At 38.7% G+C, this 72,089-nt stretch overlaps 2 protein-coding genes across 7 annotated transcripts; one reads left to right on the top strand and one right to left on the bottom strand.

Moving 5' to 3' along the window:
* The first annotated feature begins 4,413 nt into the window (after positions 1-4,413).
* LOC132636264 (DNA glycosylase/AP lyase ROS1-like) lies at positions 4,414-24,851 on the top strand. Of its 6 annotated transcripts, XR_009581132.1 has the most exons (12): positions 4,414-4,694; positions 8,795-9,143; positions 9,283-9,348; positions 9,521-9,635; positions 10,638-10,716; positions 10,878-10,970; positions 11,063-11,247; positions 11,360-11,935; positions 12,816-12,922; positions 19,392-19,450; positions 23,374-23,538; positions 24,242-24,851. XR_009581132.1 is itself a non-coding variant. In XM_060353036.1 (7 exons), exons 2-6 carry the CDS (start codon positions 9,108-9,110, stop codon positions 10,924-10,926), a joined length of 345 nt encoding a protein of 114 aa, XP_060209019.1. In that variant the 5' UTR covers positions 4,478-4,694; positions 8,795-9,107; the 3' UTR covers positions 10,927-11,247; positions 12,816-14,062. The 6 variants fall into 6 exon arrangements, 1 of the variants encoding a protein (XP_060209019.1); XR_009581131.1 differs by lacking the exon at positions 11,360-11,935 and having other exon boundaries at positions 4,465-4,694; XR_009581130.1 differs by lacking the exons at positions 19,392-19,450; positions 23,374-23,538; positions 24,242-24,851 and having other exon boundaries at positions 4,462-4,694; positions 12,816-14,062.
* Positions 20,531-22,293, bottom strand: LOC132638535 (inositol transporter 4-like). Its single transcript, XM_060355380.1, has one exon. The coding sequence runs from the start codon at positions 21,352-21,354 to the stop codon at positions 20,746-20,748; it is 609 nt and encodes a 202-aa protein (XP_060211363.1). The 5' UTR covers positions 21,355-22,293; the 3' UTR covers positions 20,531-20,745.
* Positions 24,852-72,089: the final 47,238 nt, after the last annotated feature.

The raw sequence follows: 72,089 nt of genomic DNA on the forward strand, positions 1-72,089 counted from the left end.
ATGTACAAGAGCTTCTATGATACAAGGAATAGGCTGAAAATAAAATGATGGCACAGCTTCTATCTGGAAGGAGATACACAAAAGCTGCTGGAGGATATCTGCTGCTGCAACATAAAGAACCCTCCAAGCAATTACCTGAAACGCACCTACACTCCGGAAGGAATGTAACAAGAGTAGTATCAGTACACCACACATACTGGTAAGCATTATGGGCCGACTAAGATTAGCTCAGGCAATATAATATAAAATTAAACAGAATCAACATATATGTGAATTAGCGATTACACTTATTAGCTATTTCCACTAAATAACAATGCATCATGAAATTACTCGAAGCCTCTCTATTACTATCACTTACATAATTGCATGCTAAGGCATAACATAACCCAACGGCCTCATCTATTTCGCAGACTCTCAGGCACAATGATAATATGATTCTAGATAGCCCTCAGCTGCTATCTACTTATAGTTTATTCCTTATAAAAATTACCACAACCCATGAACAACGGAACACCCAATTTAAGTATTTCATTCTTAGCTTTTCCTGACGTAAACGTTAAATGCATGAGAAGCCACAATTACTTTACTATGAAAGGATCCAATTCTTGAAATCTCAAAAGTGAATCATACCTCACGACGATGCCATATGACTTGCGAAAACCGTTAAACAGAATATATATATATATATATATATATATATATATATATATATATATATATATATATATATATATATATAAATACACACACACACACATACACACATACAAAAAGGAGATAGTTATGGAAGTACAACGAAATAAATGTAGTCTCTCACCAACCATGTACGCACATGCTAAATGGTAATGTTTTCCCTAGATAGCCATGACCTGCAGGGGACCTATGGTGTTCACGTACCACTCGTTCTGGCACGAACCTCGGGCCCCAGTTCACGACAAGGCCACATCATCACCCCCTGTCAAATGTGCCTTACGTAGATGTATATGTTCCATCTTCAATTATTATCAGTATTATCCATCACAATATACTATAGTAATTTCCATTACAAGCTATTATCCATAATGTCTTAATCGGACATAATTAAATCATAAACACGAAATAATGCCAGAATCAGTGATGTACCAATCGAATTACCACAAGTCATACTAGAACTTGATATTAACCATTCATACCCACAATGGAACTTATATAGTAAAGTACGCACCGCCTAACATATCGTAATCCAACCTAAGCCTATCAATTAGGCCATGTCGGCCCGGGACCGGCCCATAATCGGCCCGGGATCGGCCCATAACCGGCCCGGCCCCCCAACTCGGTAAGAGGGTGGTGGGCTGGGCTAGTGGAAAAATTTATGGGGCTGGACCGGACATGCCATTTAGCCTGGTAGCCCGGCCCACCAACAGCCCGGGTTCTGGCCCACCGGGGGCCCGGCCCACTTCAAATTAATTTAAAAAAAAAAAAAATTATTTAAGTGGTATGTTTGTGTATCTTGTATATGTTAATGATATATTTGTGTATATCTTGAATATGTTGTAGGAATGAAGACTCCCAATGGCTATTTAAGTGCTAAAAATTATAAAAAGTTGAGAATGTGATACAAGACTACATAAGTAATTTAAAATAAAACTTCAAACTTAAATTGATAACATTACAAATTTAAAACATACAAGCTTGAACGGTTAACTTATTACAAATGAAAAGTTCAAAACGCTAGCATCGATGGAGAAATTTAAAGAAGAGATAAACTTCAAAGTTTAATTTTGTGTCTTTTGTCCAAGTGCCTACGTAACGGACCGGTACCCCCCAAAAACCGGTTTGGATTTATGGAGATATATTTGACCACAATGTTGACATTTAACATTTTCCTCATCTACTCGCTCAAAATGCAACCACACCGGACTTGAAATTGATCTTCGGACTGGAGGAGGAGGTGGAGGATTATCATTATCCATTAAATTTAAATTTTGAAATTTGAACTTGGAAGTTGGAAGAGAGAGAGAGAGAGATTTAGATGAGTAGGAAATTTAGGGAAAGAGGAAAGTAGAGAATTGTGAGACAATATGGAGAAGAATGAATGGTATTTATAGATTGAAAATAGGGCCAAAGTATAATTTAAGGAACTTGATGGTTAAGATAAAGTTGACAACAACTAGATTTTAAAGTATCAAACTTAATAAATTTTAGTATTAGAACTTTTTTTAAAAATAATTAAAATTCGGCCCGGCCCACTAACTAAAACCCGGCCAGGCCCACTTAGCCCACTATGTACCCCTACCCGGGTAGGGTCCTGGGCCGGACACCCCTTTCCCTCCCCCAACCCCGGCCCACTAACTAGGGCCCTGCCCGGCCCCATGTGACCGGCATTTATATGGCCCGGCCCGGCCTACTTGACAGGCTTAATCCAACATATACTAAGACCAATTTATTACCACATCAGGCCCAACCCTTCTAGACCTTCCATGATTACACATGCAACACTAATATCTTTGTTAGAACAATAAGCCCTTTTTAATGCTAACAATGTCAGCCTATCGCATCTCCAATCGAACTTCTTGTTCGAAGACCTAATCATGCTTTCTCCTATCAATTCTACGTTATATATACGTTTTTCTAGTCAAAGTCTAACTCGAGTAAATCATAACCTACCTTGACGCCCAGCAGCTATCACGAACGTGCGTGCAACTTTCTCCTACAACGTTGCTGAACCACAACTTTGACCGAGAACTCTAGGAATTTTATGAACACGAGGACAAGGGTTACATAACAATCATACATGCTAACTTTGAGGAACAAGTTTATCTACGGGAAGAATTTCTTTTACGAATTGTGAACATTAACGATGTTTGGAGGCTTACCTTGGTGAAGTTCTCGGGTTCTCTATCCAAGAAACCTCACAAAAGTCGGCTTAGAATAAGGTTTTGGAGAAAAGTGGCACAAATTCCCGAAATAAGGCATTTATATCAGTCTGGCCCAGCTCCTTTGCTGCAGCGGTGGGCTTCCCGCTGCGGTGGTCTATGGACCACTGCAGCGAAGGGTCTTGACCCTGGGCCCACAATTTTGGCTTTCACGAATTTGACGCCGATTCTAATTTTACGCGGAACTTTTAATAAGCCTAGCCTTTTATAATGCGAAGCTTGACTTTTATACGGGGTTTCTGGAGGATTTCTTTCAATAACGACCAAACAGGTCGTTACACCAAAATCACAATATTTTTCATCACACCACCAGGGCCATTCCTCATGCGCACATAGAGGCTAGGGTTCTAGAATTCAGTTATCCTAGTAAACTTTTCTCTCATAATATGCCTCGTACTCTTTCTATACCCATTAAATGGCACCCTACTGACAAAAGCACCTTCAAATTAAACATCGACGGTTCTTTCTACAAATCCTCAAACACTGGAGGCATTGGGGGAGTAATACGGGATGATGAGGGTCACTGGGTTAAAGGTTTCTTGCAGAAATGTCAAGGCCTCAACCATACATATATGGAACTACTTGCTTTACAACATGGGCTTAAACTTACGAAAGAGGACAATCTTTATCCTTTGGAGATTGAAACTGATTCCTCTGAGGTAATTCAATTACTGTTTGACAATTCTAATGCTCAATATAACACAATCATCTCTTCTTGCAGATGCTGGATGAAGGAACTGGGGAATCCTCAGGTCCGTCATAGTTTTCGTGGAGGTAACAAGCTTGCTCATACACTGGCAAGGGAAGGAGTATCAAATACAGCAGACAATCAACTTGTTTTTTTGACCAATCCACTAGAAGGAGTTCTGCAGTATCTAGTAGAAGATAGAAGAAGACAATGTACTACTACAAAAAAATGTCTAAGTACTTGTGGTATTCTAGCCAGTATGGGCAATTCTAGTATCATCGATGTAATGAACTTCTAGTATTAATATAAATTATCTTTGCAACCAAAAAATAAAATAAAAAATTATTTCTGTATTTTAAAAGTGAACAAGCCTTGTACTGACACACCATCACATAGCTGTACTAAAAGTAGAAGAAATTGTACGGTTTGCCTTTCAAATGGCTGGCTTTTAGTTTTTGTACTTTAAAATTGAACTTACGCCTATCGAGGTATACGATCTTTAAGAGCTTGAGGCATAACTGGTGTAATATTATGATGCAGTTATTGTCCCGCAAAATAATTACTTTCTTTGTCTCAATTTATGTGACATAATTTGATTGGGCGGAATTTAAGGAATAGATGAAGGTTTTTCAATCTTACGGAGTAAAACAAGTAAAAAATATTTATGTGATTATAAATCATGTCGTTAAGCATAAAATGTAAAATTTAAAATTAAATTATTATTAAATAAAAAAATATATAAAAAAAATTTAGATCAACTAAAAAGAAAAGTGAATCTCATAAATTGGGCCGGAGAAGTATTTGTTATGAGCAACGAAAATTAAAGACCAGCACAAAAGAGAGGCAAAAGCGCAAATGATCACACATCACATAGTTGTACAAAAAGCAGCCTAGAGAGTACAGTTCAGGCCTGTAAATTTTGGCCCTTTCTGGCCCTATTTAATTGGCTGTTAAACACGTGGAAGGGCTTTATATCCACGTGTATAGCAGAAATTGCATGGTCGTATACTCAAAAGGCAGAGAATTTCAAGCGACCTTACTTTCAACTCTCAATCTCTTTCAATTTTTCAGATCTTTCAAGATTGAAACAGGTTAGTGTTTAGCTTCTTTTCTACTGTTTCTTCTTTTTTCTCTTCAATAGTATTAGTGTTTTCTTTTTTTCATCTAATTTGATTTGCTTGTTTTTGATGAGTTCTTTCTCCATTCCTTATGAGTTTGTTTCATTGATTTGTCGGTAATGAAATTTTGGTGAATATCCCTTAGTTTTAGATTTCATACATGGCTGCATACAACAACAACATATCCAATATAATTCCACAAGTGGACTTAGTTTTAGATTTCATACATGGCTGCATACAACAACAACATATCCAATATAATTCCACAAGTGGAGTATGAGAAAGATAGAATATACTCGGACGTTACTCCTAACTATTTTTGGGGCAGAGAGGCAACATGGCTGCATAACGTAGTTTAAAATATACAGTATTTTGTGATTTTAATTATGTAAGAAAGTACTCTTTTAGGGTGGATGGTTTCTTTAATGGTGGAACTGGTCTAAAATTCTTCTTGCATGGTTTTTCGAAAGATCTGAGTGACTTAACTTTTTTGTGCACCATCATTGGAGCATACTAATGTTAAAGATGGTCTATATTTGAATTAGATTCATGAGAACATCTTGAATATTCATGTAATGGCATAAAATATGGAGCTGCTCTCGTTGTTCATCGGTCTGATTCTTGCATTTCTTGTATATACAAAGAGTGAAAGTGAATACATGCATGTTTCAATTGAGGTTGATTTGTATAATTAAAGGAGGTGACATATTTTAAGTGATTAACTTTTCTATGTAGTGGGAACTTGAAAACACGCGCAAAAGTGTCTAATAGGAACACTTTATCATTTGTTCAGGTGCTCAATTGGAATAAGTTGTAGTTCAAGTATCTAAATGAAATTTAGTGGCAAGTGTAGGGGTTGTCGATGTATTAAGCTTCTTTTTTTTTTTTGGTTTGGGGGGTGGGGGGGGGGGGGGGGTTGGGGTCGTGTGTGTTTCTATACCTGCATCAGCCATATTAGGCTGCAACACCACTAGTCTGTAATACTTTACATATTGCTGCCAACAATAGTACAAGAACATCTCCATGGGAGATTCGTGCTCTCTACTCTTTGTGTCCCAATCCTCAAATTTCCTCTCCTTTCATTTTTGTTAGATAAAGACGACTCCTTATATCTTTTAAAAGGGAATATCACGCCAAATTATTGTAACATATCAAACTGAATGTAAACAATCTGCTGCTAGTCAAAGGAATCACCAACAAGCAAGATAAGAAGAATTGAGATGGATAAATGAATCCTTATTGTCCTTGTTGCTCCATTTAAGCCTGTCTTAGTCCAATATTATTTAAATTTTTTGTTTCTCTAGCACCAAAAACTCTCTACATTTCGTATTGGCATATAAATCTCTATCAAGAAAAAAAGACTCCAAATCAAGTTTTGGACCTAAATTAAACGTGCAAAAATGACTAAAACTTAGTCCAAATTAATTGGTATCACTTATATAAAATATGTCCTGGTCTAGATTCAAATGCTTAAATTGTTGGACTGTCCATGTAAGATCAGTTCCTAGTTACAGCTTTAATATCAGGATTCCAAAAGGGTAGTCCTTCAGATCCTCTAATTTAGCTTCCATTTCAAATTCTTTATAACTTGTCTAGGAATAAACATTCAAATATTTCAATTATTTGTGCATTTAAAATTATTAGGTAGCCATTCGAATTCAAACCCCAATATTCCAAAGGCAAGTTAAAGTTTTTTGTACTAATGCGTTTTCAAATCATTTAGACCTGCTAAATACCAGTAAATTCTGTTAATGTCCTTGTAAGTTTACTATAACCTCTTCAGCATCAACTTATAATGATCATTTTTGTAAGTTTTTTGTGCAAGTGAAGCTTCTATTTTCTTAACTTGCCTTGTATGATAAACTGTTCTTGTCATTCATGGATTGTGGTTATGCTTGTGCAAGATATTCATATGAAGATAAGGATTTAAGTGCTATTTATGTCGCCTCCGACTCTTTAAAAATGTTGTCGGGGGCGTGTCGGATCCTTCAAAAGTAATGCATTCTTTTGAGGATTCGACACGGGTGCGGCAATGTTCTTGGAGAGTCAGAGCAACATATGTTATATTTGGCTCCAGGGCTCTGGTCAAGTGGTAAGAACGTCACTCGTAAGGTGTGAATTGGGGCCGTCACAAGTTTGAACCCTTTGATTGAACCCTGATAAATTCAATCAAACTCATCAGAATACAAAAGCATAGCAAAAGAAACACATAAATAAAATTATAAGAAGCAAATCCAGATTTTAGCTCAGTAGGCACACAATAGATATGAAATTTAGCACAGGAATATTAGAGGCAAAAGATCGTTTCTTCATAGCTGAATCTTGTATAATCACAGTGGAAATTGCTTTTTGGCAATTGGGGTTTTTGAATTCTTCTTAAAGTTCATTCTTGCATGGAAATCTTGAACAACCAAAATGAAAGTTGCTTCTAGGCAACTGGGGTTTTGGTAATTTTCTTAAGGTTCACTCTTTTTTAAACATTCAAAAACTAAAGCATGTTCATAGAAATATGTAGAAACAGTACAATATTCTCGTGTTAAGTAAGCCTATTGAACATTGATGCAGTGTAAGTGTTCCCCTAACCATTGGCGGAGCCAGAAATTTGGTGAAGGGTGTGCAAATTTTCTTCTTACTTGTGTTAAAGGTGTGCAAAATTAAATTTATACTCATTGTAGCTAACATTTAACCTATGTACACCGTAATTTTCCGACAAAGGGTGTGCACCTGACCACGCTTCGCCGAAGGTGGCTCCGCCCATGCCCCTAACACGCCGCGGGAAAATATCGATACTACTGTAGACAGTGCAGTCTATGCTGACAGTTGTTCTGCTCTGACTCAAGCCAATTTTGTTTCTTCTTTTGGGGAAGCCTCAAATTCACAACATTGGGAGATCACCAGAATGAGCTTATCACCTATCCAACACTTGAATGTATTGGAGAAATAGACCTTGAAGATTATTGTGCCGGTGGTATACCTACCATGAATGTTTTGCAATCAAATGTGATTGTAGGTATATCCTTTATCAAAAAAGATATACCTACTATCACATTTGATTACAAGAAGTTCATGGAAAATTTAGGCTCCTCTTGTGTATATAAAAAAATTTGGTTAATGAAAAACTCTTATTTTATTAGAAAAGAATTTATGAAAATTCTTTTAGAGAAACTTTTAGAGAAAGAGCTTCATTGCTTGGTGTCAAACTAGGATATGCGGTAGAAAAATGGATGATCTATTCTCTTTTTTTCCAAAAAATCATCTTGGAGATTGTGTATTGTGTAATGCTTACTCTCAAACTCTTCGTTTACACAGTAGTGATATTTTTTGTTTCTCTCTTCATCTTTGGATTCCTATCTAATGATCCCGGACGTGAGTTACATAGATTTGAGTGATCTCTCAATAAAAGACACCGATTTGTCTAATGCTTTGGCCATTGCCACTCAAGAAGCACCTTTGCCTAAATGGAAGTATATTCGTTGGTTAAGGACGGAGCACCAAGTGTAAGTTTGTAATAAGTTTCTTTTATTTTCACCATTTAAATTGACATTACTTGGGAAAGCTACGTGTGCACATTGGGGGTCTTATTATTGAGCTGAATATGTTATCCCGGAAGAAGTTTAGTCCAATAAAGGGGATGCGCATTCCAGAGTCCTATGTAGATAGTGAAGAAAATGGTAACACGTTTAAATAACTGCTCATTAACATTCCTTCTTTTTTTCTACGCGCTGCTGCTATGAACTTCCAGATTCATATCCTCCATTAGAAGGGGTAAGATAGGTTAACGGCATGAAAGAATTATTTAATCATGCCTTTTGATTTGGTAAAGTTGACTAAAGCTTATAAATGCAGCTAGAGAAACGAGAACCGAAGACCCTTGCCCATATCTACTTGCTATAGGGACACAAGTTCATTGGCTTCATAAAAAGTCATGATATTGGAAGATACTTGAATGGACTTATTTCCAACAAAAAAAAAAATGCACGAAAATGTGGTCTATGATGGAGAATCACAGTGAACTCACACTTGTAATTCAAGAACCCTATTGTTAATAGGGCATGGTTTTCTACTTGGTACAGGAAATGTAGCTTCAGAAGAACCTATAAAAGAGAAGTGCCAGTGCTGCAACTTTGACGAAACTCTAAACAAGGCCGTGAAGTGTAAATTCTGTTACTGCAATGGAACTCAAAACAAGGTCGCTGCATTAAATATAGGACCTGAAGCCAATATTCAAACTTTTTGTGGGACACTTCAGAAGAGGAGCCTTGGAACAACAGTAAAGTTTTCTCTGTGTGACCTATAAGTCTTGGGTTTGAGCCATGGAAGTAGTCACCTAATGCTTGCATCACACCTTTTAGGGTGCTGTCCTTCCCCGGACCCTGCCAATGTGGGATGCTTTGTGCACTGCCCATTTGTGGGACACTTCTGGTGAGAAATTCTTTAGGACTTAATGATTACTTCTGGATTGGGATATCCTCAAGATTGGAAAACTTTCGACATTCTAATTTTTTGCCTACCTTTGGAAGTTATTTATCCAATAAAAACTAACTCATAAGACCATCTTCAGATTCCGTGTCGAACAACAAATTGTGGAAGATTTCCACTCAATGGAACATACTTCCAAGTAAATGAGGTGAATTTAACCCTCTATTCTTATTTTCACGATAATACAGTGTCATTCTCCTTGCGATAAATAATGTATTCCGTCATGCAACCATTTCCATGCATGTCATGTCTAAGCTGTGTCTTTTGAAGACCAAAGTCTGTAATTATTTCTTTGAGAACTAATAAAGTGATTTCTGCAGGTTTTTGCAGATGAAGGTTCCACTCAACAGCCAATTGAAGTTTCAAGGGCATGGATATGGAACTTGCCAAGAAAGACCCTAAACTGTGGCACCTCCATCAGAGCAATATTTAAAGGTACACAATAGCGCGCTGTTAAATACCCAAAAACGCAATAACTTGGAAACTTCCATTATAAAGTGTCTTATGTGAGTTCAGGGTCGTCAATAAAAGAAGTACATAATTGCTTTTGGGGAGGTGTGAACTTATTTCTTTCATAATTGCATTGCGACAACTTCCATTCTGCTAAACATACATTATCTTTTTCATTATTCAACATTCTTATAAGAACAAGGTCGGAATTAATGGTACTTTTCACCAACAAATTTAACTAAAATCAGAGAACATAGACCCATCAACATAAACTTGTGGGTATAGCATGGTAAAGAGGTACATAATGTTTGTAATTAAAGTTCTTACTTCGCCTGTGTGGAATTGAAAGTTACTGTTTTCTTTGGATTCTTCTCTTCTCCGTTTTTGTTTTCTCTCTTGTGAGTACTTTATGTAATATGTGATTCCCATAAATGATTCTCACTATTATAACGCTGTTGTAGAGTGATATGATACACCTAAGGCGTGTAATGAAAACGAAACCTTTTGCGAGGCACTATTTGATTGTTTAACTCTCATTATTTCAATGTTTTATTAGTTCATTGAATTTTTAGTGTTAGAATGGCATTACTTAATCTTCATATTGTGTGATGTATGAACTCATGTTCATTTTGTATTGTCATGTCAACTGCTTCTCCTAGCATATGATAAACGAAGAAAATTTCACAAAGCCAAATGATGTGGATGATCTTCATTTTATCCGACAAAGTTTAATGCATATTTTCTCAAGTACCGGTAGACTAATTTGTGTTACTTTAATTTGGTTGGCTGTTCTGTTTATTTCTTGCAAATCATGTATTATGAGATATGGTTATAATGTGTCTAAAGCTTGGTATTCTGAAAGTTACCAGCAACGAGTTAAGTAATGGAGAAAACCCAACAGCTTAAAAGTACCCAAATAACAAATATTCTGTTTGACACGACATCTAATAATATGCTTACCATGACCCTTGGAAAATGCTTTTGCAGCGTCTTTGGATATTGGAACATGGTACTTTTTATACCGAGAGCTAAAAGGAGATATGGATGATTACGAGATGCCGAAGAGGTAGGAAATTTATTTATTTCTGAATGTTACATATCCGTACTCCTTCCTTCTGTCTTTCTATCTTTTCATTTATTATGCTCTTTTGTAATATCAGAGTTAAAATGTAAGGCAGGTGCTACATGATACTGATAGATTGAGTTCTGTTATTCCTTTCCTTTCAGCAACTACCTCCAGGCTCCATCTTTTGCCATGAGTGCATCAGAGGAATGAAAGCCATTTTTGTTATTGCAAAAGTTATTTGTCTTTATGGATAGGTTGAGTTCTGTTACTCTTTTCCTTTTAGCAAGTACTTTCATCCTTTGTCATCACTTAATCAGATGAGTGAAGATCATTTCTGTTATTGCAGAAGTTATTATGTTTTTTTAATGATTCTCCCAGCAGAGCAGCAAAGAAGTTTTTGCCGTGGTCTTAGAATTATAAAAGTATTAGCATGTTAGAAGATTCAACCATTACCCTCTACAAATTATCGGAATGTCAAATAGTTGCAGATGCCGATTGAAAGTGGAAGTACTTCATCAGAAGAAAATGATGGTAAATTTTTCCTTTTTTTTTTTTTTTTTCCTTCATCTTTAGCTTAGTGGGATGTGTCTAAATTTTGATCATATATTTATTTATCTGCATTCATACTTAGTACCAAATTCAGGTAAACAAGAAGCATTGCAGGAGGTTGACGCACATGTGAAAGCAGTTTTTATGAGACATTATCAACTTGTATTTAATGAGAGTTGGAGAGGCTGTTTTCAAAAGAGAGGCTGTTTCTGAGAGACTCCCGGCTCAAAAAATGAGACATCAAAATAGCAAGATACAAAGGATATGCAGCAAAAATAGGAATACACATCAAATCATAGGAGACTATGCGATAATTGAATACTACCACTAAAAGGGAAAGATGAGAAGAGGGGCTATCCCCGTCTCCCACACAGGGTGTGACAACACACAACTACCTACTAGCCTTCTATCTTAATCCTCGACCTCCATACCTTTCTAGTCAGGTCCTCACCTATGTCCTGTCTAATCACCTTCCCCCATTTCTTTTTTGGCCTATCTCTACCTCTCCTACCCCTGTAACGGCCAACCTCTCACAGCTACTCACTCACGCATCCTCGCTCTTCTTCACATGCCCCAACCATCTCAGCCACGCTTCCCTCATTTTGTTCTCCGCTGATGCCACTCCCACCTTGTGCCGTATATAACTTCGTTCCTAATCATATCTCTTCAGGTATGCCCACACGTCCATATAAGCATCCTCATTTCTGCTGCCTTCATCTTCTGAATATGGGTATTCTTGATTAGCCATCACTCTGTCCCATACATTAACGTCGATCTAACCACCACTTTGTAAAACTTACCTTTAAGCCTAGACGATACATTTTTATTGCACAGTACCCAGAGGCGAGCCTCCACTTCACCCACCCCGATCCAATACGATGAGCACATCGTATTGGAGCATCATCGTCAAGAAGATACAAATGATCATTCTACATATAATAGTGTATGAGGAAATCGTAGGCATCTAGTAGATCAGTTGGGACTACCTGAATTTTCACTTTGTTGGTGAGAGTTTGAATCCCCATGTTATAATTCCCTTCTCCTACCCTATGTAATTAAAAAATTAGTGTGAGGAAATCATTCGAAAAACATTCTCATGAATTGCTAACCTCTCTATCCTTTACAAGAAGATCAACTAAGCCTAAAAGGTTAGTGAATCTTATAACCTTTTAGGCTTAGTATATCTTCTTCTAAAGGATGGAGGGGTTAGCAATTGATGAGAGTGTTACCTTATTAAAAAAAAGGTTTGTGAATCTTATATATATATATATATATATATATATATATATATATATCTGATGCTCACAAAAGAGTCATCTGTTACTCTCGATAATTAGGCTATTCCTGAATTTGTTTTCACTTAATATTCCATGATACAGGCACATGTGATTCAGTGCTATATACTTACAAGTAAAGTAAAGTGTCATTTTCTTTTAAATTATTATCAACAATGTATTGCAGAAATTCTATTTCTCTAGCTTTCTCCCTCTATCAGTTGCATCTTTATTCTAATCTATTACTAATTCTTCTCTTTTTAAAATTATAAGCAGAATGAAAGAGACTTCCGCTGGAAAAAGTTGCTCCATGTTGTTTGCCCTAAATTGGTCTTCCCTTGTGGATTAGTTGTCGCTGAAAAGCGAAGACAAAAGACGCTAGGGTGAGGCTCATCTTTTTCCATTTCACCTTAATCTTTCCTTCATGTTGTTTCTCACTTCATTTCAGTGTTAAAAGACAACAAAAAGGACTGGTAAAAAAATTAATTAGAGGATTACTAAATTTAACTAGAGAATACATGAACTAGAGAAATCTAAATAATTTTAGCAAGTTTTAAAAGAACAAAGTAAAAAGACAAAAAAAAAAAAAAAAAAAAAAAAAGGACTAGTAAAAAAGATAGTAAGAAAGCTAGTTTAGGAGAAAGAACGTGTGAGTGGTAAGAGGAGAACAGAGATATGTGATTGATGTCTTTTGAAGAATGAACTAAGCCCTATTTATAGGCTTTAAGAGAATGCCAAGTGGAAAGCTTAGTTGGCAAATAGTTTTCATACATAATGTCACATTTTTATTCACTTGCCGCTCTAATTTATATTTATGACACATATTCACAATTGTCAAGTGGCAAAATATTTGAAATATTATTACAATCCCCACTATTCAAAGAATTATAATTGTAAGAGTAGACACATGAAATTGAGACATGATGTCGTTAAATAGTTGTTAAGAGATGGAATAATTTCCATTAATTATGTGAAATCAGAAATGAATATGGCTGATTCTCTGACTAAACTTGTGGGAAGAAAATTAATTCTTCAAACTTCAAGATAGATGGGGTTAAGGCCGATATGATTGTCAATAGAGATAGTAATCCAACTTATGTGATTGGAGATCCCATGAAGTAGATGGGTAATAGCAAGTCGAGATTGTGCATAGCAAGTCGAGATTGGCACTGCGCACTAAAAGAGAGTGCTTGAACTGCTACTAATTGTGAGAATGAGTTATTTAATTCATATTCCTTAAGGATAATGTATTTAAATTCACCTATATGAGAAATGGAGTGGGGCCGCTCCTATGAGATGTTGGTCTAGTCTCTTGAGCTCTCATGAATAACCAGACATGTGCATGACCTATTGGCACAAAACCGTGTTGAATAACAAAATTATGGAGGTTAAGATGTGACTGATAAAGTCTCTGGCTTACCATAAGAATTATTGGTCTTTGGCTTACCATAAGAATTATTGGTTTATAGAATTTATATTTCACCAATAATTCTGTAAGCTAAATTTTATTAGTCTAGGTTTAATCATAGGCCAAAAGACACCAAACCTATAGCATTTTGGCCATGCAAATCCAGCAAGCGTTACTTTTTGTCCTAAAAATCTTTGAAATAGTATGAGATTGTAGTAATATTTCAAATATTTTACCACTTGACAATTGTGAATAAGTGTCCTAGATATAAATAGAGTGGCAAGTGAATGAAAATGTGACACTATGCATGAAAACTATTTGTCAACCAAGCTTGTCACTTGACAAGTAACTATTTTCTCTTAAAGCCTATAAACTCATCCATCAAAAGACATAGATATCTTTCTTTTCCTCTTACCACTCACATGTTCTCTCTCCTAAACTAGCTTTCTTTCCTTTTAACTTTATTCTTCTAAAACTTGTAGGTATTGTTTAATTTTATTCATTTCTGTATCCTCTAATTAAATTTAGAGATGAGCTTGTTTAATCTTGAAGATATTTCACATTGTTGAAATAGTTTCTAATTAGGATAGTGTTTAGCATGACTTAAGCCAATTTGTGTATTTACTCTAAAAATATTATCATAGTAATATTCTATTTTTCAAGTGCTGTTATTTTATTTTTACTAATAAATAATATTTATTATTGTATTGGTTTTACCTCAGTTTCCAATAGTTTTTACGCATCTCTGTTTTTTTCTTTTTATTTCTGTTAGATAATGCTGAATTCATTTCATGTGTATATATATATATTTTTAAAAATACTCATATGAGTAAATGGTGAATTGATCTCATTTGTATATTTTCTTATCGAATCCACATATTTATATTTATGTAAAACATCGAAAGAGATGCTTTATTACACATTAACAAAATATATCTTTATTAGATTTTGAATATGGAAATCAATTTTCTGTGTTGGGTATTATCAAACTGCAGCCATTCAGACAGAGATTCTAACACTAAATTTCTCATAGAGTGAATTTGCAGTTTCCCGCCCTGCAGTCTCAATTATTGGAAAACACATTACATTCTTTAATTATGATTTATCTTTTCTAATTCGACTCCAAGAGACTGTTTCATTTGTTCCTTGGGATTCGTATATTCTACCCAGTCCAGGGGCCACATTAATATCTCTTTCCCACTCATCAGTCAAGTAATTGCACGGTTTGCCCTTCAAATGGTTTGGTATTTAATTTTTGCCCTTCAAAGGGGCTGACTTTAATTATTGCTCTTTAAAAAAAAAAAAAAACGGGTAACTATATTGTATTTCATATGAGCAAAACAGTACATAGGTTGTACTGAAACCATATCTAAAAGTACTCTAAGACTCTACTGTTCTAATCCTATATTGAATTTAATACATCAATAATGGTAACAGTATTATCTGAGTAAGCCTGGTTACACCAAAAACAAAGCAATAAAATACAATTCAACTTGACCTTTTGCACTCCATTCTCTATACTCTCAAAACATCTAGAATTTCTCTCCTTCTATATTGCCCACTATATGCTGGCAGGGACAATTCTCCATCTGTTTTTGTTCTTTGCTTGTAATCCTGCCTCTTTAGGGCCTCTGAAATCTTGTTAGGCATGGTCCAGGCTATACCTTTGAGATTTAAAAATATTCTCCAAAGTTGTGTAAACTTACAATGTAGGAATAGATGGTTAACTGTCTCTGTTGTTTCTCCACATAGGAAACATCTAGAGCATAAAATTATCCTCCCTTTCATCAAATTATCCTGTATAAGAACTGCTTCTTTAGCTAAAAGCCACACAAAACAGCAAACATTATGTGGAATTTTGGGTCTCCAAATGTGTTTCCAGGACCAATTGATAATCTGTTGAATTGATTAATTCATCATCCTATAAGCTGAACTAACTTTGAACAGTCCTTTGTTATTTCCCAGCCTCTAGAAAACATCCTCTCCTATCTAAAGTCCCTTAAATTGTTCCAGTATGTTGAAAAAATCAGCCACTCTTTAAATTCTTTAAGGGTGCTTACATACTGTGGATATTATGATGCGTAAATCCCTCTAGGCATAAGTTCGATTTTGAAGGAAAAAAAAATTAAAGATCAACCCATTTGAAGGCCAAAAATTAAAGACCAACACAAAATAGGGACGAAAGTGCAAATGACCCTCAGTATTTTATTTCACGCATTATTCATGTGGCCATCACATCTGGATTATACTTAAAACGTTACAACTTTAGTTCTTTGCTTACATGTGAAAAATTCATTATTTTTCATATGAAATAACCTTGAGAAAACATTGTTTTTTCGACAACCATAATGTCATGTTATTGTTCATGGCTCAAGAATAATAACTATATAATACTATGTTTACTATTTTCCCAAGTATTGCAACAAAACAGATATATGTACAAAACAAAGGGCGTGGCCTAGCGGTCAACGAAGTCGGTTAAGAACCATGAGGTTTCAGGTTCATATCCAACATATACAAAAAAACATTAGGTAATTTCTTCCCATCTGTTCTAGCCTTGGCGGGTAGAGTTACTAAATACCTATTACAGGTGGGAGGTGGTATCCTGTGAAACTAGTCGAAGTGCTCGCAAGCTGGCCCGAACATCACGATTAATAAAAAAAAAAGGATTTGAAGAGTTCTAATTTAAGACTCGACGTCTCCGCTAGACCTCGAACATGCATCACTCTTTCACTCGCATCTCTTTCTTGCTTCCCCTCAATACAACTAAAGAGAAAATAAGTGGGAGGGCGAGAGGGAAATCCAGTAGAAACTACTTCTTCACTCATTTCTCTCCCTCTCTTAAGAACACCTAAAAACAGTGGGAGAAGATGTTAAAGCTAGCTAATGATTAAAGCTAGCTAAATTGGTGTGAATGAGAAATGGAGGGAAAAGAAAATGGAGGGAAAATGAAGTTAAAGTAAAGTTCCTTTGGAAAGGAGCTTTGTATCACATGGTGGTGGAAAGAGAGATTTATGTGCTTATATTAGAAAGCACTTCTTCTAGCTCTTAAAGGGTTGAAAAGAGGGACTCCTCTCGTGCCGTCGTCGTTCGGCTCGGCTTCGGATTTAGGTCAAATGATCTGATTGATTGATAATCTTTTTAGACAAAATTTATTTAATTCATTTTTTCATTTCTAGTATTATTTTCCGCGAATAAGATATTGAGTATTTTTTTTTATTATTTGTGCGGAAATTCCCCAACGACTATTTTTTTATTTTAATTTCCGGAAAAGGAAAGGCCTTTCCTAACAAACACCTTTCTCTACGAACAGACACTCTGCTTGTTCTGAATAGGCACTATTTAGGCTATAAATACAGAGGCAATGCCTCATTTTTGGATACTGAAAAAACCATTTCGAATTCATTTGCATTCTGCATATTTCTCTAAAAATCAAAACTAAGTCAGTGTGTGATTTGTTATCGTTCTTGAGTTCAACGAAGTCGTTGGCGTTTGAGGTACCGCTACTCCTACGACAGGTATATCTGTTTTATCCTGAGAGGAAGTAATCCATAACCTCGGGTACAGTGAGGGGATTAAATTCCTTTAGGACACATAGTGAATTCTGTGGTCTCGATATTTACAGTCCTTGCATTTTCATTTCGTTTTTGTTTGTTTCTAGTTTACTGGTTCATTTTTTATTTGTTTCTGTGGTTTGTTGAACACAAAATTATAACAAACTTAAGGAATTTAATATTATTTCTGTGTTCATCCCTTTCTGTTCATCGATTACAGAAGGTTAAAAGAAGGGAAAAAAAGTGTTTATTAAGAAATACGGAAAAGGGCATAAAATATCCTCAAACTATTAGAATTCATATAAAAATACCTTCCATCCACCTTTCAGCCCCCAAATACCCCTGTCGTTACTTATGGGGTCTAATATACCCCTGCCTTCCACCTATGAAGTCTAATATACTCTTATTTCTAACCGTCCCCATTTCATTTATGACGTGGTAGCATTTAATTGGTTATCCCATATAATTAACTAATCTTATTAATTTTAAACTATATTGATCAGATCCCAACCCACTTACTCGACAAACCCGACCCGCCCCAAGTATACCATAAGTATTTCCTGGTAAGTGTGAAAGGAAATGGTTACCCATCATTTATTGCATACTGATTTTATTTTTTTGCTAAGTTTAACTATTTTTTCCTTTTCCTTCCATCCACCTTTCAGCCCCCAAATACCCCTGTCGTTACCTATGGGGTCTAATATACCCCTGCCTTCCACCTATGAGGTCTAATATACCCTTATTTCTAACCGTCCCCATTTCATTTATGACGTGGTAGCATTTAATTGGTTACCCCATATAATTAACTAATCTTATTAATTTTAAACTATATTGATCGGATCCCAACCCACTTACTCGACAAACCCGACCCGCCCCAAGTATACCATAAGTATTTCCTGGTAAGTGTGAAAGGAAATGGTTACCCATCACTTATTGCATACTGATTTTATTTTTTTGCTAAGTTTAACTATTTTTTCCTTTTCTTTTGGTCTTTGTTAAATTACTCTTCCTTTTAGAAGGTTATACAAGGGTTATTAGCTGGATGAGAATAACTGAGCGAACATTGGATAAACTATTATGCAGCCTGATATTAGTGCTTGAAATAAGCATTAGCGTACCAATTTTTATTGTTTCCAACAGAAACAAGTGATAATTTGATAAAATTGCTTCCTTTTTAGCCTTATTTAATTTGGGGCAAGTCAGGTTTGTCGGGTAGGTGGGTTGGGATCCGGTCGACATAATTTAAAATTAATTAGAATATTTAATTATATGGGGTAACCAATTAAATGCTGTCACGTCATAAATGAAATGAGACTCTTAGAAATAAGAGTATATTAGACTCCGTAGATAGAGGGCAACGATATATTCAACCCCATAGATGGACAGCAGGGGTATTTGAAGGCTCAAAGGTGGATGGAGGGTATTTATACCAACTCTAATAGTTCGAGGTTATTTTAGGCCCTTTTCCGTAAGAAGTAAAAGTGCTTTCCAGAAATAAAAAGGAACTTGTATTATTTTTGGAGACAAAAATCTTTAGATTTTCTCTCCGATTGAGATTAATGTTTTCATAACTTTCTATTCATTTGGTTACTTGATTTGAAGATATAAAAACTTCATCAAGTATTTGTTGAACACAGACTTATAACAGGAGAGAATATATATATAAAATCGTGATTAGCTAACTTTTTTCTTTTACCTATTCGTGATTGCTTGTTCGTTTATTTAAGATAATTAGCTGCAGAATATTTGAACCTTTAGAGGGGGTAGTTGGGACGTTATTTTAGTGACTCCTGAGAATGAACCCCAAAAGAATAGTATGTCTCATGTGGAGTTAACATTGAACTATTCGTCTTTCAATTGCATTCCTAATATGATTGTTTTTACTTGCAGCATAATGTAAATTTATTTTCTCGGAGACATTGGAACAAGATCAGATACTTTGACACAGAGTGAGTATTCTACATCCTGCAGAATAATGTGTGTAAAGGTTGATGTCATGTGCAGATGAATCTATTCACATGTTTTCACTTCTCAGGGTTGATATATATATATATATATATATATATATATATATATATATATATATATATATATATATATATATATATATATATATATATATATATATATATATATATATATATATATATATATATATATATAAAGGACAGTTGCTTAACAATGTTAGTCATCTGAATTTACTTCTATGTAGAAAATATGTTGTAGAAACAGCCTCTCTACCTCACAAGGTAGGAGTAAAGTTTGCATACACTCTACCCGGGGCAGATTTACCTTATGAGGTAGGGATGCCTCGCCACCCGCACGCTTCAGCAAAAATTCTAAGCATGTATGTAAATATCAGTGAAAAATTGTATAAATGTGTTCAATGGCACCCACTATAATCAAAGCAGTTTTACTGATTTAGGAGGGTAGTTCTGAATATCTTGTTCTTCATGTGTCCGAGTTCGATTCGCACTAACAAGCATTTTGGTAGCCATTTCCCCCCCCCCCCCCCCCCCCCCTAGGCTCTCACGGCCTCACCCCTCTTTTTTCTTCTTTTCATTTTCCATTGTTGCTTAATAAAAGATCTGTCTCATTTTTCTCCTCCTTCATATCGTCTTCTTTTTAATTTATTTGCACCAACTATCATTTTCTTTCTACACTTAAAGCTTATTTCATAAGAAACTTCTTTTAATAAGTAATTTAAATTGATTTTGTATATAGTAATTCTGACGCAACATTAATGTGTATTAACACATAAGTTGAGCAGTATTTTATTGACTTTTGAAAGATCAAAATGATTTGTTTACTTTAGCGAAAAAAAAGGTAAACTTACATAAACAGTTACCTTTTAATAGCTTCTAACAATTTATAGCTACTTTTTCTATATTTACACATCGTAGCTAGTTTTTGTTGTATTCCATTGTATTTCGCGTTTTTGAAATACAGGGAAATACACGGAAATACAAAATCCGGCAGAGTTCGCATTTTTGAAATACACTGAAATACAAAATCTGACAGAGTCAAAATAGGCTGTATTTATGGAACAGATTCTCTTCTTTCATTTTAAATGGTAAGTCAAATTAAATTAATCATGTATCACACATAACTGTTGAAGTTCCATAACAACCCACGTTTCTCTCTCCAAATTACTCCATTCCAAACTTTTAGAAATACTTTCAAATACAGAAAAATATACACTGGAATACAATGAAATATGGTTGATTGTTTAAGAAATATAAAATTATTGTATGTGTATATGCAATGGAATACAATGAAATATATCAGAAACTGTTTCATAAATTAGAAATACATTGAAATACAACGAAATATACTGAAACGTTTTATCAAACACTTGGTGAGCATGAAGCTCCATAACTCTCATCGGAGGTGGAATAATTACATTAGTGAAGGCCAGATTGATTAGATACGCAAGGAAATGTCCTACAGTAATGAGAATACCATTCGTGCTGACAAGGGCACCTCTGATCTTATGAGGAGAAGCTTCTGATATATAAAGAGGAGATGTCATTGAGGCCATTCCAACTCCTAAACCGACGAATATCCTTCCAAGGATAATCACCCACGGAACCGGAGCAAAAGCCATAACGACTAAACCAATAAAGAAGAGAACATCGGCTATGAGAATGGAAAATTTCCTTCCAAACTTGTCATTAAGCCAACCACCAAAGGCAGCACCAAAAATTGCACCAGCAACAACCATACTAACAATAGTTTCTTGAAGCCATGTTTTCTCATCAACTTCTTTAAAATCTTCCTTTAAAATCAACTTCTTTAAAATCTTCTTTGTGAACTCTGTTTTATTTGCTTTGCATATTCCTCCCTCTACCATTTTGTTTTCTTATTTGCATTCACAATCTTGTTTTGTTCGGGGAAAAGTGACTTTTTGGTTGCTTCAACTACAAAATAAAGATGTAATTTGATGCTTTACAGAATTCAGATATGTAAACATTTAGAAGTCTGCATTAAAAAACAAAAATAGAAGTCTAGGCAAGGGAAGTAGATCCCACAGATCTGAGGGCAGGAGAGGGAACGGAAAGAGAAAGAGAAAGAGAAGGGTAAGGGAGAAATAGATTTGAGAGGTGAGAGAAAATTAATTTAAAAGAGAAACTTGTGAAATACAGGACACTAGTTATGATGTGTAATTTAAGAAAATATTTTAGTTATGAACAATAAATAAAATAAAAGATAGTTACTATTCATAAATAAGTCTTAGAAGTAGCTATGACAAGTAAAATTTTCAAAAAAAAAAAAGATTTGTTTACCCGACATTTTGGGTTGATTCTCAAAGATTGAAAGTTTGAAGCTGTTGTTTTGCAAAGAATTATCACAAAGCTTGATAATTAAGACGGAAAATCTAACTCAAGAATATTGAAGGTAAATTAATCTAATTAGAAAAAATAAGTAGAAATTAAACTATATTTTTAGCAAATTATCTAATTGGATGGGCTCTTTCAAGAGTTATGGGTCTTCACTAGAATTTAAAATTATAAATCAAGTGTGATTTTTTGTTTTTGATGAAACCGAACTTATTTGACTATTTGTGAATAAAAGACCTTAATAGACTTAATTGGATTAACCCATTATTAAATGAAACCCACTCGTCCTTCATATTCAGCTTTTGTGGCTAGTGATAGTATTATAAAATAGTGGCACCCGCGACCTTCAAATTTTGAATTCGACTCTGACTCTACCCTCTCCAGATCGCACTTGTGGAATTACACTGAATATGTAGTTGTTGCAGACAATATGTGCGACAATATGTTGTAGGACAAGCCCCAACCAAGTCTTCTGCCAGATAAAAGAAAGTGATGATGTTTTAATAGATAGGACTCTAGATTGTTGTTGAAAGAGCACCACTATTATGTATTTTTGCACATACTGTAAAATAGAGCTATATTACTCATGTTATATAAAAACCTCTTTTGTATCGGGCTGTGATGGAAGACAATGAGTTCGTGCAGGTTCGAGGAAAATGTCATACTACAGTGAATGGAATGATAGCACATATTGATCTGAAAATTCTACCAAACCCCCTATGTTTAGGTAAGTTGTAGCTAGAGGCGGACCTACATGGAAGTGCACTCCCACCCTTCTGAAAAAAAATTATGTATATATATATATATATGTGTATATACCTTGAGAAATTAGTATATATTTAGTTGTGCACTCTAACAAACGAAAGTGTCTTTGGGACACGTTGGTTGCAACTGCTGCTTCCCTTACATGTCACCCTGGATCGAACCTGAATGTCACTTTTAATTATTTTTTTGAGCCTATTTTTAGGAAAACAATAAGCGTTAAATAAGCTCGCCCAGATTCGAACTTGCATTGTCACCACATGTTGCACAGCTTTAGCCGCTGAGCTATCTCTTTCTTTTGCTTCACTGTGTTAAATTTTATCTATTACACATATTTGACCTATTTACTTGTATTTTCGCCACTACTACGCTATTTGTGACCGGTCCGACACAGTATTATCACTTAGTCGTCATTAAAAATTTTGTTGGCGTTTATGTTAAGATAATAGTGCCCCCGCCGTCTTAAAATTCTGGGTCCGCCTCTGGTTGTAGCTGCATTTTCTAAAGTAGATTTCATTGCATATGCCTCTCTCAAACTTTAAGCCCTTTAACATCACTTAGCCATCAAAAGAATCGACAGCCTCAAGAGTTTTAAGAGGCTCCTGATGCTGATGATGCTATTCATAGACATCATGGATATGATTTGATGGGCATCGCTCGAGGGTTAGTAAATGTTAACAGTATATAGGTATCTGCATATCAGTCAATTGTGCCCTTGGGTTGCTTGAATGTATGTGTCATGCTAACACCAACAACTTTTATTATGCCAGGAACTAGGACATGCATCGCTGAAGTTTCTAGGACAGATGAAGCAAATGAAGATGAATCCGCTGTTCACCAGATATCGAAGACCTGGGACAATGGGGCACGACAACTACAAACAACTTGAGGCTCAACTGCTTTCAAGATGGAGGAGAAACAACAAATAACAAGTGGTATTTCAATTCTCAGATTACCTTACTGGTGTTACTTTGTTTTGGATATGTAAAATGGCTGGTGTAAACATAAATACTTATTCAACATTCTTTTGAATCTTCACGCATCCACCACTTTAAAATGTAAAAATATTAGAGCATGGGCCTTGCCCCTCTAGTTTATATTACATGCAAGATGATCTTGTATGTTCTCATGGAACATATTTTTTCATCACAATAAGAATGTCAGTTTTAAGAATAAGTATTATCGTTTTTAGGGGTAGGTGTTTCAACATTTCAAATTGGATACGTAAATTTCGGTTTGAATTTTTGATTTTCGGATTCAAGAAACTAAAATCCAAATTCAATTCAAAGAAGTTCGGATTGCATCAATTTTCTTAAGTTCGGTTTGGGGTATTTCAAAATTTTGATTTCTATAAGTTGAGTTTCTTCTTTATACTACAACAATGAACATCATAATAAAGTAATCATGTCAAATTACCTTAATAATTTCTCATTCTCATCACAATAATCCAAATAAAATGTTCATTCAAGCATGGAGCCATTATCAAGGAAAACTTTAATCTAAACAAAGTAAAATCATGTCTAGATAGTGTGAGTTCGCATTCAAAATGGTCCTCATAGTTCGATCAGTTGAAAATCTTTTCAACTTCTTTCCCAAATCTGAAACTGCTGCCCCAATAACTGTTCTTACACCATCTAGTGAGGATGCTGAGCGCTTAGAAGACTCATTGGACTAGAAGAAAGCCGTCAACAATGCCGACGAGGGTTCCGAAAAAATGGTTGGAGGTATGCCACTCTTTTTCTACTGTGCTATTGCTCTATAATGTCTTAAATTTGGCATCAGAGCGTACTTTTACTTCTGCCTTGTTTCGTTTTCGGAATTTGCAAAAATCCTTCAAAATGGGTGTTAATTTTCAGATACGGTATTGAAACTTAAGATGTAAACTAATGTCAAAAATCAGAAGGAAATTGATTTTCTAGCATTTTTGTGTTTTCAAATGCTATATTTGCTACTGTAATGATAAAAGTTTACCTGGTCCGATAATGGTTTTGAAATCGGGTCGAGTAGATCCGTCTACAGGTTGAAGACAAGATGATATGTGTCATTCTGTGAGCAAGAAAAGAGATCTCTAACTGTAATCCTTGTCTGTTATTTAGTCTTTAGTCAGTTTATTGTTTTAGAGTCCTTGTGCGATGACTTTCGTATTTTGAGATTGTAATAGTTAGGATTTTCACACATTTACTTATGTTGTTGCTGACCTTGGAGAGTGAAGTAACCTTATAAAGGTAAGATTCTACCCTTCTCTATATTTTTGATGCAATAGAAGTATTGGATATGTTGTTTGGGTGATATAATAATAATAATAATAATAATAATAATAAGAAGAAGAAGAAGAAAAAGAAGAAGAAGAAGAAGAAGAATAATAATGAAGGTACTGTTTGGACGATTTTCGAAGAACTAAAGTGTTTGCTTTTGAATTAATTTACCTTTTCTTTAATTGTTGATATTTTTATATAATTTCTTTGAATGGCACAGTTCAGTGAAATTTTTATACAACTTTCGTTATTCTGTATAAATTTTCATTTATTCTGCCTTTTAAATTTCTAAATTGTTAATTTCATTAATGAGAAATATATCGGAAACCCCCTAAAATTGACACTTTTTTTCAAAAAGAACGCTTAAACTTTGTGGGGTTCTATTAGCCCCCAAACAACTTCAAAATAATATTATTGCCTCCTTTTCTCGCCACCTGGCACAGTGAGTGCATACACTCTCTTGATGAGTGTGTGAACCCGAAAAAAGGATTACTTTTTTTTAAAATTTATACAAGTTTTTTCTTTATAAAATATATTTTCCTATTTTTCTTGCTATTCTAATTTTTTCCTTATTCTTTTTTCCTTTTCTTTCTTCTTCAAACCAGTTGCCATCTCCGTTGGACCCCATCACTTCCAATATCACCATTTCCACCACAACACCACCCACCTTCTTGTACTACTACCACTTCAACTCTTTTCTTCAATTCAAAATGTAAAATTTTCACAAACAGCTACCTTTTAGCTTTTTCTAACAACCTATAACTATATGTTCTACATTTACAATTCATAGCTGGAGGATCTATATTTAGCTAGTAGACTCATCGACTTAAATATAGAATAAATATAACGGAAATACACACGCTGAGAAAACTGAAAGTGCTATATTTATGGAAACAAAATCTATTCCAATTTAAATTAAAATCTAATGTTCCCTGATTCACGCAAATATCCTCCCATTTCATATCTGATCTCATATCTCATTCAAACAGCTAACAAATTAAAAAGAAAATTGAATTCAAAAAGTACATTCATATTTTTAACAAAAAAAAAAAAGGTTAAAAAACTAGTTCATCAAAAAACTTTGAAAAATAACAATATCAAACCAGTGAACAGAGCTCGTTTTAAACGATGAATATATATTTGAATTCATCTATTGAAATATCAAATTAAAGTTGAGTTCATAATTGAGGTAACAACGTTTTCACTGCAACTTTTTTATTTTTTTGATTTTTCTGAAATTTTGAAAAATATAGTCAAAATATATGAAAAATATATCTGAAATGTAGTCAACAGAAATCAGAATAAGTAATATTGAACATAATAATCAAAATACAATTAAAATATAGCCAAAATATAGTCATAATTGAGGTAACAACGTTTTCACTGCAACTTTTTTATTTTTTTGATTTTTCTGAAATATTTCTAAATATAGTCAAAATATATGAAAAATATATCTGCAATATAGTCAACAGAAACCAGAATAAGTAATATTGAACATAATAATCAAAATATAATTAAAATATAGCCAAAATATATATGAAAAACAACTATTAAAATATCAATCCAAAACATTAGGAATTGAAAATTCAGGAAGTAACGAAAAAAAAAATGAAAATATAGGTTAAATACACGGTGAAACGTAAAAATCAGTATAGAATCTTACCTTTTTTGGGAATTAGATTTGAATTATGAGTCAAATTAATGAGTAGTTAATTAGAGATAAACAAGGAAGTTGAACTATTATAAAACTGATTTGAAATTGGAGGAAATTAAGGAATATTGGGCATAATGGCGTGTATTTAGGGGGATAGGAGAGAGGAACCTTTTTTTTTTGGCTTAAATTTAGGGGTGTGGGAAGTTACCAGATGAGTGGTAAAAAAGTGATAGCTATAGGAAGTAAATATGTTATATTTTAGCTACTAAATATAATTGTTGTAAAGTTTAGTTATGTTCCATAAATAGGTAATAATGTAAGTTATGCCAAGTAAATTTTACATTCAAAATCTTATCCAAAATATTTCCTTACTATTGACCAATTTCGCATAACCCATAAAATTAATGAAGGCAGAATCTAGACTTTTTATTTCCATCTTTAGCCCAGCCCCATATAAATCATGGGGAGCTTATTGATTCTTTTGAAATCTTCATTCTTAATTGTGTTGAAGTTATATGAAAATGAGAGAATTTAATTGATGATATCCCCCAGATTTTGAATCCACTAGGAAAGAAAAAAATAATTATTTTTATTATCAACAACTCAACAGTCTAGGAATACTGGAAAAAAACTGAAACACTAGTTTTAGTGTCAATGAGAGAGGAGGGACGTTAGAATAAAGTAGTAGAAGAAGAAGAAAGAAAGAAAGAAAGAAAGAATATAGGGGGAGGGGTTAGCTGGAGAAGAAGAAGAAGTGCTTGGATGAGGAGTGGGGGGATGGAAAAGTTACTTCAGAAAAATAAACTAAAGGTACCTTTCAAGTCTACAAATTAGAAAAGGTGACAACTTTGACCGGTCATGGTCAAAGCCCACTTAAAAGTTTAATTAAGTTAAATGGGGTCTGAAATGTAATTTTAAAAACTTCATAATCTTTTATAAAATACAAAAAAACCCATTTTGTACAAATACACAACCCCATGTTTGGGGCCCACTTCTTTTCAAAATCAAAAGACCTTAAATATCTCTCCTCTCTTCTTCATCTCTCAGTTGTTCATTAAAATTTCGCAACTCCCCTTCTCAAATTTTGCGATTTTTGCTGCTGTTCGAAGAAGAAGCATTTGTCTCGTCCTTCTCTCTCATCACTGCTTCTGCAACTTCTAAGGTGATTTTCTTTCTATTTTTCAGTAGTCTAGCAGAGGTTCAAAAAGTTAGGGTTTTGAAATCAAGCATGCAAAATGGTGGTTTTGGTTAAAGAAGAAGAAGAAGAACATGGGTTGCTCTTCAATGTTGTTTATTTTGTTGTTCCATACTTAAAAAAATCTTATTTGGAATATTTTGTTTCACTTGTTGGAGTTTGTGTGTTTGTAAATAATGTATGTGGTTGTGAAATTATGATTTTTGGTGATGTTTTTGTTGTTCTTCTTCTTAGGGTTTCGAAAAAAGAGCTTGCAATTTTGTTGATTTTTTCCAACAACTGAGTGACCTCAATTGTTGCAACAGATTCCTCAGGACCTCAGTTGTTGGAAAAAATCAAAGTAGTTGCTTAGAATGCATGCTTAAAGAAACTCTTATTTGGTGTATTTGTTTAACTTGTTGTGGTTGTGTGTTTGTAAATAGCGTACATTGGTAATAAAATAGATATTTTTGTTGTTGTTGTCGTCAATCTATGATATAGGAAAAAGAGAGTTGCATTTGTTTTGATTTTTTCCAATTGCCGAAGAAACTATTGTAACAGATTCCTCAGGACCTCAGTTGTTGGAAAAAATAAAAAAACAGTTGCTCAGGTTGTTGCAACAGCTAAAGAAGCTGCTACAACAAATTTCTCAGCTGTTGGACAAAATCAAACAGTTGCTGAGGAAGTAGGTGCAATTGTTTGATTTTTCCAACAACTGAGGAATCTGTTGCAACAACTTCCACAGATATTGCAACAACTTCTACATCTACTGTTGCAACGGCTTAAATACTTGTATGTTATAGTTTTTTTTAATCTCTTTTTACTTTGAATGATGCACGAATTAATCGATGATTTCTATTTGTCTCTTGTGGGTAGATAAAATGGCTTTAACCAAAAGAAAAGATTAGAAATTAACTATGCATCAAGTAGAGATATAGAAATTCAACTACTACATTAAGCACCTGCTTGCTGGCACTAATGTGACAACTCCCAACACTCTAATGAAAGACAACTTTACTAATCTGTTGCAGAAGATGTTGCAACAGAGATCAACCTTCTACTTCAAAAGAAAGATTGGTTATCGTTCATAACGCCCCTCAAGTACAACTGGCTGTTGAACATCTTGTAACCACCCGTTTGGTCATTATAGTCTTTACGCCATTTTCACCCCTTTCCGAGCTTGGTTAGCCTACTTTTGACTCGAAGGGACCGTTGACACGCTTCTCAAGGTGTCTAGACTTGATTTGGGTGACTTTTTGTGAAATATGGACTTTAAGCGAAAAGAGTTGACCCAAAGTTGACTTTTGGGTAAGCGGACCTTTTTCGAAAATTCGTCGAATTCGAGAGGTTCAGATGGTCGTTTGGAACTTGTGTGTATATTTGGTTCGGTTCCCAATGCACTCGGATGCATTTTGGGACTTTGGTTGGGAAATTGTAATTAAGGTATCGAGGGTTGACTCGGTCAACGAGGCCTCCACTGGGAATTTCGAGGCTACGAACGATTTCGTAGCGTGTTTTTTTGGTATGTCTATGTATGTGGTATGTGAGCAGATGGCCTCGGGAATCAGTCAAAAAATCGGATTGAAATGTGAAACTCGATGTGATTTCTGGTGTGTAGTGGCCGCTTTGGCGGTACCAACACCTCGGCAACGGTTTCGCTGGAGCGGTCACCCTGCCGCTGGAGCGATTCAGGCATTTGGGCTTGACCGCTGTAGCAGTCATGGCACCGCTGGAGCGGCTTAGGTGTCGCGGAAGCAGGTGACGGGCAGTGAGTTCATTTAGTGAAGTGTTAAAAGCCCTTAGTCTATCATTTAATACCATTTTCGAAATTAGAGCTCTTGGGAACTTTCTTGGGGATTATTGGTGAAGATTCTTGTTGGTAAGTTCTCCTAATCCTCTTGCTATTTCATTAATCCTAATCATCTTGGAATTCCTCTTTTCTTGTTAGTTCCTTAGTAATGGAAGATTAAAAGTGGGTTTTGATGGTTTTGCTATCTAGACTTATAAATGATGAAATTGATAGGGATTATGCTAGATTATGATGTAACTAGGTGTAGCACCTCGTACCTAGGGGTGGGCGTTCGGTTGTTCGGTTCGGTTTTTTCAAAGTTCGGTTCGGTATTTCGGTTTCGGTTTTTTTTAAGTGGAAACCGAACACCGCACCGAATTAGTTCGGTTCGATACGGTGTTTTGAAGTTCGGTTTGGTTCGGTTTCGATTTTCTAATTCGGTTTTTTTTGGCATTGGTTAAGCAATAGTCACCTGTTACCAAATGATTCATGATCAACTTATCAAGAATGTCTTTAGTACCAGCACTAGCTAGCAACAGCAGCAGCAGGCAGTAGCAGCCAGCACTAGCCAGCAACTGAAACTTGGAGGAAGAAATTGATAGACAAGGAAGTTCTTTCTCTCAGACAAATCAGAATCTTAAATTTCAGACAGTATTATTCATCTCAGTTCCTTGAGATACTTTTAAATTGATATTGATATATATTATATATTGATATAAAAAATATTATATTAAATATTCGGTTAAACCGAAAAATCGAAAAACCAAAATTCCGAAACCGAACAACGAACCGAACACCGAATTTGCTATTTACAAAAATCGGAACCGAACCGAAACACCGAAAATCGAAAAACCGAATTCATTCGGTTCGGTTCGATTTTTCGGTTTTCGGTATTTATGCCCACCCCTACTCGTACCTTTAAACTAGGTTACGTTCATGATTTGAGACACAGAAGACCAAATGAGAAGAGTGGGAAATAAATTCATCTCAGTTCAGCAAAATCCCATTTATACGACCAGTTATACAGACCATATATTATTATACGGACCGTATAACCAGTCCGTGTAACACAGGTGGAGATTTTAAGTTTCTGCTAAGGTTGGGAAAAACTTCGATGAGGACCATATAATGTTATACGGACCATATAATATTATACGGACCGTATGTCAGTCCGTGTAACTCATTTGGGAAATTTCAGTTTCTGGGATCGAATTATTGTCAAATACGGCCAAGTTATACGGGCCATATAATGTTATACGGACCGTATAAGTTGACTGTATAATATCCCGACGCAGTTAAGTGTAAATACGTCATGTTCAGTTCTTATTCTACTTTTCACTTTCCCCAAGCCCTAGTGTCACGACCCGACTCGGGGCCGCGACGAGCACCCGGTGCTAGCCCACCCGGGCACCCTCTTAGCTTACTCTTATGCTTACATCTAGGTGTGCCACATAATTATACATGCATTTCCATTCATTCGTCAACTAGTCCCATTTGGACAACAACACATTTAAATCATCATAGGCATCTATGCCACATCAATTCCCATGGGCCAACGTGGCCGACAAAATGATATACAAAACATAGGCCGACAAGGCCAAACACATCTACCCACACACACACATGTCTACGAGCCTCTAAGAGTATAACATATCATATTAGCGGGACAGGACCCCGCTATGCCCATAATTATATACACAAAATAATGAGTACCCAAAAGATATGGCTCTGAAGGAAATGAAGCTTTCTATGTAATCTCCGAATAGACAGCTATGGATCAAGTCTGTCTCCCTGTGCACCTGCGGGCATAACGCAGCGTCCACAAACAAAAGGACGTCAGTACGAAGAATGTACTGAGTATGTAAAGCATGAGCAACATCAATAAATAAGCATCATGAACAACATATGAAATAGCATAGGAGGGGGAGACAATAATATCATCGTCATAGCACTTACCTGCCTTTCACAGGACTTTCCATTTTTCATACGTATTTGTACACCTACGTCATCATCCGTATTCCATAATAGTACTCGTACCATACTTGTGCTCATATTCGTATACATGTCCTTATTCGTATTCTTATACATAGTCTTATCACATTCATATTCATATTATATACATAGTCATTTCATATACATAGCATTTACATAGCATACCCTACCTCATAGGATCGGTGTTTCATACATACTTGGCCAACCAAGGCTCAAGGTTACTCATACCTGGCCCTAGGATAACCCTGAAGCCTTGGTAGGGCCTGGTATGAGTAACCTTGAGCCTTGGTTGGCCAAGTATGTATGAAACACCGATCCTATGAGGTCGGGTATGCTATGTAAATGCTATGTATATGAAATGACTATGTATATAATATGAATATGAATGTGATAAGACTATGTATAAGAATACGAATAAGGACATGTATACGAATATGAGCACAAGTATGGTATGAGTACTATTATGGAATACGGATGATGACGTAGGTGTACAAATACGTATGAAAAATGGAAAGTCCTGCGAAAGGCAGGTAAGTGCTATGACGATGATATTATTGTCTCCCCCTCCTATGCTATTTCATATGTTGTTCATGATGCTTATTTATTGATGTTGCTCATGCTTTACATACTCAGTACATTCTTCGTACTGACGTCCTTTTATTTGTGGAAGCTGCATCATGCCCGCAGGTGTACAGGGAGACAGACTTGATCCATAGCTGCCTATTCGGAGATTACATAGAGAGCTCCATTTTCTTCGGAGCCATATCTTTTGGGTACTCATTCTTTTGTGTATATAATTATGGGTATAGCGGGGTCCTGTCCCGCTAATGTGATATGTTATACTCTTAGAGGCTCGTAGACATGTGTGTGTGTGGGTAGATGTGTTTGGCCTTGTCGGCCTATGTTTTGTAAATCATTTTGTCGGCCACGTTGGCCCATGGGCATTGATGTGGCATAGATGCCTATGATGATATAAATGTGCCGTTGTCCAAATGGGACTAGTTGACGAATGAATGGAAATGGATGTATAATTATGTGGCTCACCTAGATGTAAGCATAAGAGTAAGCTAAGAGGGTGCCCGGGTGGGGTAGCACCGGGTGCTCGTCGCGGCCCCGAGTCGGGTCGTGACAAAAGTGGTATCAGAGCAGTTCAGTCCTAGGGTGTGTCTACGAGCCGTGTCTAGTAGAGTCTTGGTTATGGGTGTGTTGCGCGCCACACTTATAAACAAGAAGCTGCGGACATTTTAGGAATAAATAACCTTCTTTCTTCATAAGAATCGTGCGATAGAGCTATGATGTAAGAAATTCTTGTTCCTAAATTGTGTGTTGTGTATTTCAGAGATGCCTAAAAAGAAAAAGGCTACAGCAGCCCAAAAGGGCAAGACGGTGGCAGAGAAGCGGGCTGAAAGAGCACCGCCACCGGTAGTAGAGGAAGATGAGTCCCAGAGTGCGGCTCAATCTCAATCCTCCCAGAGAGTACCTATTACTGAGGAGCGTGAGAGAGCCTCATCCCCTGCTCCAGCACCTCCAGCTCCTCCACCAAATGCTTCGGGCCAAGATGTAAAAGAGGCCATTACTTTATTGACTCAATTGGTTACGGCCCAGGCTCAGAGGCACAGTTCAGGGTACGGTGATAGGGCTGTTAGTGCAAGAGCCCGCGATTTCATTAATTTGAACCCTCCGGAATTCTTTGGGTCAAAACCGGAGGAGGATCCCCAGGACTTTATTGATGGTATGCTAAGGACGCTCCGGTTGATACATGCTTCGGACACCGAGTCTGTGGAGTTAGCGTCATATAGATTGAGAGATGTCTCGATTCAGTGGTATACGGTATGGATGGCTTCACGGGGAGCAAATGCACCTCCCCCGGTATGGCAAGAGTTTGTTGATGCTTTTCTCCGTCATTATATGCCCCCAGAAGTTCGGCGAGCTAGGGCCGATAAATTCTTAAATTTGAGGCAAGGCAGTATGAGTGCCCTAGAGTATAGCCTCCGTTTTAACTCCTTGGCCAGGTATGCTTCGGCCATGGTAGCAGATATGGGCGACAGGGTACACCGATTTGTAAAGGGCCTAGGGCCCCATCTGATGGACAAATGCTTGACTGCGTCCCTTCAGGACGGTATGGATATTGCACGCATTCAGGCACATGCTCAGAACTTAGAGGAAAGCCTACAGCAGTGGAGAAGTGAATGTGAACAGGATAGGGGACATAGCAAGAGGTCCAGATCTTCGGGCCCAATTAGTGAGTCCAGAGGCGGACACAGGCAACAGTTCCCTAGACATTCAGGCTATTCTATGACCAATGCACCTCCACGGTTTTCAGGCCAGAGCCTTGATAGATCTACTCATCCCGGGCCGAGTCAGAGTTATTCGGGGTCCCAGTTTAGAGGTGATTCAGGCCAGTCAAGGCCACCTATACCACGATGTTCCCAGTGTGGAAAGTCGCATTGGGGTCAATGCCGATTGGGTTCAGATGTTTGCTATTCATGTGGTCGACCAGGCTATATTATGCGTGATTTCTCCTCAGTACATGGTAGAGGTAGGACCCAACCATCAGGGTCGGTAGCCGGATCTTCGGAATCTGTACTCCCTACGGGGCCAGGTTCACATGCGCCAATCGGCCATGGTAGAGGTAGAGGCAGAGTTCCCAGTACTAGCGGTCCTCAGCACCGTATTTATGCTTTGGCTGGACCCTAAGATCTTGAGTCTTCTCCTGACGTGGTCACAGGTATATTATCGGTATTCTCTCATGATGTATATGCTTTGATTGATCCGGGCTCCACGTTATCATATGTTACTCCTTATATTGCGGGTCAATTTATAGTTGAGCCGGAGTCGATCAAACCTTTTAAGGTGTCCACACCTGTGGGTGAATCGGTAATAGCTATCCGAGTATATAGGGATTGTATAGTCACGATTTGTGACCGTCGTACCATGATTGATTTGCATGAGCTAGAAATGGTAGACTTTGATGTTATTATGGGCATGGATTGGTTGGCTTCTTGTTATGCCAACGTTGATTGCCAGATGAAGGTGGTTCGTTTCCAGTTTCCGGGAGAACCAGTGTTAGATTGGAAAGGAAATACGGCATCACCAAAAGGTAGGTTTATTTCCTATCTAAAGGCAAGGAAGATGATCACGAAAGGATGTATTTTTCATCTAGTGTGAGTTCAAGATGTAGAAGCTGAATCGCCGACTCTTCAGTCAGTTCCCGTAGTGAACGAATTTTCGGATGTGTTCCCGGAAGAGCTTCCAGGCCTTCCTCCTGAACGGGAGATTGATTTTACCATTGATGTGTTGCCAGGAACCACACATATATCTATTCCTCCATATAGAATGGCACCCACAGAATTGAAAGAGTTGAAGGAGCAATTGAAGGACTTGCTTGATAAAGGCTTCATTAGGCCTAGTTCATCCCCGTAGGGAGCGCCCGTGTTGTTTGTCCGAAAGAAAGATGGCTCCCTGATAATGTGCATTGATTATAGGCAATTGAATAAAGTAAAGATTAAGAATAAATATCCTCTCCCAAGGATTGATGACTTGTTTAATCAGTTGCAAGACGCCAAATGGTTTTCAAAGATTGATTTGAGGTCCGGGTATCATCAAGTGAGAGTTAGGGAGAAAGATATCCCTAAGACAGCCTTCAGAACGAGATATGGTCATTTTGAATTCCGGGTAATGTCATTTGGGCTAACGAACGCGCCAGCGGTATTTATGGATTTGATGAATAATGTGTTCAGGCCCTTCCTGGATTTATTTTTGATAGTATTTATCGATGACATCTTGGTGTATTCTAGATCCGAGGCAGAACATGCGGATCATTTGCGTATTGTCCTTGGAGTTCTTAGAACTCGAGAATTGTTTGCAAAGTTTTCCAAATGTGAGTTCTGGTTGAACTCAGTGGCATTTTTATGGCATATTGTGGCAGCCGATGGTATTCGAGTGGATAGTCAAAAGATTGAGGCCGTGAAGACTTGGCCAAGACCCACAACTCCTATAGAGGTTCGTAGCTTTCTGGGCTTAGCAGGTTATTACAGGAGATTCGTTGAAGGGTTTTCCTCTATTTCTGCACCACTCACAAAGTTGACACAGAAATCAACCAAGTTTCAATGGACAAATGCTTGTGAACATAGTTTCCAAGAGTTAAAGGGTCGGTTGACTTCTGTCCCAGTTCTGACACTTCCAGAGGGATTGGAAGGATACGTTGTGTATTGCGACGCTTCAGGTGTTAGGCTAGGCTGTGTGTTGATGCAACATGGCAAAGTGATTGCCTATGCTTCAAGGCAAATGCGGAAACATGAGCAGAATTATCCTACCCATGACTTAGAATTGGTCGCGGTGGTCCATGCATTAAAGATATGGAGACATTACTTCACGTGGATATTTACACAGATCATAAGAGTCTTCAATACATCTTCAAGCAGAAAGAGTTGAATTTGCGGCAACGACGATGGCTAAAGTTGCTAAAAGACTATGATGTTGAGATCCTGTACCACCCCGGAAAGGCAAATGTGGTGGCTGATGCTCTTAGCCGTAGGTCGATGGGAAGTCTAAGTGATATACGACCAGAAAAGAAAGAGATGGCCCGTGAGCTTCAACAGTTAGCTAGCCTAGGAGTCCGAGTAGTGGACTCAGGTAGCAGCGGAGCTACTATCCAGAATACAACAGTCTTGTCGCTAGTAGCAGAAGTGAAAGAGCAACAATATGAGGATCCCATGCTAATGCAGTATAGAAATACACTCCCTCAGAAAAAGGAGTCATCATTTGACATTTCAGGAGACGGAGTTCTCCGATGTAGAGGAAGATTATGTGTTCCCGATGTGGCAAGTTTACGCCACCAGATTTTGAGAGAAGCTCATAGTTCCCGTTATTCTGTTCACCCCGGAGCGATGAAGATGTATCATGATCTTAAGTCTATATATTGGTGGAATGGGATGAAGAAAGATATAGCGGAATTCGTAGCTCAGTGTCCTAATTGCCAACAAGTGAAGATTGAACACCAAAAGCCGGGTGGATTGTTGCAAGCTATAGAAATCCCAACTTGGAAGTGGGAAGTGATTAACATGGACTTCATTTAAAGCTTACCCCGTTCTCGCCGTAAGTATGACTCCATATGGGTGATTGTGGATAGACTCACCAAGTCAGCTCATTTCTTACCGGTCAGGACGACCTATGAGGCAGAAGATTATGCAAAGCTTTATCTTAAAGAGATAGTAAAACTCCATGGCGTCCCGGTATCTATTATCTCCAACAGAGGGACTCAGTTTACAGCTAAGTTTTAGAGGTCTTTCCAAGAGGGTTTAGGGACCCAAGTACGTCTTAGTACGGCATTCCACCCACAGACCGATAGGCAGGACGAACGTACCATTCAGACTCTTGAAGATATGTTGCGAACATGTATGTTAGATTTTGGAGGAAATTGGGATGATCATTTGCCACTCATTGAATTTGCTTACAATAATAGTTATCATTCCAGCATTCAAATGGCACCATATGAAGCTTTATATGGGCGAAAGTGTAAATCCCCAATTGGGTGGTTTGAAACCGGAGAAACTAAATTGATAGGGCCAGACTTGGTCCAGCAAGCTATAGAGAAAGTCAAGCTTATACAAGATCGGTTGCTAGCAGCCCAAAGTCGTCACAAGTCCTATGCGGATAATCGTCGAAGAGACATGGAGTTCAAAGTGAAGGATTGGGTATTCGTGAAAGTGTCGCCAATGAAAGGCATTATGAGATTTGGCAAAAAGGGGAAGCTTAGTCCCTGGTATATTGGACCATATGAGATTGTGCGCAAAATAGGCAAAGTGGCCTATGAGTAAGATCTACCTCCGGAATTGGAGTCAGTCCATCCAGTATTTCATGTCTCGATGCTTCGAAAATGTGTTGGAGATCCCACTAGGATCGTCCCAGTAGATGATGTGCAAGTGACAGAGAAATTGACTTATGAAGAGGTACCCATTGCCATATTAGACAGACAAGTACGGAGGCTTAGGAACAAAGAGGTGTCCTCGGTTAAGGTTCTATGGAGAAGCAGTAAACGCGAGGAGATGACATGGGAAGCAGAAGAAAGTATGCGATCCAAATACCCACATTTATTTCAGCCCTTGGAAGAAGCCCAAGATGAGACGTCAAGATCATAAGGTATGCATATTTTCCTTTTATGCTTTTGGGTCATGTGTGGCCAAAATTTTATGTTGTTATGTTGTGGCCCTGTGTGGCATCGATATTATGGGTTGTTGTGGCAGGATGGTAGCGCCATATTATAAGGGAAACTCTGGCGAAATTTTTGTAGAATTCCCGAGCACTTTAACATTCGGGGACGAATGTTCTTAAGGGGGAAAAAATGTTACACCTCGGAAAAAATTTTCCGTTGGTATGTAAGTGAACGAACTAGTGAAAAGTATGAGTGCATGATGTCCATGAGCAAGAAACGACATTTGATGACCTTAGGCGAGATTTCGAAGGTATCCGATGTGAGATGAGAAAGTTGGCTAAATTAAGATGAGGTATAAGGTGAGCAATGCATGTGCATGGACGTGGGTGATTAAAATGAGAAGTCTAAGAAATGTGGGAAGTTGCAGAATTGCAATTGCCCAGTGGTCGTAAAGTGCTAGGATGGACCCGTAAACTGGTATACGGTCCGTAAACTAGCAGGTCGTAAACTGCCATGCAAGGCTTCAACTTTCTGCCAGCCGAGAAATGGTAAAATACGACCTGGAGGACGGACCGTAAAGTGATTTACGGCCCGTAAACCATGGTCGTAAATCACTATGCAAGCAGCCAAAGCTTCTGGTTCTGGAAATGGTTAAAGACGATCGCGAAGGACGGTCCGTAAACTGCAATACGGGCCGTAAACCATGATGGACGACCACTGTTCACCTCAGCACAGATTTTGCAAGTCATTAAATAAAGGGACCAACACTTGTTTTATTTCACTACAACATTACACCACTTCTCTCTAAAACCTCTCTCTACATTTATTTTACAAGTTTTCAAGGATATTTGAGGATCAACAACATAAAACAAGGTGAATCAAGAGTAAGAACATCATCAAAGATCATCTAGGTCAAGAAATCCAAATGGAGAAAAACTAGGGTTTTGCTCAAAGTGGAGTATTATTAACCAAAGCTTGTTCCTACAACTTCTAAGGTAAGATTCATGATTTTTAAATGATGTTTAAGGTATTGAAGAGTTGAAATACATGGATTGTAGAAAATATGGTCAGCTAGGTCATGAATGATGAATAGTGACATTTTGAGGAATAGTTTGAATTGAATCATGAATGTTGTTGTGTTGTGATATGAATGCATTATAAATGGTACTAAGATCATGAACTAGACACTTTAGACGAATGGACGAAGTTGGATGTTATGACCATGAATATGGGTGAATTAGAGGCAAATTAAGGAATCTAGATAATGTGGATAATGTGAATGACTAATGGCCATTGTTATGGTATTAATGAAGGTATAGGCGCTAGCATTGGAAGGAAGCGTGCAAGTGTAGAATAGTCCGACGAAAAGGTATGTAAGGCTAACCTTTCTTTCATAAGGCATGGTTCCTTGGCCAAACTCATAAATCCTCTATATGAGTATGTTGTATTCAAATGATTGACATTCCGAGCTCATAAGCTCACGATCCTCGATATGTGCTACGATTGTACTACGCACCCCATATGACGAGTGAGCATAAGATATAGATGTAGCGAAAATGACGATGATAGTGATGACGATGATAGTGATGACGATGATAATAATAATGATGCTAAAGGTGCCTACGGGCTATTATACTTACATGTGCCTATGAAGAGCTATAATGACACCCCGAGCTTATAACGCCGGGTAGGATATATGTATATGAATATGTATAAATTATGTATACGACTACGAAACGCGCGCACACCTCTGCAGATGGTACGGATAACCCTGAAGCCTTGGTAGGGCCAGGTATGAGTAACCTTGAGCCTTGGTTGGCCAAGTATGTATGAAACACCGATCCTATGAGGTCGGGTATGCTATGTAAATGCTATGTATATGAAATGACTATGTATATAATATGAATATGAATGTGATAAGACTATGTATAAGAATACGAATAAGGACATGTATACGAATATGAGCACAAGTATGGTACGAGTACTATTATGGAATACGGATGATGACGTAGGTGTACAAATACGTATGAAAAATGGAAAGTCCTGCGAAAGGCAGGTAAGTGCTATGACGTTGATATTATTGTCTCCCCCTCCTATGCTATTTCATATGTTGTTCATGATGCTTATTTATTGATGTTGCTCATGGTTTACATACTCAGTACATTCTTCGTACTGACGTCCTTTTGTTTGTGGAAGCTGCGTCATGCCCGCAGGTGCACAGGGAGACAGACTTGATCCATAGCTGCCTATTCGGAGATTACATAGAGAGCTCCATTTCCTTCGGAGCCATATCTTTTGGGTACTCATTCTTTTGTGTATATAATTATGGGTATAGCGGGGTCCTGTCCCGCTAATGTGATATGTTATACTCTTAGAGGCTCGTAGACATGTGTGTGTGTGGGTAGATGTGTTTGGCCTTGTCGGCCTATGTTTTGTATATCATTTTGTCGGCCACGTTGGCCCATGGGCATTGATGTGGCATAGATGCCTATGATGATATAAATGTGCCGTTGTCCAAATGGGACTAGTTGACGAATGAATGGAAATGGATGTATAATTATGTGGCTCACCTAGATGTAAGCATAAGAGTAAGCTAAGAGGGTGCCCGGGTGGGCTAGCACCGGGTGCTCGTCGCGGCCCCGAGTCGGGTCGTGACACCTAAAACGAACGTATTCTTCTCCCGACAATCCAAAGCATCAAGGTAAGTCAATCCAAATCAATTCTAACATGTGTTCTCATAATCTAACAATGAAATCATTGTTCTTAACATAGGGTTTTCAAGAAAACCCACCTAAAGGAATTCAAGGCCAAGGATTAGAATTCTTCTTCCAAGAACAGATCTTTAATACAAGTTTGGAGCATTGCCGGGTATGTAGGGTTGCTATCTACGTGTTCTTCCCCACGCTTCTTCTTCCATGATTATACGCAAGTTCTCCAAAAAGCTAGGGTTTTAGCCATGTTCATGATAACCCTAGGTCCATGTGCTATATATTATATTAAGCTTTGTGATATAATCTCGTTGTTGTTTACTTGATATTTCATTTTGATTATTTAGAATCTGTCCATAATCCATGAAAACCCATATCTAGTATTCCATGGGTTCTGCAGGCATGTTTTAAATAAAAATGCTTATTTCATGAATATCCTACATGTCTATAAGTTTTCATGCAATTGTATTATATAATTATCTTCATGCCATGATTCACGATACGTACATGCTAAATACAAGTTATTCCATGAAACCATGTTTACAAGTTATTTCATGAAATCATGATTACAAGTTATTTCACGAAAATCATAGGCTTCTTAGCCAACTATATCATATTCATATTTTTGGGAGTCGCACGAATTACTGTGAAGGCTCAGATAGCCTGAAACTACATTAGCCACTGTAGGATAAGGATCGCTTTGCCAGTTAGGATGATTCCTTAATTTTCCACTGAACGGATCCATCAGGCACGTTATATCTTATACCTGGCAAGGTATGGGGGCTCTGCTGGTCCGACGAGGTACCAGAATCCACGTACCCACGTGGTGATATAAGGTGGTCATGTTGTGAATATAATGTTTTACTCATGTTATATATATGAATACGTATTCATGCTCATATTCATGTCCAGGTTTTCAGTTTCACTTCTTATCATGTTATGTCTTTCAGTTGCTTTACATACCAGTACATTCAATGTACAGACGTCCCTTTTTATTGCCCGGGGCTTGCATTTCACGATGCAGGTACGAATTTACAGGACGATGCATCCGCTTTATAGGACTTCAGCCCTGTCAGCTTATTGGTGAGCCCCACCTCATTCGGGTTTAGATATTGTCGTTCTTTATTTAGTTATGCATTTAAAGGTATGTTGGGGGCCTTGTCCCAGCAAGTATGTTTTCATGTTCAGACTCATGTTAGAGGTTTCATAGATTAGATAAGTAAGTTATGTCATGTTAGACTTTCAGAGTCGATTAGCCGGTTTGGCTCCTTTATGATATTATCCACATTCATGATTTAAACCCGTATTTCTATTTAATATTGTGACGTGCTATGTTTTACAAAAGCTCATCATGCATTCACGTTATATTCCGCTCATGTTATGCCTCATGAGGATTCAGCAAGCCATGTGGTTTACTCGGTCACGTGCAGTCAGGCACCAAGTGCCGTGTTACGCCCAGGCCACGGTTCAGAGCGTGAAACTAGGATTGTTAATCATATATCTTCTATTATTAGATTGAATTCTTCAATCTAAGAGTTAGGGTTTATACCCAAAATTCGATATTTTACTTGGAATTCAAAATTAGGTGAATCCTTGAGTTAATTTAGCAATTAGTTGTTGGGTTTTGATCACATAATGCTTAATTTAATAGTTTACTCCTGAATTTCTCGTTTTGACATTGCGGGCCTCGTTTACTCAAATTTTAGGGTTATATTTGACCTAAATTGAATGATAGCAATATTAGTATCGTTCTTCACGATTGCTAATCTAGATTTCGAATATGCCCAGACTTATTTGATTTTGAGGCTGAGCGGAAGGGTAAGGCAAAATAGTGATTGTTGGTGTTTGCTGTTCAGCCATCCAGGTAGGTTATGGCTTACCCTTGGTGAGACTTCATATAACGAAGCATACATTTAGATTATATTGTCGGAGAAAGCATGTAAACCTTCGGGTATGAAGTTGGGTTGGATATTGACTAAGGTTGGGCCCTGTTGCGTGATTGGGGCAAGTCACCCCGTTGTGTTGTGACTTGATTGTTCTATTGTGTTGGCTTGATGCTAGGTGTTGTTAGTAGATTTTTGGAACTGCTGTTACATCTTGGTTGTGATATGGTGGTACCTTACTTTTGACATTGATACAAGGATAGAGTTTCGTATGATCTGTGTAGTTGTTGATGATAATGTTGGCGTACCCATGTTGATACTTGTGACACTGATATATTGTTGGCGTACCCATGTTGGTACTTGTGATATTGAGCTGATTCTGAATATTGACATATGTTCATTCTTATTCTTCATGATATACTGTTGATATACTATTGGTACTGGGTGAAATATTGTGATGAGCTTGACTCGAATTTTAAATGAGAGTGATGTGAGAGTCTGATATCCAATGTTAGTCCCGAAATCGTGGATTGAGTGACTGCATGGACTCCACGGGTCCCCCAGGGTGGTGCCCGTGAGAACCCTCGCGGGCAAAGATCCGGGTCTCGTCTGTCTGTTGGGCAAAGATCTGGGATGAGTGGCACTTAGACATCGCGAGTCACCTTGGGTTGTGCTACTAAGACATCGATACTTCTGCCCAGAGTACATGTGTACATGGCATTGCATTGCATTGGCATTCATACAACATTGCATTACATTGCATCGTGGCTTATATTGTGATTATCCGGTGTTATGCTTGTTTTGATTGATTCGAATTGTTTATATATCGAGACTTGGCATACTTGGGTTTAGATGCTTCAACCTAGGTGACGACGGATACTGCTTTCTGATTGTGTTTGACTTATACTTGTTGATTTATCTGGTTATCCTACTTTATTGTTTGAATTATGTTAGCTATACTTAGTCGGCCAATGATACCTACCAGTACTGTTGTTTTTTATTGAACTATACTTGCTGCATTCCTTTATGAATGCAGAGTATCAGGTTGGGTCTGCTTCCATCTCTCGTGGTTGATAGTCGCCTTCGGCATAGCATCGAGTTTCCAGGGTGACCATGAGGCGTTCGCTGCCTTGAAGACTCTTCCTATTTATGTCTTACTATTTCTACTCTAAGACATAGACAGATTTATGTATTATTATATTCCAGGCTTGTATATTTTTCATTACATGCTCTTGTATGGCTTAGACCAGTCCCTGAGGGTATTTTCCTCATTCCGCACTATTTCTATTATTTTATTGTGAGACTTACGTAATTACTCTATTCCGCTTGATTGGTTTATTTGTTTATGTCTTTACTTATCCTTGGATTAAGGGTTCGCTTATCGAGGTGGGAAAGGTTAATGCCCGCACGACTTAACCAAATTGGGTCGTGAAAAGTTGGTATCAGAGCCCTAGGTTACCCGGTCTATTATACAAGAGCGTGTCTAATAGAGTCTCATGGATCGGTACGATGAGCTCCGTACTTATCTGCGAGAGGCTATAGGAAATTTAGGAAATCTCACTTTCTTTCATTCTTTCATACTACTTTATTCTAATTGGTATCTAGAAAGATCAAATTGGTATCTGACTTTTATCTCTTCTCTCACAGATGGTGAGGAATCGAGCTACTATGGCCCGAGGTCAAGTGCCAGAACCTGCAGCTACGGCTAGCACCCGAGGGTGAGCGATAGCCAGAGGGCATGGCAGAGCTAGAGGCCGTGGGGCTTCCCCAGCCAGGGGCAGGGCTCCTACGATAGGACAACGGCGCGAGAGATCTCCGTCTCCTGAGCTTGAGTATCAGCCGAATCGAGGCCAGGCCGCAGAGAATGTGGCCCCAGCGCGGACACAGTCCGAGGTTACTTCTGATCAGGCTATATATGATACTATGGCCAGACTCTTGCTTCATCTTGATGCCCAGCAGGCTGCCGCTGGTGTTACTACTCATGGCGGAGGTTCATAGACCAGAGTTAGGGCGCAGACCCTTGAGGAGCGACCTACTCGGGTAGCACACCCTGCCGCAGCTATGGCTCCCTATATTGATACGGTACCCATTCCTGGTGATGATCTTAGGCCCACGGAGGGCGTTATTATGACAGTATCTGATCAGGACCTTGTTGGGAGGTTCCGGAAGTTAGAGCCATTGAGGTTTTCGGGTACTTCTTCTAAGGATGCTTATGATTTTATTTTGGATATGCATGAGTTGCTGCATAGGATGGGGATCAGTGAGACCCACAGAGTTGACTATGTGTCCTACCAGTTTCGGAGTGACGCAAAGACTCAGTGGTGGTATTTTGTTGCTTGTAGACCTGAAGGTTCCCCTCCCCTGACTTGGACTCAGTTCTACCGGGCCTTCCTTGAGAAGTATGTGCCCCGGTCTTTGAGAAAGACGCGTAGGGAGGAGTTTCTACAGCTTCAGCAGAGGGGTATGTCGGTGGAGGCCTATGTGACCCGCTATCTATATTTGGCTCGTTATTCCACTCTGTTGATCCCTACTGAGGCTAATAGGATCAGGAGTTTTGTTGGTGGGTTAGTCAGTTCTCTTCAGATTCCTTGCCTTCAGTTGGACGGTATGGGGGTTTTCTTCCAGTCCATCTTCGAGCATGCTTCTTTGGTTGAGGGGGCTAAGGCCCGTCCATTTGGAGATGGTGGTGACAAGAGACCGCGTCAGACTGGGAGTTATGGTGGTTCTAGTTCGAGGGGCGCCAGTCAGTCTTCTAGGCCATATCAGCCATATTTCACCGTCCTGTGCATTCAGCTTTGCAGGCTTCCCCCAGTGAGCCACCCAGATAGAGAGCTCCTAAGAGTTCGTTTTCCAGACCAGTAGATAGGGTTGTTTTCTCCGGGTTTTCAGCTTTAGTTTATCAGCCTTCATCCCCTCTAATTTGTTTTTCTTATGAAGAGGTTGGTCATATTGCTAGGAGGTGCTCCCGACCCAAATGGGATTATCAGCCACAGAGGACTCCGATATCATTTGGTGGTCGAGGTGGTGCATCTCAGAGAGGCGGCGCTCAGTCAGACCGTGGTAGTTCTCAGGGTTCTAGAGGTGGATCCCAGAAAGCTAGAGGTGGGTCCCAGAGTTCGAGAGGGGGATCTCATACTGGATGTGCTGGGGCCCATTGTTACTTATTTTCGGGTAGGCCTGAGGTAGAGGCCTCAGATGCTGTGATTTCAGAAACTATTTTTGTCCATCATAGAGTAACATCTGTGTTGTTTGATCCTGGATCCACTTATTTGTATGTATCTGCATATCATGCCGTTGGTTGGGATTTTCCTTGTAATAGCATAGATATACCTGTTCATATGTCTACTCCGATTGGAGATTCTGTGATTATTGATCGATTTTACCGGTCTTGTTTGGTTACTTTTATGGGGTATGACACTTGGGTAGATTTGATGATTCTCAATATAGTAGACTTTGATATTATATTGGGGATGTCCTGACTTTCTCCTTATACGTGTGCTTCGACTGTCACGCCAAGACAGTTACCTTAGCCATGCCGGGCATTCCTAGGCTTAAGTAGAGGGGTACTCCTAGTCCCGCTCTGAAGAAGATCATTTCCTTCCTTCAGGCGAAGAAGTTAGTAAATAAGGGGTGTTTAGCCTATCCAGCTCATGTTCGTGACACGACTATTGTATCTCTACCCCTTGAGTCCATCCCTATTGTAAGCTAGTTCGCAGAGGTATTCCTGTTGGATCTGTCGGGTATGCCACCCGATCACGACATTGATTTCTGTATTGATTTGGATTCGGGCACTCGCCCTATTTCTATTCTGCCATATCAGATAGCACTTGCCGAGTTGAGAGAGCTTAAGGAGCAGTTATAGGATTTATTGAGCAAGGGGTTCATTAGACCGAGTGTCTCCCCTTGGGGTGCTCCTTTGTTATTTGTGAAGAAAAAAGATGGGACCATGAGAATGTGCATTGATTACCCCCAGCTGAACAAGGTTACTATTCGGAACAAGTTCCCTATGCCTCGTACTGATGATCTTTTGACCAACTTTAGGGTGCTTCAGTGTTTTCAAAGATTGACTTGCGTTCAAGCTACCACCAGTTGAAGATCAGGGTAGAGGATATTTCGAAGACAGCCATTCGGATGAGATATGACCACTATGAGTTTCTAGTGATGTCTTTTGGACTTACCAATGCCTCTGCTGCATTTATGACTTTGATGAATGACATATTTTGGCCATTCCTTGATTCCTTCATGATTGTGTTTATTGATGATATCTTGGTGTATTCCAAGAGTAGAGAGGAGCATGAGAGCCATCTTCGTACTGTTCTTGGGTTGTTGAAGAAGCATAGCTTGTTTGTTAAATTTTCAAAGTTTGAGTTTCGGTTGGAGTCTGTGGAATTCTTGGGCCATATTGTGTCTAAGGATGGGATTATGGTTGACCCACAGAAGATTGAGGCTGTGAGGGGTTGGGCAAGGCCCATTACTATCACCGAGGTTCGTAATTTTGTGGGTTTGGCCAGCTATTACCGTCGCTTCGTGAAGGGTTTTCCTGCTATTGCTTCGTCTTTGACTAGATTGACTCAGAAGGATGTTCCCTTCAACTGGTCAGATGATTGTGAGGAGAGCTTTCAAAAGCTCAAGCTTTTTTTGAGTTCAGCTCCAATGAGGGTAAAGTGATAGCCTATGTTTCCCATCAGTTGAAGGTTCATGAGAAGAATTACCCTACCCATGATTTGGAGTTATTGGCTGTGGTCTTTGCTTTAAAGATTTGGAGGCATTATTTGTATGGTGTCCATTATGAGGTTTTCACAGATCACCGTTGTCTTCAGCATGTGTTTACCCAGAGAGATCTTAATTCCAGGCAGCGTTGGTGGATGGACCTCTTGAAGGACTATGACATCTCTATTCTTTATCATCCCGGGAAAGCCAATGTCGTGGCTGATGCCTTGAGTTGCAAGGTAGTGAGTATGGAGAGTTTAGCTCATTTGATTGTTTCTGAGCGTTCGTTGGCCATGAAGGTTCATACTCTGGCCAACAGTTTCGTTCGCCTTGATGTTCATCCCCAGGCAGGATTTTGGCTTGTGTAGAGGTGAGGTCGTATTTATTGGATAGAATCAGGATTCATCAGTTTGAGGATGCTCGGTTGAGCAAGATTGGAGATAGAGTTTTGAGGGGTGAGGACAAGGAGGCCGTGATTAATTCTGAGGGCATTTTGAGGATTAGGGGACTTGTGTGCGATCCTTTTCTTGGTTATTTGATTCAGTTGATCTTGTTTGAGGCTCATAGCTCTCGCTATTCCATTCATCCTGGGGCGACTAATATGTACCGTGATTTGAGACAACATTAGTGGTGGCGTCGGATGAAGAGAGATATAGTTGATTCCGTGGCTAAGTATGTGAATTGTTAGCAGGTAAAGTATGAACACCAGCGACCCGACTGTGTGCTTCAGAGGCTGCCCATTCTCGAGTGGAAGTGGGAGAGGATTACAATGGATTTTGTTGTAGGTCTTCCGAAGACCCTGGGCAAGTTTGACTCTAATTGGGTGATAATTGATCGGTTGACTAAGTTCGCTCACGTTGTTCCAGTTCAGGTTTCCTATACCATCGATAAGTTAGCCAAGTTGTACATTCGGGATATTATGAGATTGCATGGGGTTCCTATTTCTGTTGTATCTGATCGGGGTACTATCTTTACTTCCCGATTCTGAAGGGTGTTACGAGGTTTGGTAAGAGAGTCAAGTTGATTCCCAAGTATATGATATTATTGACCGTGTGGGCGATGTAGCCCATGAGTTGGCATTGCCGCCAGGCTTGGCAGGAGTTTATCCGATTTTCATGTTTTGATGCTGAAGAAGTACCACGCCGACGGTACTTAAATTGTTTGTTGGGATTCTATATTACTTGATGAGAATTTGACTTATGAGGAGGAGCCTATTGCGATCTTAGATAGGCAGGTTCGGAAGCTGAGGTAGAAGGAGATTGCTTTTGTGAAGGTGCAATGGAAGCATCGTCCTGTTAAGGAGGCTACTTGGGAGACCAAGTCTGACATGCGTACCCAATATCAGCAGTTGTTTGCTAATTCAGGTATTTCCCCATTTTTCTTCCGTCTTCGCTCGAGGACGCGCGATGGTTTAATTGGTATCTGATCTAACGACCCGTTTGTTCGTTATAGTCTTTCCGGCATTTTCGCCCCTTTCCGAGCTTAGTTAGCTCACTTTTGACCCGAGGGGACTGTTGACATGCTTTCGAGGTTTCTAGACTTAATTTGGGCGACTTTTTATGAAATATGGACTTTAAGTGAAAAGAGTTGACCCAAAGTTAACTTTTGGGTAAACGGACCTTTTTAAAAAAAATTGTCGATTCCGAGAGGTTTGGATGGTCGTTTGGAACTTGTGTGTATATCTGGTTCGGTTCCCAATACACTCGGATGCATTTCGAGAATCGGGTTAGGAAATTAGAATTAAGGTATTGGGGGTTGACTCGGTCAACGAGACCTCTGTTGGGAATCTGAGGCCACGGGTGCCTTCATAGCGTATTTTTATGTTTGTGTATGCATGTGGTATGTGAGAAGATGGCCTCGGGAATTAGTTAAAAAATCGAATTGTAATGTGAAACTCGATATGATTTCTAGTGTCTGCTGGCCGCTTTGGCCGCACCAGCACCGCGGCAGCGGTACCGCTGGAGCAGTCACCCTGCCGTTGGAGCGGTTCAGGCCATTTGGGCTTGACTGCTGGAGCAACCTAGGTGTTGCGGAAGCGGATGATGGGCAGTGAGTTCATTTAATGAAGTGTTAAAAGCCCTTAGTCCATCATTTAATACCATTTTCGAAATTAGAGCTCTTTGTAACTTTCTTGGGGATTATTGGTGAAGATTCTTGGTGGTAAGTTCTCCTAATCCTCTTGCTATTTCATTAATCCTAATCATCTTGGAATTCCTCATTTCTTGTTAGTTCCTTAGTAATGGAGGATTAAAAGTGGGTTTTGATGGTTTTGCTATCTAGGCTTATTAATGATGAAATTGATAGGGATTATGCTAGATTATGATGTAACTAGGATTATTAATCATATATTTTCCATTATTAGTATTGAATTCTTGAATCTAAGAGTTGCGGTTCATACCCAAAATTGGGGGTTTTACTTGGAATTCGAAATTAGGTGAATCCTTGAGTTAATTTAGCAATTATTTGTTGGGTTTTGATCACCTAGTTCTTAATTTGATATTTTACTCCCGAATTTCCCGTTTTGACCTTATGGGCCCCATTTTCCGAAATTCTCGGGTTAGATTTGACCTAAATTGAATGATAGCAATATTAGTATCGTTCTTCATGATTGCTAATCTAGATTTCGAATATGCCTAGACTTTTTTGATTTTGAGGCTCAGCGGAAAGGCAAGGCAAAAGAGTGATTGTTGGTGTTTGCTGTTCGGCCATCCAGGTAGGTTATGACTTACCCTTGGTGAGACATCATGTAGCGAAACATACATTTAGATTATATTGTCGGAGAAAGCATGTAAACCATCAAGTATGAAGTTGGGTTGAATATTGACTTAGGTTGGGCCCTGTTGCGTGATTGGGGCTAGCCACCCCGTTGTGTTGTGATTTGATTGTTCTATTGTGTTGGCTTGATGCCACATGTTGTTAGTATATTTTGGGAATTGTTGTTACATCTTTGTTGTGATATGGTGGTACCTTAATTTTAACATTGATACGAGGATAGAGTTCCGTATGACCTGTGTAGTTGTTGATGATATTGTTGGCGTACCCATATTGGTACTTGTGACACCGATATATTGTTGGTGTACCCATGTTGGTACTTGTGATGTTGAGCTGATTGTTGATGTTGACATATGCATTTCATTCATTCTCATTCTGCATGATATACAGTTGATATACTATTGGTACTAGGTGAAATATTATGATGAGCTTGGCTCAGTTTTTAAATCAGAGTGATGTGAGAGTCCGATATCCGATGCTAGTCCCGGAATCATGTATTGAGTGAGTGCATAGACTCCGTGGGTCCCCTAGGGTGGTGCTGGTGAGAACCCCTATAGGCAAAGATCTGGGTCTCGTCTGTCTGTTGGGTAAAGATCCGGGACTAGTGGCACTTACACTTCGCGAGTCACCTTGGGTTGTGCTGCCGAGACGTCGATACTTCCGTCCGGAGTACATGTGTACATGGCATTGCATTGCATTGGCATTCATACATCGTTGCATTGCATTGTATCGTGGCTTATATTGTGATGATCCGGTGTTATACTTGTTTTGATTGATTCAAATTGTTTATATATCGAGACTTGCCATACTCGGGTGTAGATGCTTCAATCTAGGTGACGACGGATACTGGTTTCTGATTGTGTTTGACTTATACTTGTTGATTTATCTACCTATCCTGCTTTATTTTCTGAATTACGTTAGCTATACTTAGTCGGCTGATGATACCTACCAGTACTGTTGTTTTGTACTGACCTGCACTTGCTGCATCCCTTTATGAATGTAGAGTATCAGGTTGGGTCTGCTTCTATCTCTCGTGGCTGATAGTCGCCTTTAGCATAGCATCGAGTTTCTAGGGTGAGCGCGAGACGTTCGCTGCCTTGAAGACTCTTCCTATTTACGTTTTACTATTTCTATTATGAGACATAGACAGATTTATGTATTATTATGTTCCAGGCTTGTATATTTTTTATTAGATGCTCTTGTATAGCTTAGACCAGACCCTGGGGGTATTTTCCTTATTCCGCACTATTTCTATTATATTATTGTGAGACTTACGTAATTACTCTATTCCGCTTGATTGATTTATTTGTTTATGCCTTTACATATCGTTGGATTGAGGGTTCGCTTACCGAGGTGGGAAAGGTAAGTGCCTGGACGACTTAACCAAATTGGGTCGTGACACATCCAATCAATGAAATTCCACAAGCTACTGAAAATATTCCAGTAGATCAAGTTGTTCAAGAAATTTCAGAAATTATTGAACAACAATTCGAACAGCATGATCCTCAAAAAAATGTTGGCACAACATTAAAGAGATCTAATAGAGAAAGAAAACCAGCAATTCCTAGTTACTATGTTGTGTATTTGCAAGAATCTGACATTGGAGTCGAAAATGAACATGTGTCTTTCTCACAAGCCATGAGTTGCAAAGAGTCAGAATTTTGGTACAATGCCATAAAAGATGAGACGAATTCCATGAAAAGTAACGAAGTCTGGGATCTTGTTGAGTTGCCTAATGGTGTAAAAGTCATTGGATGTAAATGGGTCTTTAAAACTAAAAGGGACTCATCAGACAACATAAAAAGATATAAAGCAAGACTCGTTGCTATAGGATTCACTCAAAGGGAAGGAATTGACTACACAGACACTTTTTCTCTTGTGTCTAAAAAGAATTCCTTGCGCATCATATTGGCATTAGTAGCCCGTTTTGACTTAGAATTGCGATAGATGGATGTGAAAACCGCATTTCTCATTGTGTGATCTGGAGGAAAAGGTTTATATGAAACAACATAAAGGATTGTCCTCTAGTAACGGTGAGCAGTTGGTACGCAAGCTAAAGAAATCCATATATGGGCTAAAACAAGCCTCCCGTCAGTGGTATTTAAAATTTCATAATGTTATCTCTTCATTTGACTTTGTTGAGAACATATGGATCAATATATATACCTGAAGGTCAGTGGGAGTAAAATTTGTTCCTTAGTTCTATATGTGAATAGTATCTTGCTTGCTTCTAATGATGAGGGAATGCAACATGAAGTGAATCAATTTATCTCTTGAAATTTTGACATGAAAGACATGGGTGATTCTTCTTTTGTCATTGGCATTAAGATTCATCAAGATAGACATCAAGGTACCTTAGGTCTATATCAAGAAGCCTATATCAATAAAATTTTAGAGAGGTTTCAGATGAAAGATTGTTCACCAAGTGTAGCTCTCATTGTCAAGGGTGACAGGTTCAATTTGAATTTGTTATACCTCGTATCTTTAAATTAAGCTACGTTCATGATTCAAGACTTAGAAATCAAGACAGAAGTGTTGGAATTGGGAATTTACCTTGGAATGGTAAAAGTACGTGATGAAAGATGAAGAATATCAAGAAATTCAAGAAAATCAAGAAACACAAGACTGAAATTCAAGAAAAAGAAAAGTCCAAGAAGCTCAAGTTTGAAGATTATTTCCAATCCTTGTTTCTTGAATCCTTTTCTAAATAGGTTTCTTGTTTCTTGATTTATATTTTAGTAGGATTTAATTTCCTATCATTAGTAGGACTTTTATCCTAGATCTAGTAGAATTCAGTTTTCATTATTCTTTTCCTTGTAGAATAGGGATTTTACTTTCCTTGTTTTTAGCTATTTCCTTTCTAGAGTAGAATAGGGATTTGTAGTCATCAAAGAAGAGACCCTAGGCCTATATAAATGGTTCTTATTCTTTGTTAAACACTATTCACGTTTTTGAGCATAAACCCTAGTTTGCAATAGAGTTATTTTCTCTATTTGGTCTTCTTTATCCTTGTTTTTGGTTCCAAGCAAGGCGGTGATAGTATTTATCTTGTTTTCAATAGCGTGTGGTGTTTCTTTATCACGTAAGATGATTTCAAGTGGTGACTTAGGAACTTTATTTGTTCTTGATCATTCAAGAACGCGTTTCTTGATTAAAATTCGTTCTAGTTCATATCTAGAACCCTAATTTTCTTTCCATCATTCCGCCTTCAATACTTACTTGATTTAAACCATTCAATAGTTATTTTTATAGTTCAAATCGTCATCTTTCTCCTCGTCTTGAATTCACATAATTTCGAGAAGTATAGCCCGATTTACGCCCGTTTCTTGAATTCTGCCCATCAATCGCTTCAAGAATAAGATCCTGGTCAATTGGTTCTTTGTTAACTCGAAGAATCACATCAATTTGGTATCAGAGCACAGTTGAGGAATATTATGCATATTATGCAAGAAACAAGAGGACGTTGGGTTCATGAAGATGAAAAACTATGGAAAAAGGAATCTCTTTTCTGCACTAGATGTACCTCCCATGATAAGGTATGTTCGGTAATCATTGATAAAGGAAGTCATGTTAATGTTGTTTCTGAAGAGATGGTTTCTAAACTTGGCTTATTAACAAAACCTCATCCATATCCTTATAGCATCAAATTTGAGAATGATGATTGTGCTTTAGAGATAACTCATCAATGCCTAGTTTCTTTTTCTATTGGCAAAATATATAATGATCTTGTTTGGTGTGATGTAACAAAGATGGATGCTTGCCACTTATTACTTGGAAGACCATGGGTGTATGAAAGGTGTGCTAACTATGATGAATATCGTAATACCTATTCTTTTACAAAGGATGGACGAAAAATTAAGTTGGTTCCCTTAAATCCAGAAGATGTTGCTAAAAACTCCAAGTATGTTGATGATTCTTTTGTGACCAAATTACAAATCATTGGTCCCATCAATGTAGAACTTCAAACGGAGGAGAAGAATGAATTAGATCCACAAGTTGAGGATTTACCTCCAAATTTTGATGAGGATCCATTAGAGTATCCAACCATTTGTGAGATTGAGTTTCCACCATTAAGAGCTTTTGAAAAGAATATAGATTTTGTTTCTTACTCCACACTAACCAAGGCAGCGTATTGCATAGGACCAATAGTCTATGAAGATTTGGAAGGGAAAAAGGACGAGTTTATGAAAAAAGATTCTATGAATGAGAGTTTATTATATGATGTAGTTCGAGCAAGAATTATTCCTCGAAAGGATGAACCTTTGCAAGAATGTGTCAATTTAAGATCTCTCAATTTCATTGAGGTTAATGGCTATAACCATGTCAAATCTGGGAGTAGCAAATTTGTCAAGGAGTTCTTAAGAAGACATGATTTGATCTCCAACCTTGATCCAAAGGTAGTTGAATTTGATTTATATAAAGGTTTTCATGGCACTATCTCAGATTTTTCATGCAAACACCACATAGGCACGAGAGTTTTCAAGATTCATGAAGATCAAAAAGAAATAAGTTTTGATCATGGCTTAAACATTGAAGATAAATTTAAGATGATATATTTGAGAAATCATGGAGCAAAGTTACTACTAAGAAAGTGGGATTTGGTTCGACCATATGCAAAGCTTGTTGACAACATGATGAAGGTTTATGACAAGCTAGAAAAATGCAACTTAGAGCCTGGTGAGTATGGATTGTTCCCAATTTTTTTTGTTAATCTTTCACCATTTATGGAGCCTTTAGACTCGAGGACGAGTCTTTCTCAACAAGGGGAGAATGATGAAAGATGAAGAATATCAAGAAATTCAAGAAAATCAAGAAACACAAGACTGAAATTCAAGAAAACGAAAAGTCCAAGAAGCTCAAGTTTGATGATTATTTCCAATTCTTGTTTCTTGAATACTTTTCTAAATAGGTTTCTTGTTTCTTGATTTATATTTTAGTAGGATTTAATTTCTTATCATTAGTAGGACTTTTATCCTAGATCTAGTAGAATTCAGTTTTCTTTATTATTTTCCTTGTAGAATAGGGATTTTACTTTCCTTGTTTTTAGCTATTTCCTTTCTAGAGTAGAATAGGGATTTGTAGTCATCAAGGAAGAGACCCTAGGCCTATATAAAGGGTTCTTATTCTTTGTTAAACACTATTCACGTTTTTGAGCATAAACCCTAGTTTGCAATAGAGTTATTTTCTCTATTTGGTCTTCTTTATCCTTGTTTTTGGTTCCAAGCAAGGCGGTGATAGTATTTATGTTGTTTTCAATAGCGTGTGGTGTTTCTTTATCACGTAAGATGATTTCAAGTGGTGACTTAGGAACTTTATTTGTTCTTAATCATTCAAGAACACGTTTCTTGATTAAAATTCATTCTAGTTCATATCCAGAACCCTATTTTTCTTTCCATCATTCCGCCTTCAATACTTACTTGATTTAAACCATTCAATAGTTATTTTGATAGTTCAAATCGTCATCTTTCTCTTCATCTTAAAATCACATAATTTCGAGAAGTATAGCCCGATTTACGTCCGTTTCTTGAATTCTGCCCATCAATCGCTTCAAGAATAAGATCCTGGTCAATTGGTTCTTTGTTAACTCGAAGAATCACATCAGTACGTGTTACGTCAAAATGTATGGGTCGTACTTCTATGTACGGCCTGTACTTATAGGACATACTTTACCAGGGAGAAAACAGAACCACTGAATTTGGCATTCCAGGTATGGCCTGAATGTACGGGCCGTACATTATTGCAAGGGCCATATGTCTTGGCCGTACAATTTATATGGGACATACTTAAAGTACGGGTCGTACTTATCATCTCGTACCTCACCAGCGAAAAATCATGATTTCTAGAATTTGGCACATTAGGTATGCCAATATTGTACGGGACGTACAATATTGTATGGGCGTACATGTTGCATGTACATTTGCCCGACTCAGCAAAAGTATAAATACGGGACTTGAGTTCTTTTTCTGATTTTTGATGTTCCCAAGCCCTAGCATGAAGTTCTTCTTCTCCCACCATTAGAATACATCAAGATGAGCCTTTTCCAACCATTCCAAGTGAATTTTAACATGTATCCATGATTGCTAAATAAGAATTCCTTATTCCTAACCTAGGGTTTTCAAGAAAAACCATCTAAGGGATTCAAGATTAAGGCTTTTGGATTTCTTCTTCAATTCCAGACCATTGTTACAAGTGTTGGAGCGACTAAGGTATGTAGGGTTTCTATCTACCTGTGGGAACATCATTATTCTTATTACATCTCCGAAATTTTGAGTTGTTGCATTGTGAATAGATTAATGCGAGCTTAAGGTAAGAATGAAGTCCTTATTGTTGTGAATAGATTAATGCGAGCTTAAGGTAAGAATGAAGTCCTTATGAAGTTAAGGAGAGTATTTGATAGCTTTAGAGTGGGTACTTCAAGATTTCGAAGTCACATGAATTGGTGGAACTAAGTTCGTTGAAGGAAGTGAAACATAAGTTGCATTTGGGAAGGTTTCGCAATAATTGAGCTAATGTTGATTTAGCAATGTATTGAGGTGGAGCTATAGAGCTCCTTAGATGGTTAATAAAGTGTTATACATGTGCCAAGAAGGCTCCATAAGGATTTGAGGTTGAACGAATCAACGACAGTAAGTTCAGAAAAATGGGGTTATACAACCACTTAAACGGTCCGTATAAGGGTCCGTATAACCGTTACAGTGAAGGGTCATCCCTAGTGGTATTATACGGTCACTTGTACGGACCGTATAATCAAGACGGGCAGCTTTAATGTTTTGTTTTTTAAATAGGTGACCCAAGTTCATATTTTTCATTTCCCACATTCTCCACAACTCTTGAGAGCTCTAGAGCATTCCTCCCATCATATTAACACAAACCTAAGAGAAATCAAGCATTAAGTACCAAGAATCAAGTGCAAAGGGCCTCCCTAGGGTTTGTAGAAGTCCAGATTCCCTTTGGTATTGAAGTTAGGGTTTCTCTCAAGTGAAGTATATTCATCCAAAGTTCATCCTTACATAATCAAAAGTGAGTTTTACATATATTTCATGTTATTAGGAGTATGTGGTTGTTGAATAACGTGAATAAGGGGAGGAAGTAGAATATGAAACTCAAATATGGATTTAATGGTATTTTTGAGTAGTGAATTAATTTGAGTGATAATTCTTAGTATACCATGAGTATAATCTTGTTGTGAGTGATACTAATGACGTTGAGGAAGTATTATATGAAAGTGAATATGGTGTCGTGTCGTAGTTATGGTTATGAATGACTTTGAAAGAGGGTTTGAGAATTGAACAATGCTTAACTTGAAGAAGTCTATTGATTATGGTATTGTGGGTGTTGCTATTGATATTTGGGAGTTGTTTATTATATGGGGAAAGTTGTCGAAACAAAGGAAATGCTGCCCAATTTCCGTTAGCTCTTAGTTACTTTAGTTCAAACTTAAGTATGTTTCCAATGGCCTAACCTTGGTATGAATTCTCTTAAATGTAGAATCGTGAGCTTGGAAGGAGAACATTTAGTTGTTAAGGAGACGTAAAGGTATGCTAAGGCTAGTCCCTTTCTTTCCAAATGCATGACTCCTATGCTACGGTTTCTTATATATACATGTATTTCCATGACCTTCTTACATTCCAAAAGTTGAAAGTTCAGGGTTCTTAAGAGCTTCTTATGAGCTATAAATAAGAAGTGTTCTATGATAATGATGATGATGACGATTCTATTTCTAGAGATTTCGAAGCTTATGAATTGATGCTATTATGAGCTTGATGATCTTATTCTATGATTTCATTGATGCTATTCCTTGTTGTAATCTCACCTTATGATATTAGTTCCTTCAAGATGAGACATAGCGATGACGATTGTTCCATAATATAATTGGAGGTTACCGACCTTACATCACTCCGATAGAGTTGTATCTTTTACTTGGGCTCTCATGCATGCTTTATGTTATGCATATGTACGGTTACACCGAGCCTATTTGGCCGGGCAGACACCACTACGGTGGGCGTAGTGGGTGGCTTATGATGATTACACTGTGCCTATTTGGCCGGGCAGACATCACCACTGGGCAGCATGAGATGATTACCCCGGACGCGGGACGCCCGGCTTGGGCTAATGATGATCACACCGTACCTACTTGGTCAGGGAGTTATATATGTATATATGATATGATGTTGTTTTAATATAAAAGTTAGAACACATGATTCCGCCTTAAGAGGCAATCAGTTACAGGTTATCTCTTCACCTTATGTTTTCTTTATTTCCTTATTATGTTGTTATGCATGCCTTACGTACTTAGTATATTATTCGTACTAACGTCCTTTCTTTTATGGACGCTGCGTTTATGCTCGTAGGTAGACAAGGAGACGGTTCGAACACCTAGGCGCTTTCTCAGCAGATATACAGGAGCACTCCACTACTTCAGAGTTGCAGCTTATTGGTATATTCTTTTGTGTACATATTTGGGGCATGGCAGGGTCTTGTCCCATTTTTATGACTGTTAGTACTTCAGTAGAGGCTCGTAGACATATGAGCGGGTAGTAGATGTTTCATGACTTTACCAGTGTACATTTTGTATATTATTTGTAGCCTCGGGGGCTTATATATATACATACATATGCATGTTTGAGGAGAAATTAAAGATCATTTCGTAATAAGTTTTGCTTGAGAATTGTGTTGATTCAGGTTGAATATGATAGCGAACATGATAAGTGGTGCCCGGTAGGCTAGCTCCGGGTGTCCGTCATGGACCTCTAGCTGGGTGGTGACAAAAGTGGTATCAGAGCAATTCGGTCCTAGGATGTGTCTACAAGCCGTGTCCAGTAGAGTCTTGTTTATGGGAAGTGCGCCACGCTTATAAACAAGAGGCTGCGGGGCATTTAGGAATAATGACTGTCCTTCTTCTTCATAGATCGTTCGATAGAGCTATAATGTAAGATTTTTCTTTTCTCTCTAATTGTGCGTTACGATTTCAGCGATGTCTGTGAAGAAGAAAGAAACAGCTGCCTCGAAGGGCAAGATAGCGACAGGAAGGCGAACTGAACGGGAGTCCCCGGTACATATAGAGAAGGGTGAGTCTCATGATGAGGCTCCATCTCGTACTTCTCACACTCCGCCTATCTTAGAGGAGGATGAAGGGGTCTCCTCTCCAGCTCCAATGCCTCCAGTTCCTCCACCGGGTGCTTTGGGCTAGCAGATGACTGAGGCTATTCAATTACTAATCCAGTTAGTTGCCGCCTAGGCTCAACGACAGAGTGTGGGTCCTAGTGATAGAGCGACTAGTGCCAGAGCCCGTGATTTTATGAGCTTGAACCCTCCAGAATTTTTCGGGTCGAAGCCGAATGAAGACCCGCAGGGCTTTACAGATGAGATGCTGAGGACACTGAGAATAATGCATGCTTCCGACACAGAGTTAGTGGAGTTGGCTTGCTATAGACTACAGGATGTAGACGTGCTGTGGTATAATAACTGGATATCTTCGACAGGGGAAAATGCGCCTCCCCCAGTATGGCAGGAGTTCGTAGATGCTTTCTTCTGCCACTATTTGCCACCCGAGGTCCGACTGGCTCAAGCTGACAGGTTTTTGAATTTAAGGCAATCAAATATGAGTGCTCGGAATCATAGTCTCCGTTTTAATTTACTGCCCAGGTATGCTTCGGCCATGGTAGCCGATACTACGATGCAACCAGTGTGGTAAATTTCATGTAGGTCAGTGTCGCCGAGGCTCAGATGCTTGTTATGCCTATGGTCAGACCAGACATATGATGCGTGATTGTCGATCAATGAGTGGTAGAGGTGGGGCTCAGTCCACAGGATCAGTAGTTGGCTCTTCTTCGTCCGTACGCCCTGTAGGGCAAGGCTCACAGGAGCCATCAGGTCATGGAAGGGGCACAGGGGGAGCATCCAGTTCGAGCGGGCCTCAGCCCCATATTTATCCATTAGCCGGGCGACAGGATTTTGAGTCCTCCCTTGACGGTTTCACAAGTATATTATCCGTATTCTCCTCTGATGTTTATGCATTGATTGACCCGGGTTCTACTTTGTCATATATCACTCCTTATATTGCTGGTCGTATTGGGGTGAAACCTGAGCCAATCAAACCTTTTGAGGTAACTACTCCTGTTGGCGACCCGGTAATAGCTAGACAAATATACAAAAGCTGTGCGATTGTGGTATGTGATCGTCACACTGTAGCTGAATTGATCGAGCTAGAAATGTTAAACTTTGATATTATTATGGGCATGGATTGGTTGGCTTCTTGTTATGCTAATGTGGATTGTAGAACAAAAATGGTTCGGTTCCAATTTCCGAGAGAACAAGTGCTTGAATGGAAGGGTAACACAGTATCTCCAAGAGGCAGGTTTGTTTCCTATCTTAAGGCGAGGAAGATGATTGCTAAGGGCTATATTTACCATTTAGTTCGAGTTCATGACACTGAAGCAAAATCGCCGACTCTTCAATCCGTCCCAGTAGTAAATGAGTTTCCAGATCTTTCAGGTCTTCCACCAGAACGGGAGATTGATTTTACTATTGATGTGTTGCCGGAAAACAATCCCATATCTATTCCTTCTTACATAATGGCTCCTGCAGAATTGAAAGACTTAAAGGCACAACTGAAGGATTTGCTCGAGAATGGATTTATTAGGCCCAGTTCATCGCCATAGGGAGCACCTATCTTGTTCGTAAGAAAGAAAGATGGTTCCTTGCGAATGTACATTGATTATCGGCAGTTGAACAATGTGACAATAAAGAATAAGTATCCGCTTCCGAGAATCGACGATTTGTTTGATCAATTTCAGGGTGCTAAGTGGTTTTCAAAGATTGATCTGAGATCAGGATACCACCAAGTGAGAGTTAGAGAAAAAGATATTCCGAAGACGGCTTTCAGAACCAGATATGGTTATTACAAATTTTGGGTAATGTCATTTGGCTTGACTAACGCCCGACAGTGTTCATGAATTTGATGAATAATGTGTTCAGGCCTTTCCTAGATCTATTTGTAATTGTGTTTATCGATGACATTCTGGTATATTCTCGGTCAGTGGCAGATCATGCAGATCATTTACGTATGGTCCTTGGAATTCTTCGGACTCGAGAACTATATGCCAAGTTTTCAAAATGTGAGTTCTAGCTGAATTCTGTAATTTTTCTGGGCCATATTATCTCAGCTGATGGTATCCGAGTAGATACTCAAAAGATTGAGGATGTGAAGTCTTGGCCAAGGCCTACAATGCCTACAGAGGTCCGTAGCTTTCTAGGATTAGCAGGCTATTATAGAAGATTTGTGGAAGGATTTTCTTCTATTTCGGTGCCATTGACGAAGCTAACTCAGAAATCAACAAAATTTCAGTGGATCGATGCTTGTGAGCGCAGCTTACAGGAATTGAAAGATAGATTTATTTCAGCCAAGTCCTAACACTTCCAGAAGGATCAGAAGGCTTTGTCGTTTATTATGATGCCTCCGGTGTTGGGTTGGGCTGTGTGTTGATGCAGCACGGTAAGGTTGTTGCCTATGCATCTAGGTAGTTGTGGAAACATGAGAAACATTATCTGACCCATGACCTTGAATTAGCTGCGGTTATTCATGCACTAAAGATATGGAGACATTACTTGTATGGTGTTCTTGTTGATATTTATATAGATCACAAGAGTCTCCAGTATATTTTCAAGCAGAAGGAGTTGAATCTACGGCAGAAGCGGTGGTTAGAACTATTGAAAGACTATGATGTGAGTATTTTATATTATCCCGGAAAGGAGAATGTGGTGGCCGATGCTCTTAGTCATAAATCCATGGGCAGTCTATGTGATGTCCAACCGGAGAAGAAAGAATTAGTCCATGAGCTCCACCTGCTAGCTAGCCTAGGAGTTCTCTTAATGGACTCGGGCAATGTAGGAGTTGCTGTTCATAACCAAGCTGTTTCATCCTTGGACATGGAGGTGAAAAAAGGCCAATATGAAGACCTTAAGTTGAGTTATTACAGAGATACACTTCCCCAGAAGAAAAAGTCACCATTTGAGATTTCTACAGATGGGATTCTCAGGTATCGAAGCAGGCTATGTGTTCCAGATGTTGCAGGATTACGCCACCAGATTCTGGAAGAAGCCCATTACTTCTGTTATTCTGTTCATCCAGGTGCGACAAAGATGTACCATGATCTCAAGTCAATGTATTAGTGGGACGGAATGAAGAAAGATATAGCAGAGTTTGTAGTTCAGTGTCCAAATTGTCAACAAGTGAAAATTGAGCATCAAAAGCCAAGAGGATTGTTACAAGCGATGGAAATTCCAACTTGGAAGTGGGAAGTGATTAACATGGATTTTATTGTAGGCTTGCCTTATTCTCGGTGTAAGTATGACTCCATATGGGTAATCGCGTACAAATTTACAAAATCGGCTCATTTTCTTCCAGTCAGAACTACATACTCAGCGGAAGATTATGCAAGGTTGTATCTTAGATAGATAGTGTGACTTCATGGTGTCCTAATATCCATTATCACACACAGAGGAGCACAATTTACTGCTAAATTCTGGAAGTCCTTTCAAGGAGGTTTGGGAACTCAAGTGAGACTCCGCACATCATTTCATCCACAGACTGATGGACAAGCTGAACGCACTATTCAGACCTTGGAAGATATGTTGCAGGCATGTGTATTAGACTTCAGAGGTAATTGGATGATCATTTGCCACTTATCGAATTTTCTTATAACAACAGTTATCATTCCAGTATCCATATGGCCTCGTATGAAGCTCTATACAGGAGGACATGTGGATCGCCAATTGGGTGGTTTGAAGTAGGAGAGACATAACTAATAGTCCCAGAACTGATCCAGCAAACAGTAGAAAAGATCAAGCTTATTCGAGACCGGTTGTTGATAGCCTAGAGTTGTCAGAAATCTTATGCGGACAATCGTCGACGAGACTTGGAATTCCAAGTTAATGATTGGGTATTCCTGAAAGTGCCGCTGATGAAAGGTGTAATGAGATTTGGCAAGAAGGGCAAGCTTAGTCCCCGGTATATTGGGCCTTATAAGATTGTGCGCAAGGTGGGTCAAGTGTATTATGAGCCAGATTTACCTGTAGAACTTGAGTCAGTCCGTCCAGTTTTTCATATGTCGATGGTCCAGAAGTGTGTTGGAGATCCTTCCAGAATCGTGCTTGTAGATGATGTCCAAGTTACCAAGAAATTGACTTATGAAGAAGTACCCATTGTCATACTAGGCAAGAGCGGAAACTCATAACTAAAGACGTAACCTCAGTTAAGGTCTTGTGGAGAAACAATAACAAAGAAGAAATGACTTGGGAAGCAGAAGAAGATATCAAGTCTAGATATCCGTATTTATTTCCACCCCAAAAGAGGTTCATGATGAGATGCCATTGTCCTCAGGTACATAATGCTTTCTTTTGATGTTTTTGGTCGTGTGTGGCCATGTTTTCTTGCTGTTATACCTGTAGCCCTGTGAGGCGATGTTATTGTGGGTTGTTGTGACAGGATGGTAGTGCCATATTATAGGGGAAACTCTGGCAAATTTTTTGTAGAATCCCCGAGAGCCTAACATTCGAGGACGAATGTTACATCTCAGAAATTTTGAATTGCTACGTTGTGAATAGATTAATGCGGGCTTAAGGTAAGCATGAAGTCCTTATGAAGTTAAGGAGAGTATTTGATAGCTTTAGAGTGCGTACTTCAAGATTTCAAAGTCACATGAATTGGTGGAACTAAGTTCGTTGAAGGAAGTGAAACATAAGTTGCATTTGGGAAGGTTTCGCAATAACCGAGCTAATGTTTATTTAGTAATGTCTTGAGGCAGAGCTATAGATCTCCTTAGATGGTTAATGAAGTGTTATACAAGTGCCAAGAAGGTTGCATAAGGATTTGAGGTTGAACGAATCAACGAGAGTAAGTTTGGAAACATGGGGTTATACGACCACTTATACGGTCCTTATAACTTTATACGGTCCGTATAAGGGTCCGTATAATCGTTACAGTGAAGGGTCATCCCTGGTGGTATTATACGGACCGTATAAGTGTCCATATAATCAAGACGGGCAGCTTTAATGTTTTTTTTTTAAATAGGTGACCTAAGTTCATATTTTTCATTTCCCACATTCTCGACAACTCTTAAGAGCTCTAGAATATTCCACCCATCATATTAACACAAACCTAAGAGAAATCAAGCATTAAGTCCCAAGAATCAAGAGAATTAAGTGCAAAGGGGCTCACTAGGGTTTGTAGAAGTCAAGATTCCCTTTGGTATTGAAGTTGGGGTTTCTCTCAAGTGAAGTATAATCATCCAAAGTTCATCCTTACATAATCAAAGGTGAGTTTTACATCTATTTCTTGTTATTAAGAGTATTTAGTTGTTGAATTACTTGAATAAGGGGAGGAAGTAGAATATGAAGCTCAAATATGGATTTAATGGTATTTTTGAGTAGTGAATTAATTTGAGTCATAATTCTTATTAAACCATGATTATAATCTTGTTGTGAGTGATACTAATGACGTTGAGGGAGTATTATATGAAAGTGAATATGGTATCGTGTTGTAGTTATGGTTATGGATGACTTTGAAAGGGGGTTTGAGAATACAATGCTTAACTTCAAGAACTCTATTGATTATGGTATTGTGGGTGTTGCTATTGATATTTAGGAGTTGTTTATTATATGGGGAAAGTTGTCGAAACAAAGGAAATGCTGCCCAATTTCCGTTAGCTCTTAGTTACTTTAGTTCAAACTTAATTATGTTTCCAATGGCCTAACCTTGGTACGAATTCTCTTGAATGTAGAATAGTGAGCTTGGAAGGAGAACGTTCAGTCGTTAAGGAGACGCAAAGGTATGCTAAGGCTAGTCCCTTCCTTTCCTAAGGCATGACTCCTATGTTATGGTTTCTTATATATACATGTATTTCCATGACCTTCTTACATTCCAAAAGTTGAAAGTTCAGGGTTCTTAAGAGCTTCTTATGAGCTAGAGATAAGATGTGTTCTATGATAATGATGATAATGATGATTTCTAGAGATTCCGAAGCTTATGAATTGATGCTATTATGAGCTTGATGATCTTATTCTATGATTTCATTGATGCTATTCCTTGTTGTAATCTCACCTCATGATATTAGTTCCTTCAAGGTGAGACATAGCGATAACGATTGGTCCATAATATAATCGGATTTTACCGACCTTACATCACTCCGATAGAGTTGTAGCTTTTACTTGGGCTCTCATGCATGCTTTATGTTATGTATATGTAAGGTTACACTGGGCCTAGTTGGCCAGGCAGACACCACTACGATGGGCATAGTGGGCGGCTTATGATGATTACACTGTGCCTATTTGGCCGGGCAGACATCACTACTGGGCGGCATGAGATGGTTACCCCGGACGCGGGAGGCCCGGACATGGGCTAATGATGATCACACCGTACCTACTTGGTCGGGGAGTTATATATGTATATATGATATGATGTTTTAATATAAAAGTTAGCATGCATGATTCCGCCTTAAGAGGCAATTAGTTACAGGTTATCTCTTCACCTTATGTTTTCTTTATTTCCTTATTATGTTGTTATGCATGCCTTACGTACTCAGTATATTGTTCGTACTAACGTTCTTTATTTTATGGACGATGCATTTATGCTCGCAGGTAGACAGGGAGACGGTCCGGACACCTACGCGCTTTCACAGTAGATATACAGGAGCACTCCACTACTTCGGAGTTGCAGCATATTGGTATATTCTTTTGTGTACATATTTAGGGCATGGCAGGGTCCTATCCTGTCTTTATGACTGTCAGTATTCCATTAGAGGCTCGTAGACATATGAGTGGGTAGTAGATGTTTCATGACTTTACCAGTGTACATTTTGTTATATCATTTTGTAGCTTCGGGGGCTTATATACATACATACATACATACATATGCATGTTTGAGGAGAAATTGAAGATCATTTCGTAATAAGTTTTGCTCGAGTATTGTGTTGATTCAGGTTGAATATGATAATGAACATGATGAGTGGTGCCCGGTAGGCTAGCTCCGGGTGTCCGTCATGGTGTCTAGCTGGGTCATGATAGTTCTTCCCCACTACATGTTCTTCCATGATTATACGAAAGTTCACCAAAACTAGGGTTGCAGACATGTTCATGATAACCCTAAGTATATGTACAATGATATACCATAATAGTTCGTTGTTGTATTTGATGGGTGTGAATTATTCATGTAATTTTATACATAAAAAAAGTTTTACAATAAAACATGAATAATTATATCTTATTCTCGCATATTTTCATACATAATCTTGCAAGAAAAGTATCCCAGAAGAATGAAAAATAAGCAAATGTCAAAAAGATAAGAAAATATTTCGTGAGTGCTACCATATGTATATGGTCCCAACCGTGAACTTTCACATGTGGGATTTACATAAAGGCTATATTGAAAGATTACGAAAAGGACAATTTGAAAAGCTCTCTTCTCTCTCCTACGTATCCATGCAACCCTAAATTAAAAAAACCCTACTTTACTCATGGCCGCCTTGGCCGCGGGCCAGCCATCACCGGCGGGTGGTTAGCCTCCGTCAACAACCAACACTATGCACTACCTACCCCTCACTCAACCGAAATCCCACGATATTCAGCCCACTATCCCATCCATTACTTCATCTCCAAACTATGCTCAAACACTTGTGCATGGAATAATTCCCACGTCCAACCCCATTTGTGATCAATGCCAATGAAGGAGGTAATGTATGTTTATGGTATCCGTGTGGTACGTTGGACAACATCTAAATTGTCTAGAATAGATTAGATTGAAAACCTACAACATGCCATTATTGGTAAGTTTTCATACGGATGGCTAGAATTAGAAGAATTGGGGAATATTTGTGACACCTCGGAAAATTTTCCGTGAGCATACAATGAATAGACCAACGAAGAGTATGAGTGTACGATGTTTTACTAAGAAGGGAATGACTACCAATGAGTTTTGAAAACGCGAAGGTTGCAGATTTGCATTGCGACCCAGTGGTCGTAAAACACAATACGGCCCGTAAAGTGATTTACGGACCGTAAAGTGCCATCGTCCTCCAACTATCAAAACTTCAACTTTCTGTTAAATGTTGAAATGGTTAAATACGACTCAGAATACGGACCGTAAATCAAAATACAACCCGTAAACTGCGACCGTAAACCACCCTAGCCTACAGCAAATCTTTCTGTTTCTGATATGCTTAAATACGGTCGTGAAGGACGGTACGTAAACCAGAATACAGCCCGTAAACTGGGTTTACGGCCACTGTGCATCCCGACTACTGTTCATAAAAATCAGATTTTTAAGTTAAGTATAAGGGACCCCAAGCTCATTTCATTTCATCTCTCATCTTCACAATTCAAGAATTCTCTAGAATACTCCAAAACACTTCATCCACAAGAATTCAAGAGAATTAAGGGAAAATCAAGATCAACAACGCCAAATTCATGAAAACAAGAGTGTGATACCTAGCTCAAGTTCATCTTCCTCAAAGAAAACCAAAAGCGGTGAAGTAGGGTTTTGGTGCTAGAGTAGAGACTCCACTCAAGGCTTGTTCCACCATCATCCAAGGTAAGTTTCATGACCATTTCATGTTGTTTAAGGTATTGGAAGGTTAAGATACCCGAATTGTAGAAAAGCATAGAAAATGGGTCATAAATGAGTGAATAGTGCCATGAGTGAATAGTAGTTGAATTGAATCATGAATGTACGACATGTAGACCATGAAATAAGTGTGATACATGAGAAAATACGATAGCGAACCCAAAACCATAAAGGTGGTAGAAATGAAGAGAAATGGTGGATCATGGTCATTGTATATGAATGATGATTGTTGATTGCTATATTGTAGTTGTTGTTGTGGGTGTTGGGAGTTGATATGGAATATGAGAAAAGTAGTATAAACAAAGGAAGTGTTTCCCAATTGTCTCTAGAAATAGTAGTGCATTCTTATAGTTGATTAACTAACGTTAGTACGAATCCTCTTTTGAAGGTAGAGACGTGACGTTGAAGGAGAATAAGCGAACGCTAGATTGCTTAAACGAGAAAGGTATGTGAGGCTTAACTCTTCTTTCAAAAGGCATGAATCCTTCAAGTTTTCCATAATCCTTCTATAAGATGAAGCTTATGAGTCCTTCTATATATCGAATCACCTATAAGCATGATAATAATGACAATGAGCTAGAGTATAGAGATTCAAGAAATTGTGGCACGATGTTCCTACAATGCTAATGATGCTATTATTGTTACCACTCGCCTTATGCCTTATTTCCTTCAAGGCGAGGCATGATACCCATGAAATGTCGATAACACAATCGGGGGTTCATGACCTTACGTCACCCCGACATAGTGTGGTTACCTTAAAGCCTAATGTATGCTTGTAGCGCTAATGTATGCTATGACAATAAGACGATAAATAATGCTAACTTGTAATACGACTATGGATGCATGGAATACCAAGAAATGATAACATGATGCTGTGGTATGAGATGTGTAAGAGTGATGTGTTATGATTGATTTTGTGATGATATAATTCCACCGCGCCACGATGGCCGGGCATGTCACTGCTAAGGCGGGCTGTATATGATTCCACCGTGCCTAGATGGCTGGGCATGTCACCGCTAAGGCGGGCTGCGATGTTACACCGAGCCTAGAGGGCCGGGCATGATCACCACTAGTGGGCGGCATATGATGGTTACCCGGACGCGGGTTAACGACGAGGACTATGATGAGATGATTTATATGATGTGATGACATGTATACCATGATTATATAAAATGTGATATATGTGAGTAATTACCTATGACACTTGTGCAGGTTATACCTTTGCCTCTCGACTCATGATCTCCTTATTATGTTTGTTTATTTCATTCCTGCCTTACATACTCAGTACAATATTCGTACTGACATCCGTTTTCTTTGGACGCTGTGTGTATGCCCACAGGTAGACAGGGAGGAGATCTTGCTCCAGATTCTTAGAGGCTGTTAGCTGACTGAAAGCACCCCATTGTCCTGGAGGTGCCTATGATGATTCTTTTGTGTACAATTGTAAATGTCATCTCATAGAGGCTCGTAGATACTCAATGTGGGTCATGTGGTCTCATGGCGTGGTCATTGTGTAAATATAAACATATATATTATTTTGCTAGCCTAAGGGCTCATGTGTATAAAAACATTATGTTCATAAAGGAAAACGGGTTTTCTTATAAATCGAGCATGAATCCGATAAATGATTGTTAAATAAGCCTAAGGAGTACTAGTACGAGCGATGCTCGGCGGTTAGCCCCGGGTACCCGTCGCGGCCCCTAGCCGGGTCGTGACAAAGGTGGTATCATAGCAGTTCGGTCCTAGGAAGTGTCTACGAGCCGTGTCTAGTAGAGTCTTGTTTATGGTGTGTAGAGCGCCACATCAATAAACAAGAGGCTACAGGGCATTTAGGAAAAATGACCATCTTTCTTCTATGAGATCATGCGATAGAGCTGTGTATAAGATTTTATCCCCCCTAATAGTGTGTTATGATTTCAGAATGCCGCCAAAGGGAAAAGCTACAGCCGCCCAGAAGGGCAAGACTACGACAAAGAGGCGGGTAGAAAGAGAGCCCCCAATGAAGATTGAAGAGGGTGAATCACACAACGAGGCCTTGTCTAATACTTCTTCTACCCCGCCTAATGTGGAAGAGCAAAGAGGAGCCCTAGCTCCAATTCCTCCGCTGGCTGCTTCGGGTCAACAAATGACCGAGGCCATCCTGTTGTTGACACAATTGGTTGCCGCACAGGCACAACGACAAAATATGGGTTCAAGTGACCGGGCAGCAAGTACCAAGGCCCGTGATTTTATGAGCCTAAATCCTCCGGGGTTCTTCGGGTCAAAGTCGGAGGAAGACCCACAAAGTTTCATTGATGAAATGTTGAGGACATTGAAGATTGTCCATGCTTCCGAGACCGAATCCGTGGAGTTGGCATCTTATAGACTCCGGGATGTGGCGGTGTTATGGTACAACAATTGGGTATTATCAAGAGGAGAGAATGCGCCTTCTCCGATTTGGCAAGAGTTTGTAGATGCATTTATTCGTCACTATTTGCCACCCGAGGTCCGCCGAGCTAGAGCGGATAGATTTCTGAATTTGAGGCAAGGAAACATGAGTGCCTGGGAGTATAGCATGCAATTCAACTCTTTGGCTAGATATGCTCCGACTATGGTGGCCGACATAGGAGACCGGGTACATAGGTTTGTGAGTGGCCTAGGGCCACATCTATTCAGAGATTGTCTGACCGCTTCCTTGCAAGACGGGATGGATATTTCCCGAATACAGGCCCATGCTCAGAATTTGGAGGGGCGACAACAACAACAACGGAGTGATTGCGACAGTGATAGAAGACAGGGCAAAAGGGATATATCTGTGGGCACAGGCAGTGATTATAGAGGGGGATTGAGGCAGACTTATTCCCGAAATTCAGGACAGTCAGCGACTAGCGCACCTCCCAGATTTCCAGATAGAAGATTTGACCGCTCCTATCGCTCGGGACAGGTTCAGAGTTCGAGGGCTTCAGGTTCCCAGTTTGAGGGTGATTATAGTCAGGGGAGACCCCCAGTTCCACGATGTAGTCGGTGCCGCAAATTACACTCAGGGCCATGTCGTCAGGACACTGATGCTTGCTATGTTTGTGGGCAGACCGGACATTTGATGCGAGATTGTCCCTCGCGATATGGCAGAGGTGGGGTTCAGCCCACAGGCTCAGCAGCGGGTTCCTCATCAGCACTCTCAGTGGGGCAGACTCCCCAGATGACAGCAGGCCGAGGAAGAGGTTGAGGGGCAGCATCTACTTCAGGTTCCACTTAGCCCCGTGTATATGCTTTAGCCGGACGGCAGGATCTCGAGTCCTCCCCGGATGTGGTTACAGGTATATTGTCTATACTCTACCGTGATGTGTATGCATTGATAGATCCAGGTTCTACGTTCTCTTATATTACTCCATATGTTGCTGGTTGTATTGGGGTGAAACCCAAGGCAATTAAACCCTTTGAGGTGCTTACTCCGGTTGGTGATCCCGTGATAGCAAGACGAGTGTACAAGAATTGTGTCATTGTGATATGTGATCGAAAGACCAAGTTTGATTTGATTGAGCTGGAAATGGTAGATTTCGATGTAATCATGGGTATGGATTGGTTGGCTTCGTGTTATGCAAATGTTGATTGCCGCACAAAAGTGGTTCGATTTCACTTTCCGGGAGATCCTGTGCTTGAACGGAAGGGTAATACAGCATCTCCAAAGGGCAGATTTATTTCCTACCTCAAGACAAGGAAGATGATAGCCAAGGGTTATATCTATCACCTAGTTCGGGTTCACGACACCGAGGCAGAGCCGCCGACTTTCCAGTCAGTTCCGGTAGTGAATGAATTCCAGTTATGTTTCCAGACGAACTTCCAGGACTTCCTCCAGAAACAGAGATTGACTTCGCCATTGATGTGTTGCCGGATACCAAGCCTATTTCCATTCCTCCTTATCGAATGGCCCCGGCGGAATTAAAAGAGCTAAAGGCGCAGTTGAGAGACTTGCTCGAGAAGGGATTCATTAGACCCAGTTCATCACCGTGGGGAGCACCGGTCTTGTTTGTGAGAAAGAAAGATGGTTCCCTGCGAATGTGCATCGACTATAGGCAATTGAACAAGGTGACGATAAAGAACAAATATCCTCTCCCAAGAATTGATGACTTGTTCGACCAGTTGCAAAGTGCCAAGTGGTTTTCCAAAATAGATTTGAGGTCGGGTTACCATCAAGTGAGAGTTAGAGAAGCAGATATTCCTAAAACAGCCTTCAGAACGAGATATGGCCACTATGAATTTCAAGTGATGTCGTTCGGGTTGACTAATGCTCCGGCTGTGTTTATGAATTTGAACGTATTCCGGCCTCTCTTGGATCTATTTGTGATAGTATTTATTGATGATATTCTGGTGTTTTCTCGCACGGAATCGGAACATGCAGATCATCTGAGAATTGTTCTTGGTATTCTTCGAGCCCGAGAATTGTATGCCAAATTTTCAAAGTGTGAGTTCTGGCTGAATTCTGTGACTTTCTTGGGCCATGTCATTTCAAATGATGGTATTCGAGTCGACCCCCAGAAAATTGAAGCTGTGAAGACTTGGCCAAGGCCTACGACGCCCACAGAAGTCCGTAGTTTTCTGGGTTTGGCAGGTTATTATCGAAGGTTCGTAGAGGGCTTTTCGTCTATTTCAGCCCCATTGACGAAGCTAACCCAGAAGTCAGCAAGGTTTCAATGGGATGATGCCTGTGAGTGCAGTTTCCAAGAGTTAAAAAACAGGTTGACCTCAGCCCCGGTTCTAACACTTCCAGAAGGGCCAGATGGCTATGTTGTGTATTGTGA

The sequence above is a fragment of the Lycium barbarum genome, chromosome 4 (assembly GCF_019175385.1).
Source record: "Lycium barbarum isolate Lr01 chromosome 4, ASM1917538v2, whole genome shotgun sequence".
NCBI classification, from domain to species: Eukaryota; Viridiplantae; Streptophyta; class Magnoliopsida; order Solanales; family Solanaceae; genus Lycium; species Lycium barbarum.

Bases quoted from the DNA above. Each gene is read 5' to 3' on its own strand.
- LOC132636264 (XM_060353036.1), top strand. From the start codon at position 9,108: ATGCTTTGTGCACTGCCCATTTGTGGGACACTTCTG. The intron at 9,144-9,282 runs GTGAGAAATTCT...GACCATCTTCAG, and splicing joins CCATTTGTGGGACACTTCTG to ATTCCGTGTCGAACAACAAA. The intron at 10,717-10,877 runs GTAGGAAATTTA...CTTTCCTTTCAG, and splicing joins GATTACGAGATGCCGAAGAG to CAACTACCTCCAGGCTCCAT.
- LOC132638535 (XM_060355380.1), bottom strand. From the start codon at position 21,354: ATGGTAGAGGGAGGAATATGCAAAGCAAATAAAACAGAGTTCACAAAG.